Genomic DNA, 62,567 nt, shown 5'->3' on the forward strand with positions numbered 1-62,567 from the left:
TATATCTATGCCGTGGGTTTCACCTAAGTGGTGAACGTCATGATCAGAGACCAGCATCTCTTCGGGCTTTCCCCCACATTACGGGTGGCCCAGTCGTCTAAAGCGCCGCGATTCGCTGTGCAGAGTTGCGTCCCTTGGACACGCCAGAAACCTATGATGATGGGTTCGAATCCCGGTTCGCCCCGATTATGTTTCTAGGTTTGTTAGCACCATACCCGTATTCGTGTTCCCGTTAGTCGCCTTTTACGACAAGCATAGTCACCTTTTACGGCAAGCATGGGTTGCTGAAGACCTATTCTACCCCGGAATTTTCACGGGTCCTCCCTTACAGAGGGGCGTTCTAGTAGCCTGGTGGTTAAAGCGTTCGCTCGTCACGCCGAAGACCCGGGTTCTGTTCCCGACATGGGTACAATGTGTGAAGCCCATTTCTGGTGTTCCCCGTCGTGATATTGCTGGAATATTGCTAAAAGCGGCGTTAAACCATACTCACTCACTCAGTCTATAACATTCTTATAAAATGTCAATCAGCCTTATCATTCACCTACCTGGTTATAATGCAACATTTTCCGCTGGAAACAACGTGGCATTATAAACAGGTTGTATTGTACATATTCTGCCCCAGAAACCCGACAAGGTTATATTGATTTTGGGTGACAATTACGTGCATTAAACATTTGCAATAATAAAAAGCACTATCGCGAATCAATTGCATACTACTTATCTTAACCATCAATCAAAACGGTAAAGAGTATACAGATGACAAAGGCTTTACAATTCTTGAAGCACGATGGCAAATGGACAGACAGGCATGCGCGGCACCTGCCGGAGACAGGCTGCAGAATCATCCATGTATTGATATTTCTAACGATTGTCATGCAACAGCAAGCAAGGTTCAAGTCTGAAGGTGGAGAAAACAATGGGCTTTTTTGCTTTGGATAGTTTCGTTTTACTTAAGGGTGACCCGGTAGCCTGATGGTTATAACTTCGCTCGTCACACCAAAGACCCTGGTTTGAGTCCTGATATAGGTGGGGTGAGGTGAAATGGGGTTTAACGTCGCGTCCAAGATTATTGCACTTATATAGCGACGTGCATGCACGTGTATGTGTGAGTGTGGCTGCTTGTACTAGTCCGGACTGATGCCGATTTATAGTGCTAGCTCACTGAGATACCATGCCGCAGTTTAACATGAATACCCCACTCAGACACAGTATACTGACTCCGAGCCGACCAGTCCTTGTTTTAGCCCCTTAATGCCGAGCGCCAGACAGGGTAACAACAAGTACAATCTTTTAACGTCTTTTTGTATGACGCGGCCCGGGATCGAACCCTGGACCTTCCGCTCTCCGGGCGGACGCTCTACCACAAGACCACGGAGGCGGTCCGTTTTACTTAAGGGTGACCCGGTAGCCTGATGGTTATAACTTCGCTCGTCACACCAAAGACCCTGGTTTGAGTCCTGATATAGGTGGAGTGAGGTGAAATGGGGTTTAACGTCGCGTCCAAGATTATTACACTTATATAGCGACGTGCATGCACGTGTGTGTGTGGCTGCTTATACTAGTCCGGACTGATGCCGATTTATAGTGCTAAGCCCACCGAGATACCATGCCGCAGTTTAACATGAATACCCCACTCAGACACATTATACTGACTCCGAGACGACCAGTCCTTGTATTAGCCCCTTAATGCCGAGCGCCAGACATGGTAACAACAAGTACCATCTTTTAACGTCTTTTGGTATGACGCGGCCGGAGATCGAACCTTCCGCTCTCCCGGGCGGACGCTCTTCCACTAGACCACTAGACCTGATATAGATACTTTGTGATATGGATGGATATGTTCTGAAAGTGATAGTAAGCCATACTCACGCACTAATCTGAATTTCATTAATATTTTTAAAATTATTGTTTGGGTTCATTAACCTTTCAATTTAAAACAAAATCACACTCGACGAACATGTATATTTCAACTGTTTATTATTTTGGTGGGTGAAAGACACATCTTACATATTTTCATTGATAAGTCTGCTTACAACACATATTTAGTTAGATTTCATGTTGTTAAAAGATACGTAAAGATATAAAAATGTTAATATTGGAAAGAAGCCATTGTTGACAGAAAGCTGCGCTTAGTCAGTATAAATGTTAAAACTACACTGATCAGAAAAGACAAGTATTTAGTTACGCATAATATTTGTTAACAGGCAACTGTAGTCGAGCTTGAAGAGCATCAGCTCATGAATATAAAGTACATTCGAGGTTTCAAGTAGATGTCAAATAATTAACCGAATCGACTTTTTTATCACGGCGCGTCATATGGTAGGAGAGTCCGAAGTAATGGATGGCTTTGATGTTTTCTACTTTGATGAATCCCATGAGAACGGGTATGGTGCTGACAAAGTTAGAAACATAATGTGGGTTAACCGGTATTCGAACCCACGATCAGATCGGATAGATTATTGCAATAGTAATGTGTTCGTTGTCTTCAGCAACCCATGCTTGTCGTAAGACGCGATTAACGGGATCGGGTGATCAGGCTAGCTGACTTGGTTGATGCATGTCATCGTGTGCTGTAGATCGATGCGCCTGGTCCAAACTCGAGTTTTTACAGACCGCCCTCATTTAACTCGAATATTGCTGAATGTGGCGTAAAACATAAGTATAACTCACTCACTCACTTTATGCATATATGAAACTGAATGGTTATTGTTTTGTTTTAGTAGATTTAATTTAGTTTCACAAACTAATTTCTACATTTACTTCAGGGAAGTAACTCAAATTTAAAAAAATTTCCTTTAAGACACGACTTTGTGTTATTTTTTTCACTGTCAACTCCAATGGGTCAAATTCATTGTGCATAAAGTTCATTATTAAACAGGACATAAAATTTTATGTTTTCATCATAACTTCGTACCAGCGCTTTAATATAGGAAATATAAATTCATTTTTGTTAAACGTACATGAATGTTGAAATTCAATGTAGCTATTAATCTATAATCTCATTTCTTAAATGTATTTTGTTATAAATGCCTTGGCATTGAGATGTAACGGCTAGGACATTTAAGTTTGAATCACAATGTATATTCCACAATATAATAAAGTGATAACTATTTACTACATGCCGAAAGTCCTCGTTGGAGAGCGAATGTCTTGAGTCTGTGCGTTACAGTTAATGATCTGTGTGGAACAGTCCATATTGATAGGTAGAAGGCAAGGGATTAGTGGTCCAGTCATGTATATCCTATGTTGTTATAAGCCGTATGACAAATGGCCTGTATGACTCATTGTTAGAGTACATGTGCACAGCTGGTACATGGGGCAGGTTTGCAGGTTTATCAAGTTGTCACGGAGATTAGATTTTCAATATCGATTTATAAACAGAATAATTTACACTAAGAAAGAATTATTCAAGATGAAACTTGTCGATGATGATATTTGTACTTTCTGTAAAACTGCTTCTTAAGATATGTCTCATGTATATTTCGATTGCCAATCTGTTCATCAATTTTGGCTTAAAGTTGAAGACTTCCTAAATAACAACCTGCAAACAAATTTCATCCTTTCGAAACTTAATATCTTTTTTTGGTATTTCCACTCAAAACCATGCAGCAAATCATATTATTATATTAGCAAAAAGATTCATCTACATATCAAACATAAAACAAGATTTATCTTTCGAACAATTTCTTTCACTACTAAAAGACACAATTTGTTTGGAAAGATATATCGCTAAAAAAAATAATCAATTGAACCAATATGCTCAGAAATGGCAAAACTTACATCTCATAATCTAATGAAGCAGTTGAAACATATTACCTGTTAATTAGTAATCATCTATTTCGTGTAAACAAATATTTATAATCTCCCTCTCAGTTTGAGAAGACGACATATCCTACACAATCCGCCTGTACTAACCTATGAAAACTATAACTTGTGTTAATACTGTCATATATATATATATATATATATATATATATATATATATATATATATATATATATATATATATATATATATGTTAATACCTACACTTGTAACAATATACATGAAATGGAATAATAACAACAACAACAAAAGTAAAAAAAGTTGTCACGGCGCTGTGCCCCAATGATCCAGGGTATTAACATCGGGAAATAAACATAGAGGCCTATCCCTGTGCTCCGTGATAAATTGATAAACCTACATATTCTTGATCCATACATATTACGTTTCTAGATACTTTCAATTGAGTTTTTGTCAAAAATAATGATCCTGCTTAATACTTTGGTATTAACTTTGCCCCATGTGCCAGCTGTGCACATGTACTCTAACAGTGACGATTGCTAAACAGCAAACCACGTGAAGATCACCTCGATTTTATGTTGACTGCGTGTTACAGCTTTGGACAAGTTACACGTGCACGAACACAGCACATTCGTTCAAATGACTGTACTTATTACTTAAAATAGTACACCAAATAAGGACCTTCAGCAGAAATAGAGCCAAAATGTTCTTTAGCTCACCTGACTTTTGAAGTAACAGTTTTGGTGACACTTCAACCTTATTTCGGTACAAATATCTAGTGAATTGAAGAAAGATTGATGCAAATGATTCCGTGTAAAAGAAACAATAAGTAGTTTTGCAGCATCAATGATGTTGAGTGCAAATAGTGTAATTAACACCGTTATGGAAATGGATTGGATTGCCTAAAAGTCGGGCCGGGCCGGGCCAGCAGTTAATACTAAAATGGATTGCAGAATATTGAAACGAAACGTGCGTATCTGAGCAAATATATCTCAAGTGTCTACAAATGTATAGTTTTGCTCAAGGAATTGAGTTTGAATCACAATGTATATTCAACATTATAATAAAATGATAACTATTACAACTACATGCCGATAGTCCTCGTTGAAGAGCTAGTGTATTGTCTTGATTCTATGTGTTTTCTTTGATATGCGCTTGTGAGGAGGTTCCCCGCTGGCCTTAGCATATGAGGTGTGATGTCCTGGGCAGGACGTGACAGTGTTTTCACTACTTTTCTTTTATTAATTAACGTGTTGGGCCTCCCTAATTAACCTTTACTCATTCATGTTACACAAACGCAGAATAGTTTTTTCTGGAAGTGGATATTCGCGAATGTCAAAGGGGCCGACACGACACGCGTCAGTAACTGTTAAAACACTTCTAGCACTGTTAAAGTTACTAAAAATACAATTTAAAAAATGTGTATCCTTAGGAGTGTCTCCATAAAACATGTTTTCACCATAAAAATATAGTGTCTACATTCCTAACATAGTCTATCTTGGAAGTGTTTGTTCTGTGTTCTGTCAGACTTGGCTCGAGCTATCAAAATGAACTTCCCGGTCACAGATGTATCATAAAAACATGTTTACATCTTTAGACTAGTGTTATGTCTACCTAAATACCACTTTATAATGTCACCATTCGTCGTATTTAAAGCAAACACATTGCTTAAAGTGACGTCGTTTTCCTCTACATTCTCAACAAAGTCTCTATCAGAAGTGTTTGGTCTGTGTTCCGTCTTCCCATGTTCAGATAAAATATAGCCATAAACAAGTCCGAACCCAAAATTGATATTTTACCATAAGTGTGTTTTGTCTTTCTCTACTTGTCCTAAGAAAAATAAGGTTCGGTCAGTTTGTTCATGTTCAATATTAGGGATACTGTACCTGTAGAGTGTGAAGCCCATTTCTGGTGTCCCCCGCCGTGATATTGCTGGAATATTGCTTAAAGCGGCGTAAAACCATACTCACACACTCACTAGACCTCTAAAATCAGACCTTTTATCACACATGTTGCATTTAGTCCATAGTGGCGTTTTACTATACTTAAAATTACTCAGTAGTTTCACATGGGCACACGTAGGACATTGAACTGCCGTATATGTACATACCTAAATGTTCTGTAGCTCACCTGAGACCGCCTCCGTGGTCTTGTGGTAGAGCGTCCGCCCGGAGAGCGGAAGGTCCAGGGTTCGATCCCGGGCCGCGTCATACAAAAAGACGTTAAAAGATTGTACTTGTTGTTGCCCTGTCTGGCGCTCGGCATTAAGGGGCTAAAACAAGGACTGGTCGGCTCGGAGTCAGTATACTGTGTCTGAGTGGGGTATTCATGTTAAACTGCGGCATGGTATCTCAGTGAGCTAGCACTATAAATCGGCATCAGTCCGGACTAGTACAAGCAGCCCCACACACACATACACGTGCATGCACGTCGCTATATAAGTGCAATAATCTTGGACGCGACGTTAAACCCAATTTCACCTCACCTCACCTCACCTGACTTTTGAAGTAACAATTTGGTGACACTTCAGCCTTATTTCGGTACAAATATCTGTAGTGAGTTGAGGAAAGATTGATGCAAATGAGTCTTTGAAAAGAAACAATACCGCATTCGATGTAATAAGCGCCCAGGGCGCTCTCGAAATTAGAAATAGGTGGCTCTTATAAGAATAATATTGTGGTGAAAAAAACAGAGTTGAAAGATAAATTTCGTGGTTTATGCTGACAGCCCGAAGTGTTTATGTACGACAGATATATTTTTCCAGAATTTAACTGCCCCTTGATTAAGGGTACATATAACACACGAGTGCGTATTATACGCGAATAAATAAGTCTTGTGTTCATTGATCAATCGGAAGGGGTGCTAATTGGGATTGTTCACTAGCCAATATATTAGCAAATGTCGCCGTGGGCGCTTATTAGAGCGGGGCGCTTATTACGTCGAATACGGTAAGTAGTTTTGCAGCATCTACGATGTTGAGTGCAAATGGTGATGCCACTTACAAACTTTGATCTTCTTTTTATAGTTATTACGATTATACAAATTATTCTGTAATGTGGAGCGGCAGCGTGTACTTAGATCTGATTTTTATGAGACTGGGAATTTATTGATTAGTTGCATTCCATACTCCACCCTTTCACGAGTCAACAGCAACAGTCAACTGTCGTAACAATTGGTATATCAAATTTACAAAGGGTTCTACGGACATTTTTTAGCGCAATGAAATCAAGTATTTGTCTGAAATGACCAGTCATCTTATATTGATAACATATTCAAATCTAAACATATAAATATATTACATTGTGGATTTTCTGAATAATGTTGTTTTTCATTTTGCTTTGATAATTACAGCAGCATGCAAGAGTCGTGGATTGTAGAGAGGTACTTATTTGATCTGACACGTTTTAACTTGGACACCCTTGGTATTGATGCTGTCCTTCTGTAATCGTCGCAAAGCAAAATATTTCAGGCAAATGTCTCAGCAAAACTGACAAACATTTAAGTCATCCATATTAATATTCGTAACACAATTTGGTTCTAAGAATGATTATGAACATGTTTGGGCTTTAAACAATTCCAAACATGTTTAGGACACAGACATATTTAGTAATAACAACGCACCTTAATTATTGGACAAGGAATAAACACATTATACTGCACTAGCAGTGTGTCCTATTGAACGTCTTCTAAAGAAATGTATATAAAGTAAACATGTCTGATAGAGGAACAGGCTTCACTTTAGGCCATTTGTTTGTGTCAATACCACGATCTGTGGCACTACAAAGAAGGAGATATAATACTAGTGTGTAGATGTAAACAAATTTTATAATATACTAGCCACATAAAGAAACTGTGCACGGAGAAAATATAGATATAAGGGCACACCGTCCATATATGAAAGATAGGTTTGAACACAGCAATTATTGGAGACATTCAAACGCTCATGCACGTGCCATGCGATATGACGTCATTGATGGGGGCCTATGGACGTGCAATGTGTTACTGCACGTGCATCCTGTGCAGCTGTACACAGCATGTGCAACTCAAAATTCGCTGTCACTTTGGAAAGCATGATCTGTGGTCATTCAAAAATTCAAAACTTCTCAGGCGCAGACACAAGCATATCACAAGCAAATTATGCCAAGATTGACATGCACAGCGTGGAATGATCCGAGCGGGAATGAGGCAACAACAGGTGGCAACACATTTCCAATGCCATCGTAACACGATATCGGCATTGGTGAGGCGTTATCAGAACACAAATCACGTTGCCGACCACCCACGTTCAGGACGTCCCCGAGTAACGACGCCAAGACAGGACAGATGGATTCGAGTTACACATCTCCGACACAGGTTCCAAACGGCAGTAAAGACGTCCCAGAGAATTCCTGGACTGCGCCGTATCCATCCCAACACTGTCAGGAATCGTTTACGTCAGTACGGGATTCGACCACGACGCCCTGCCATACGTCCCATCCTGACACACCGTCATCGAGTCAACTGTCTAAGATGGTGTCGAAATCATGTTCGCCAACCTCGAATATGGTGGAGAAATGTTGTCTTTACAGATGAATCGAGGTTCAACATTTCCCACAGTGACGGGCGCCAACGTGTCTACCGGCGTTTGGGAGAACGTTATGCACGCAACTGTATTGTGGAGAGGAATCGTTTTGGAGGTGGCTCTGTTATGATTTGGGGTGGGATAACAGCACGGCACCGAACCCCTTTGGTGGTTGTTCAGGGCAATCTCACCGGTGTTGGCTACAGAGATCAGATTCTGAGGCCTGTGGTCATTCCTTTCCTGCAACGTCATGGCCCGGGATTGACATTTCAACAGGACAACGCTCGTCCTCACACGGCTAGGGTCGCAATGGATTTCCTTCACCATAACAATGTCATGTTACTGCCATGGCCTGCAGTTTCTCCAGATCTCTCCCCAATAGAGCATGTGCGGGATGAAATGGAGCGCCGTCTGCTTCGTCTTCCACATCGTCCAGATAACGTCCGTGACTTGGCACAGGATTTGAGGAGGATATGGCAGGCCATTCCCCAGGCCTTCCATGCCCATTTGGTGGACTCCATGCGTCGCCGATTCACTGCTGTGATTCACGCACAGGGTGGTCATACCCGTTATTGACTTTGTGACTTTGTCATTTGACCCCCTACTCCATTTTGATCTTCTGACGTCATCGTAACAGATGTTGTCCAGGTCCCGTTGACATTTTCTTATGGTCCGATCATTCAGCTGCTACAGCGTCTGCATCATTTTGTTCTTGCTGTGTTGTATTTCAATCCAGAATATATTTTCTCCGTGCACAGTTTCTTTATGTGGCTAGTATACATCTCTTTGACGTTTAAGTCGATTTTGACAATCTGGACCAAATGGGATATAGACTATATGTCGAGAGTATAAGAAAAATGGCTTCACTTAGAGCAACGTGTTTGCTTTAATACCACGATAAGGGACACTATTAAGTGGTATTCAGGTAGATATGATAATATTCTAAAAATGTAAACACATGTGATGATACATTTATGACGTTTACATTGATGTTGACAGTCAGGGCCAAGTCACACTGAACACAGACCAAACACTTCTGATAGAAACCATGTTGAGAAGGTAGAGGAAAACGGCTTCACTTTGAGCAACATGTTTGTTTTAGTGAGTGAGTGAGTGAGTGAATGTGGGATGAAAGCCCTAAGTGATGCAGGTCTCAGACGTTTACCACTTTGGTGAAACCCACGAGCACGGGTATGGTGCTGACAAACCTAGAAACATAATCGGGGCGAACCGGGATTCGAACCCACAATCATAGGTTTCTGTCGTGCCCAAGGGACGCAACTCTGCACAGCGAATCGCGGCGCCTCAGACGACTGGACCACCCGTGACCCCTGTTTGTTTTAAATACGATGAACACTGACATTATAAAGTGGTATTTAGGTGGATATATTACCTGTTTATAGCTGAAAATACATTTGGTGATAGATCTTTGAGGACTTCGATATTTTAACAGTACAAGGTAGGTTGGATCAAACACTAAGTCTTGTAAATGAGGTTATGTTGAGAATTAACACAACCAACGTATTTGATCTAAAGTGGCATTTAGTAGTTTTCATTAGATTAAAACACATTCCATGATACATCTGTGACGTGTAAGTTGATTTTGATGTGAAACACAGTGGGAGCTATCTTGAGAGTATAAAGGAAATAAGGTTTCACTTTGACGAACGATATGGCTGAAATATTGCCGATGTGACTATAAACCATAACTCACTCACTCTTATACATGATTCAAAGTAGTAATTGGGTAGATTAAAACTGGTTCTGTAGATCTTATTATATTTCATAATACATCTTTTGGGATTTTATTGATTTTGACAGCCTGGGCTAAGTCGGACCGAACACTTGAGATTCCCATCACCGACCGCTCGACTTCCTGATTTTCAAGCGATTTACCGCAATAACTAAATTATGTTGCACGTTTGTGGTTTGTGATTGTTCATAAATGTCAAGTTTGTATCCTTAATCAATAATATGTAGGTATGGTAGTCGATAATGGAGTAATTAGCCAATAAGAACGTTGGTCCCTCTAGGCCCGGCACGGCCCGAGACCCTGACAACTGTGTTAGAACCTACACCGAAACGTCGCTCCTAATTGTAATAAAGAAGTTGTTCGACAATGTAGTTCATCCTTACTTACTTAACTTTTATATAATCCAAGTTTCATTATTTTATGTAATTCGTATTTTTTCGAAACGTTACTGAAATGTATCTTTAACATAATTTCGCTTTTGAGGATAACAGTGAAACTTGTATTGGGATGAAATTTTCAAATTTAACGTTTTAAGAATTTCATAATGAACTGTCTCTTGTATTTATGCCAGACTACACAAACTGAAAAAGCATACATATATTAACACAGCTATCTTTTAATACATGGCACAAAGATTTACATATCAAATCATAAGGTTAATCATGTTTGTTAATTTGCACATTTCGTTGTTATCGTTATCCTGAGGATATCTACCATTTATCATCCAAAACTGGCTCCAACGGGAGATATCGCTTGGATGAGATCAAGCCATATCTACACTGTAGATATCGCTGCAATGAAATTACATCACAATGCTTTGCAGACCATTGTGACGTCGCTGGTTACCATGACGTCACAATCAAATGACATCACTAATGGCTCTGCTACTGAAGCTGTTAGCAGTACTTTTTACACTGAAGACACTGCTAATTATTGTCTACAAATTGAAAAAAATGGAAGAATGATGTTGGACGATAAATAAAATCTCACCCTCGTGTCTTTTGATATCAAATATATCAACACTCGTTGATAAAAGTGGCAAAAAGCCTCGTCAAGTCTCGGAATTTTTCCACTTTTATCAACTCGTGTTGAAATATTTGATATCAAAAGACACGAGGGTGAGATTCTCTATATCTACATGTATGTTGTTGATAATGTATTTGAGAGGGATTTATATTTGCATTTACGCTTGTTTACCCACTCAAATTCTTTCTCGGAATAAAAATGGGTTTGAGTCATTCACATGAACAGGATATGAGGATTGTATAATATCAAAACGATGATGTAACTACTGCAGAAATTATAAAAGCTGCAAAGAAACTTTAAAGAAATAAGGCTTCCGGGCTAGATTTTGTTGAGAATCATAGATAGCATGGAGTACTTGTCCCACCGTATTCAGAATCTTTTCATCATGTGCTGTCACGTGGTGTAATCTCTGAAACGTGGCTGATCACGACAGGCATTATAAATCTTATCTTTAAATATAATAGCTGGAAAGATACTATTTTACTTATTTTACTTATTTCCTACAGAGTATGTCAGTGAGTTCTTTAACTGCATCATCTACGCAAATGCTCTTAATTTACTCGTTATCACTGAGATCTGTTGATATCTCATCAACATCAATTTTTAAAATTTATTTTACAAAATTTGCAAAACATTTTGGCTTACCGATGCGACTCCAAACGACGCCTACGTTTCCATCCATGACAAATTTTGTTGGACAGGGTGCGGATATACCCTTAAACTATCAATAAAAACGACAAATATGCTTACGGTTGGAGCGGCATACATGTCGAACAAGTCGAGATTTCTGGGATATCTTCAGGGTATCCACGAGGGGATGGGGGTGTGGGGTGGGGTGGGGTGTGTGGGGTGGGGTGGGGGGGGTGTGTGTGTGTGGGGGGGGGGGGGGGGTGAATTGTCAGGGATCAGAGCCCCTAGAATTTCACATCTCAGACCTCCTGGTGTAGGATAAGTCCCCCACACTATGACACTACCGCCACCGCAATTGTCGAATTCACGTACACAATATGGGTCCAAACGCTCATTTCGACGACGATAAACGCGTTGTCTTCCATCTCGCCGGTGAAACAGAAATAATGATTCGTCGCTAAAGCACACTCGTCTCCAGTTTCTCAAACTCCATGGCTGTAAGGTATGGCACCAACGCAAGCGTCGCTGTCGACAGATCTCTTGCAAAACAGGGACGATAACTGGTCGGATTACAGCCTCGCGAAGATGGTTCCTGACTGTCTGGCCCCATATCCTCCTCAAACCAGGGATGCGTCCTGCAGTCTCCGTAGCTGTGGCATTGCGATGACGTTGATGGAACAGTCGAATATTGCAATCCTGTGCAGGGGTGGTAACTCTTGGTCTGCCTGTTCTCAGGCGGTCTGCAGTGGAATTGAACTGTGTGTATCGGTCACAAAGGCGATAAATGGTTTCTGTGGTGGACGTTGAAGTGGCGTGCAACAGAAAACTGCGGTTCCCCTCTTTGGATACGTCCTATGGCGATGTTCCGATCGGCATCGCTGAGTCTGCTTTGCAGACCATTGTGACGTCACTGGTTACCATGACGTCACAATCAAATGACATCACTAATGGCTCTGCTACTGAAGCTGTTAGCAGTACTTTTTACACTGAAGACACTGCTAATTACTGTCTACAAATTGAAAAAGTTGAAAGAATGATTTTGGATGATAAATAAAATCTCACCCTCGTGTCTTTTGATATCAAATATATCAACATTCGTTGATAAAAGTGGCAAAAATCCTCGGCAAGCCTCGGAATTTTTCCACTTTTATCAACTCGTGTTGATATATGTGATATCAAAAGACACGAGGGTGAGATTCTCTATATGTCACTCAACACACACCCAAACTTTTTTTTGTTGCAGTTTATATGGATTTGAAAGTTTAAAATAAACTGAACTTTTTTAACTGATGGATGATTTTACATCACGAATATGAAACGCTTCTAGAACACAACATCGCATTCTGTTAACCAAATTGTAGGATTCGGTGATTATTACACCTTTCTAATTAGTTCAATTGACCAATGAATAAAGAGAAGACATTTTGCGGCTAGGATGGAATAATTTATTATGGAATAACAACAATTGAACTTCGGTTACATACAGGGTGCCTTGTGCTTGCTAATTCAGTATATGGGCTTATGAGTGCGTAGATTAGGTTAGGTTAGGATATTTGTTGTTTAACGCCGCACTCACCAAATTCCAGCTTTATGACGGTGGTCTGCAAATAGAGACTGGACCAGACAATCCAGTGATTGATATCATGAACATCGATCCCCGCAATTAAGATACGATGACATGCATCAACAAAGTCAGCGAGCCTGACCACCCGATGCCGTTAGACGCCTCTTACGACAAGCAAAGTCGCCTTTTATGGCAAGCATGGGTAGTGATGGCGGCCAAACAGCTGACACATCATCACTGAAGAGGGGCGGTGTGGTAGCCTAGTGGTTTAAGCCTTCGCTCGTCACGCCGAAGACCCGGGTTCGATTCCCGACATGGGTACAATGTGTGAAGCCCATTTCTGGTGTCCCCCGCCGTGATATTGCTGGAATATTGCTAAAAGCGGCGTAAAACCATACTCACTCACTCACTCACTCATCACTGAAGAACAAAACATGTCGAATACTAGTGTCATGAAGATCTCTCCACCTCAGTATTTCAGACAGTGAGTGTCTTTCGAACATTTAACACAATCGTACAGAACGTTTATGACGAATAAAAGTAAGAAAAAGTGTGAAAATACTAAAACAACGAAAACAAAGTGCGCGAAATCTCCGACACCTGCCATTGAAAATGTAAACAAAGACACAGAATTGAGTGATGTGGGTAGAGTCATATCAGAGAGTCTGAATCTGTTATCGGGACAAAATATGGACCTACCGCAACCACAGCTAGTGCAATCGGTCCCCAGCCATGACGGGATGTGGACCCCACCCCAACACTACCTACCCTACATGTCGACACATAGACAAGGGGCCCCACAAGGGTTTGGTCATTTACCACCTCAGGCAAATCAACTGCTTGAGTTGACAAGTAAAATTAACTTGGTTCTCTCTAAACTTGACAAACTAGATCTGGTGGAAAGTGTAGTGCATGACCTTAACACTAAAATTTCACAAATGGGACAGAAAATAGAGAATACTGATAACAAGTTTCAACGTCTCCAAGAAAGTGTGGATTTTATGAGCGCACAGTATGATGAGGTGCTAAAAGAACAACAGCAGACAAAAGACCTGACAAAAGCAATAGAAAAGAAACAAGCATTAGAAACAGCGTATCTTAAAGAGGAAATAGGAAAAAATATACACTGTATTGATACACTATCCAATAACTTGCATGATACAAGGGAAGAAACGTTGGACCTACAAGGGAGGGGGATGAGAAACAATCTGCTCTTCAGTGGTATAGAGGAGGTGGATCAGGAGACCACAGAAGAGAAACTGAGAACCTTCATCAGAAACAAACTGAAGGTGGAAGAGGAGAAAGTGTTTGAAAGAGTGCATCGTCTCGGACCACATCGTCCTTCCCGGATTCGCCCCGTTATTGCGCGTTTTCTCCACTATCCACAACGAGAGACTATGAGAGCTGCTGCACCGTCAAACGTAAAAGGAACGGTGTGAACGAGCAACTACCGAAAGAGTGGAATGAACGTCGTAAGACACTCTTACCAATTTACAGACGAGCCAGGCCGAACCAGGAAAATGCTAAACTTGTCAGAGACAAACTATTTATTAATGGAGAAAGTGTATACCCTGAAGGAAACAGCCCGCGCTACTAGGACAGTCAAGGAGATCATGCACCCGGACCTCATCATACAGATGTAAACAGAGAATATGCTGCTACTCCTCGTTATAACAACGTAAACAAAGAGGGACACAAATGTGATTTGCAGATTAACAATGATGTTATCTTAACACAACAGGTAAACTGTCTCTTTATAAATGTATGTGGACTTAAGTCAAAATTGTTATCACCAGAGTTTTGTGAATTTATTGAACGTTTTGAAATTTTGTGTTTTGCTGAGAGTAAGCTTGATTGCTATGATACTGTATAATTACCTAATTACAAATCCTTTAGTTACCCAAGGACACAACGCCACTCAGTCCGCTCAGGGGGGATTATAGTGTGTATTAAAAATGACATTGTTGACAGGGTTACCGTTGAACCATAGGAGGATGAACATGTACTTTGGGTACAGATACATTTGCCTCAACACAAGAGTGTGAGTGAGTGAGTTGGGTTTAACGCCGCTTTGAACAGTATTCCAGTTATATCACGGCGTGTCAGCTTAATGTGGGAGGAAAGCCCGAAGTGATGCAGGTCTCGGACGTTTACCACTTCGGTGAAACCCACGAGCACGGGTATGGTGCTGACAAACCTAGAAACATAATCGGGGCGAACCGGGATTCGAACCCACAATCATAGGTTTCTGGCGTGCCCAAGGGACCTCAACACAAGAATATCATGCTTGGTACTATATATATTCCACCTGAAGGATCACCTTACTTTACACCAGAATGTTTCACAAACTTAGAAAATGATATAATTGATTATAGAAATAATGATAATATTATTGTAATGCCTGGTGATTTTAATGCAAGAACTAACAATAAGTCAGATATTATTAATGCTGATGATACAGACACACAATATATAAACATACCTGATGAGTTATTGGAAGAAATGCTAGATCAACATATATTGAGTGAACATGGAATGACAAAAGATAGGTTCTCTATGGATACTGGGCATGTGAACAATCATGGTAACACACTTTTGGGTTTGTGTAAAAATAATAATTTATTTATTCACAATGGAAGAATTGGAAGTGATAAGTCTATAGGAAAAGTAACATGCAAAGGTACTAGTGTGGTGGACTACTCAATTTCAACATATGATGCTATTCAGTACATATCAGATTTCACAGTACATGAATTTGATCCCTTATTTTCATATGTACGTAGTGCAATAACGAAATGGATAAACTTGAGTCCTATAGCAGACGTAATAATATCCTCATCCACGGAATACGGGAAGATGCAGGCGAAGAAAAATCAATGTCATGTAAAGATACTGTGTTTTCTGTCCTCAGTGGAACATGCTATATTCAAAACGTGGCAACCTTTGGACATAATATGTGCGCACAGTCTTGGCGTTAAGCGTGTAAATACAAATCGACCTCGCCCAATGGTTGCTAAACTACAGTCGTCTGACGACAAAGTTCTAACCTTGAAAGCGATACACACATCGAAGGAAGGTGGACTTGTCATTTCTAGTGAGCTAACGTCACAGCCGCTGCAGACACTTTTGGGTATTTCAAAGATGGTCGATTGGTGACAAAACCCCGCACCATGGAAACAACATCAGCAACGTTTAGCACTGCAGACACGACACGAGAAAGCCGATCTTTTCATAGACGACCGGATGCAAAAACAGTGTCACATGCTTCTATCAGCTAGCTAGGATATTGGCCGAAGCCCGGACAGTTCTTCACAAGATCCTTACACTACCAACACCGATGTTACGTTAAGCGTTGATTGTCCAAGCGAAACGTTCACCTTTCTAAGTTGGAATATTAATGGACTTGGAAACAAAACTGATGAAACTGATTTTATATCATACTTACAACAATTTAAAATTGCATGTCTTGTTGAAACTTTTGTCGACTGTAGCTTTGATAATAACTGGTTAGTTGGTCATGATTTGTATTATTGTCCAGCAATAACTTTAAGTTATCTGACTATGACAGGCTGTCAGGTGGTGTTTGTGTATTCGTAGGTTTGTTGTTCGGATCCAGTTGTCTTGTCGATTATTTGTTACGCGTGGCCTGCCACTTCGAGGATGGTCTCTGACTGTATTCGTCTGTTGCCAACGTTGCCATAAACACCAAATGGTGTTTCTGTGGACGTTAAATTGTCTTGCAACATCACGTTGACTCGATCCTGCTTCAAGAATACCAATGGCTCGCAGACGCTCATTTTTGGACAGGCGTGACATTTCGTAATGTTGAATAATTGCGTAATTTTGTTGATTTTCTGAGTGGTTGTTGTCAGCGCGATGCTAAACAATGCAATGGAATCCCGTTAACGCACGTGTTTTTCTGAAGCAGTTGCGTGTTTGTGACTTGATTCCATACATGTACTACAATATTGAAAACCAAACTTTACTTGTTTGAAGAATACACTAAAATATTGGTGTCACAGGAACTTATGTTGAGTATATATTGATTAGTACTCACTATGGAAAACTTAAGAAAACATTTCATTAAATATCAACTTGGTTTACTAGACCTATTTGTTAATGAAGGAAGAAAACTGTTCATTGGAAAACTGAAAAGACTTTGTCCATTATGTAAACTAGAGATAGAAAATGAAATTTATTTTGTGTTTGTCTGTCCATTTAACAATGATCTTCGAAAGAAATATATAAAAGATTATTTAATATCAATGTCACCTATAAACGCCTTTGTAGTTATTCTGAAGACAAAGATCGATTCTCATATTTTAAATATTTCTCCATATATTAAACACACATTAGCCAAAAGAAATGATTAATCAAACAACGTCTATGTCCCAATGTGTAACATTTATGATATCATTGTATCTACATGCGTAGCTCTCTCTTGTACATGGGCCGGAGGCCTTTTGTACAATAAACTTCTTTTGACTTTGACTTTGTGTCTGGAGTTCTAACGTCTTTATTGTCGTTATCAGCGATAAGTAGATGTGACGATTCGACACATTTTCATTTTGATATGATTTTATCAATGTTCTGTCCTCTTTCACATCTGGTTGGGCATCAAAAGCAATTATCTCGCCAATGGGGAAAAGATTTCGACAATATTCAAGTTGGTACCTAGGGCTGTTAAGTCGGCCAGGGTCTGTGAAACAAATACACGTGTTGAATAGGTAGTAAGAAAGTACATAACGTATCGAACAACACAGCATCCAGCTGGAGCAAGCACAGACAATGTACACACACTATCGTGAATACATTTACAATGCTGTATGAACCATATTTCGATCTATATGTAACGCAAATATACAGTCCTTAATGTATGTTGTATGTCGATCAAGGTTTATTTGATAAGCGTCTTTTGTTTCTGTTTTCACGGTTGTCTGGATTTCTCTTCTAATCCTTGAAATAATTTTTTCATGTTAAATAATCATTGATTTGTTTAAATGCTGTGATAACCCCCAACTAAATAAATGATGCACCGTGAGAATATGAAATGAACAATCAGCAGTATTACAGCTATATGACGGATATATATATACAAAAATGAGGTAAATGTTCACACGGTGTACATGTAATATATAATAAAATAATAAAGTCCACGTCAGTCCACCATCTTCTTTATATCAGTTTCAGACATAGTACTTTCGCTGTCTCATGACAGCTCTTCAGTGTAACTGACAATGACATATAATATGACGTGACGGTCATACTTATGACGACGTCATAAATTACAACTGTGACGTCATAAAGTATTTACACACTCCAGCGACGACACCAAGTAATTTAACAATTGTAGGGAGACATTTGAATTAAAATATACAGTATTTGTAAAGTAACAGTGTAACATTTACGATTGAAATGACAAATCTATTCATACATTCTCGAGTTCAATTTGGGTTTCATCAATTGGATAAACATTTGTTCTTTTTCCAGTCTCAGCTGCTTGTTACTTGTATACAATTATTAAAACGGAAAAATACTAAATTTCCCGTTTCCGCAATCATCAATGTGTTTGCTGACACCTAAGCATCGAACATCAGGGTCTCTAATCTGCTGTTTGTGTACAGTGACTCTATCTTTTAATTCCATGCCGGTTTCACCGATGTAGTTTTCGCCGCATCCCGAACATCTCATAACATACACCACATCTTTGCTGCGGCAGTTCATGTCGGCTTTCACATTGAAACCCTTGCCATTTGCAAAAAGGAAAGTAGTACCTTCACTTATGATGTTACACGTGCCGCATCTTGGTGTGCTACATCTACTTACACATGGTACACTCTCTGTACAAGAATATTTGGATGGACAAAGAATTTGGTTGAGATTTTTTAGTTGCCTGGTACTTTTTATCATGTTAATTTATATATATATACATCTGCATGGAATGGGATTGATTGATTTGTGTGGAAAACGCAAAAACACAACCACGCGAGAGCCTGGCGCCGAAACACACCATTACGACATGTACGTGCAACATCGTTGAGCTATAAAACTTTGGGTTCTCCTTTTGCATGCCATCATAATGTTACATCAAGTTAGCAGCGAAAATATGCCATGACTGACATAAGCCCAACGCAACAGCGTCATCGGGCGACTTCAAACAGGAGAATCATTTTCAGCTTCAGTTGATATTGGATGACAATGAAACAGGTCGAATATGTTTGAAAAGGACCTGTCATACCTAGATTCACAGTTGGAGCGAATCTTGGATTCGAACCCGTGATCAGCGTATCCTGGCGGTAGTATTCTTTCAGCTATTGGGTTACCTTATAACCTACATGTTTTAATCAAAACATGGTCAATATAAATTTTTACAGTTAGTGCATTTAAAAGTTCCGATTTGTATTTTATATGTGTTATATAATCTGCAAAAAAGAACTGCAAAAGTGATTTTAGATGTATATTGTATATAGCATATAAATAATCAACAGATAGTAATCGATTGGCAAACGTCAATGTCATTGACCCAGGGGATCCTTGTGGCACCTACGGAACAATAGATTGTAAAGATTAAGTTCATCTGTTTTAGATATCTTGTATTGCCACCATTTTTGAGTCCATAACTGACTGGCATCGTCATAAGCAATGAATAAATGTGGGTTCGAATCCCGAGAGAGTTCACACACACAAAAAAGTACTAGAATGTGTACTTTACTAAGAAAGTGTAATCCCAAATGTATGTATAACTGTTACATGTATACAATGTACACACTTCTTGAAGAAACAGAAGTGTTAGATAAAACTGCTGACGAATAACGATTAGGACAGTGAATTCAACATCTGTTAGCCACATGTCTTCGTGCTACAACCTCAGGCAGATAAATAGACACTGTTGCTCCACATCATGTCCAATTGGGCTACAGCAGCAACGCAATGTATTGATATTAGTAACGATTGTGATGCAAACAAAAAAGGCAAGGTTCAAGTTGGAAGGTAGGTTGGCCCTTCTGTGCGTTCTTGTTACTTTCCTTTTATGTGAGGGTGATGGCCTACATGTAATAACCTTTCCTCGTCAAGTTGAAGACCCGGGTTTCATTCCCCATGCCGGACACCTCAGTACAACAAGGAAACACGAGGGGGAACACTCAAGAGGGAACACTTGAGTGCTTACAGAGAACACAACTGTAGCACGGAGAGGGAACACTACAGTACAAGTGAACACGACTGTAGTGTAGAGAGAGAACACTTCAGTACAAGGGTACACGACTGTAGTGGAGCGAGGGAACACTTCAGTACAACCACAGAACACGACTGTAGTGTAGAGAAGGAACGCTTCAGTACAAGGGTACACGACTGTAGTGTGGAGAGAGAACACTTCAGTACGAGGGTACACGACTGTAGTGGAGCGAGGGAACACTTCAGTACAACCACAGAACACGACTGTAGTGTAGAGAGAGAACACTTCAGTACGAGGGTACACGACTGTAGTGGAGCGAGGGAACACTTCAGTACAACCACAGAACACGACTGTAGTGTAGAGAGAGAACACTTCAGTACGAGGGAACACGAGTGTTGTGTAGAGAGAGAACACTTCAGTACGAGGGAACACGAGTGTTGTGTAGAGAGGGAACAATTCAGTACGAGGGAACACGAGTGTTGTATAGAGAGGGAACAATTCAGTACAAGGGTACACGACTGTAGTGGAGCGAAGGAACACTTCAGTACAACCACAGAACACGACTGTAGTGTAGAGAAGAAACGCTTCAGTACAACCATAGAACACGACTGTAGTGTAGAGAAGAAACGCTTCAGTACACGGGTACATGACTGTAGTTTATAGAAGAAACACTTCAGTACAAGGGTACACGACTGTAGTGTAGAGAGGGAACACGACTGTAGTGTAGAGAGGGAACACTTCAGTACAACCACAGAACACGACTGTAGTGTAGAGAAGAAACACTTCAGTACAAGGGAACACGACTGTAGTGTAGAGAGGGTACACGACTGTAGTGTAGAGAGGCAACAAGACTGTAGTGCAGAGAGGGAACGCTTCAGTACAAGGGAACACGACTGTAGTGTAGAGAGGGTACACGACTGTAGTGTAGAGAGGGAACAAGACTGTAGTGCAGAGAGGGAACACTTCAGTACAAGGGAACACGACTGTAGTGTAGAGAAGGAACGCTTCAGTACACGGGTACACGACTGTAGGGTAGAGAGGGAACACGACTGTAGTGTAGAGAAGAAACGCTTCAGTACAAGGGTACATGACTGTAGTGTAGAGAAGAAACGCTTCAGTACAAGGGAACACGACTGTAGTGTAGAGAGGGTACACGACTGTAGTGTAGAGAAGGAACGCTTCAGTACACGGGTACACGACTGTAGTGTAGAGAGGGTACACGACTGTAGTGTAGAGAGGGAACAAGACTGTAGTGCAGAGAGGGAACACTTCAGTACAAGGGAACACGACTGTAGTGTAGAGAAGGAACGCTTCAGTACACGGGTACACGACTGTAGGGTAGAGAGGGAACACGACTGTAGTGTAGAGAGAGAACACTTCAGTACAAGGGTACACGACTGTAGTGGAGCGAGGGAACACTTCAGTACAACCACAGTACATGACTGTAGTGTAGAGAAGGAACGCTTCAGTACAAGGGAACACGACTGTAGTGTAGAGAGGGAACGCTTCAGTACAACCACACAACACGACTGTAGCACAGAGAGGGAACAAAGAGTGTGAAGACTCTTTCGATCGTGAGACTGAGTTTGTCAACGTTCGAAAGAAGGCATATTTGAGTATTCCAGAGTATCGCGGGTTGTTTAGGTGTTGTGAAAAGGGTTTAAACGTCGAGTTCAACATAAGTGCATTTCTATAGAGACGTGCATGCACACGTGTTTTATGTCTGTAATGCATGTACTGGTCCGAGCTTATGTCGGTTTTACAGTACACGCCCACTGAGATACCACGCCACAGTTTAACATGAATACCCAACTCACACAGTATACTGACTCCGAGCCGACCAGTCCTTCTTTTAGGCAGGGAAACAACACGTACCATTTAAAAAAGTCCTTTGGTAAGACAAAACCGGCGATCGGACCTCCGCCCTTTCTCTCTCCGTGCAGGCGCTATTCAGTAAACATTAGTTAATGACATTTTCATCACGACTTAACAAGTTAAGTTTGGTTTTCAATATTGTAGTACATGTATGAAATCAAGTCACAAAAACGCAACTGCTACAGAAAAGCATGCATTCCATGCAAAAGTTGACTTTTATGCAAGCCCCATGCATTTCACTACCCAAGAATGGATATAAAAACATGTGCGTTAACGGGATTCCATTACATTGTTTAGCATCGTGCTGACAACAACCACTCAGAAAAACAACAAAATTACGCAATTATTCAACATTATGTTGTTCTACCGTTTTTGTGTCGTCATGGCCCAGGCATTACCTTACAACGCCCGGTCTCATATTGCTCGACTTGTTCAGGGTTCTCTTCAACAAAACAACGTGAATGTTATCCCCTGGCCGGCTCGCTCCCCTGATCTCTCACCAATCGAGCACATGTGGGATGAGATACATACACTCCAGGAACTTCGAAATATGCTCCAGCAGATATGGACAGATATCCCACAGGACTTTGTGCGACGCCTGGTCCATTCCATGAGACGAGGATGTGTTGCTTGCATCGCAACCAGAGGTGGACACACACGCTATTGATTTGTAAATTGACACTTTGGCATGTTCATTTTTTTTATGAAATCACGCATTTTCTGAAGTCAGTATGGCTAATTAAACCATTTGAACACTTACAGGAGTCTTTTATCTGTTGCAAACCGAAATTGTTTCAGATTTGGTAAAAAACATAACTTTGCATCAAATCTTATTCAATGTCACAGGAACTTTTGTTGTTCAGTATACTTTCAGATCTAACAACAGATTTTCTACTGAAATGCAGATATCCATGAGGAGTATTTAAGAAATGTCTTCCCAACTCAACTATACTAAAATGCAAAAGAAACGTTACCATGGATAGATATATGAGAAACCTTTTATGTCAAAACACTGGAAACATACTTTGAGACACATTAAAAAGATGAAACTTGGCAAAACTGATCACAAAGGTTGAAATTAAAGTGTCAAATGTTCTTAAAGCGAAACACAACACAAGTCTGAGAAAATGGCATCAGGATTCAGTATCTCGTGTGTCCACCATGTGCATTGATGACTGACGTGCAACGTCGTTACATGGAATGGATGAGGCGGTTGATGAAGGCCATAGGCACTTGAGCCCACACTCTGTGGAACGCCTGATGGAGTTCAGCTGCAGTTGTCGGCCTTGGTCGGACGTCATTCAGCCGTCTTTGAATCTCGTCCCACAGTTGCTCAATGGGATTTAAATCGGGACTGTTGTTAAGACTCTTGTTGCTCTCGCAGTGTGGGCTCGGGCGTTATCATGCTGAAACTCGTGGTTGCGGCGACGTGCCGAATGAGGTATGGCGTGTGGCCTCAAGACTTGATCAATGTACTGAGGATGACGGATGACCACAGGGTCGACCTTCTGTGCAAGACCAATTCCATCCCACACCATGATGCACGGACCACCCCACGAGTCTCTCTCAACAACACAAGCATCCGAAAAACGTTATCCATGCCGTCACAAGACTCGTCGACGCACGGTGTACGCACTAATGTGTCGCTGGTGTGTCCCCGTGGTCTTTCGGGCGCTGTTTCCGCAGCAGTAACAAAGCGATCTTGAAGATGCTGTCGTACAATCTGACGATCCTGGCGTCGGGTGGTGACCCTTGGTCTTCCACTACGTGGCCAGTCATCTGTAGTGTTGGTGGTCTGGTACCGTTGCTGTAGCCTGTATATGGTCCTTACGTGGACTTGAAATGCATGGCTACTTGCCGGGCGGTTTTTCCAGCTTGCAATCGTCCAAGGGCTTGGTGTCGCTGATTTCTTGTCAATCTTGGCATGTGGTAGAAATTCAATAACGAATGAATGTTATCCGATCTGGATGGATTTTTATTGGCAAGAAATGGGGGAACGCATGTGAATTTCAATTTGCACGGAGCTCACGTGCATCGGGTTACCATGGCCGTTGCCGTGATGCGATCGGTTTTATTGTCATCTGCTTTGGGATTTTTATAACCAAATTTCATTTTTCCGGACAAGGTAATGTTAGAAACTTTGACAAAAATTACCCAGATATATATTTAATGACAGCTTTACATGCAATGTGACTTGGGGTGACGTTTCTTTTGCGGTTCAGTATATAAACGAACTAACAAAAGCAAGGACGAACCTCTCATACGTGACACGCAATCTGACGTTTGCTTAGGGGCCAAAGTCCATTAAACGTTTTGTCGGCGTATCATGTTGTTAATGGTAACTCACAACGTACATTTGTAGTGATGACGCGATACTCATGATACGAGTGAGGTAAAGCGATATAGACTTAACATGCCTGAATAATATACTATAAATGAAGACGGTATAAACTTAGCGATTCCAACTTCTTTCATTATTTCAAGTCGACCCTATCCTTACTGCAAACAGATGATGCCGTAATCTATCATTAACAAATGTATTTTTCGTTACTTTTAGATCGTGAGGTTAACCCTCCCAGCCACAGTATGCGGTGCTCTAAACGGAAAATGGCTGTATTCAGGTAGGATCAGAATTCTCTTTGGGATAGTGAGTGAGTGAGTTGGATTTAACGCCGCTTTTAACAGCATTCTAGTTATATCACAGCGTGTCAGCTTAATGTGGGATGAAAGCCCGACGTGATGCAGGTCTCAGACGTTTACCACTTCGGTGAAACCCACGAGCACGGGTATGGTGCTGACAAACCTAGAAACATAATCGGGGCGAACCGGGATTCGAACCCACAATCATAGGTTTCTGGCGTATACAAGGGACGCAACTCTGCACATAGAATCACGGCGCCTTAGACGACTGGGCCATCCGTGCCCCCTTTTGGGGATCTGTCATTAATGTAAGAGACGGTTGGTAAAAAGGAGACATTGCACCACAATAATAATTTAATTTTGCATTACATAATGTAATTTTTAACGAACAAGAAATAATGAGAATAATTGACGTGCTGAGTTGTGTTGATTTTTTTTTTAAATATCAGTATTCGTGACATTTCGGAATGTGTTTTCTTACCATGCAACCTCACAAAGGTGAACACTGGTATTCCGACCGAGGGTATTCCGTTATGAGTTCCGTCGAAATCACACTCGCTTCAATGGGGTAAACATTTGAACAGAAGTAACTTTCCATAGCCCATACTGTCATACAATCACGGTCATCCAGTTTTAAAATTTTGAACGGTGTGAAATATTTGCCAAAGCATAGTCTGTAACGGAAGTCGCCAGTTTGAATCTGGTGCCGTATAGCACGAGAAAGCTGCTTTCCGATTGTCCAAAAAAAATGTAGACTTCTTGTTAGTCATGTCATTGGTCGGTCAAGTTCGCGAAAGGGTGTTCTGACATGACCTGATATGTGATGTCTTTAGATCTATGCACAACGACCACCCTTCAACAGAATAAACAGTCGTGATCTCTGAACTATAGTCGAAATCTTTGTTTCTGCCCGGATTAAGTACGTCCCCAGCACTCCCTTCCATGAAAGTAAGGAGTAAATTGGGTCGGGATGTTGACGGTTATGCCATACCCTGATGGCACGTGAGGTTGCTCATATCCACCGCTGGCTTTTGTTAATCACAAAATTATAAAGCTATGTAAAGTCATAACATTGAAGTAAACAATTCTTAATGTCTTTGCATAATGAAAAATATATAAAATTTAGATTTTTCAATATAATTTTGACAACAGAGAAACATCTATTACACACACACACACAAACAAATTATATATCAAAATGTGTGGGATTTAGTGTGTGACACATTCCATTACACAAAAGTTGTCTAGGAATTGTAAATTCTGTTTTTCATGCTTATTTCTGAAATTTGGAAATTGGAAAAAAATGGCGGCCATCTTGAAAATGGCGACCAAAATGAGATTTAGCTGGACATGTTGGATGTCCACCATGTGATTTCATGTAGTGTGGACATCAGGCTATCTGAAAACCACAATTGAAATTCGTCCCTCCATTTGGTAGTCAAACATAAAAATCAGGGGTCTGGCTCATGGACTATGTGGCCCAGTATCGAAAACTAAGATTGTATCACTGGAACATTTGCTAACTGCAGCGTTAAACAACATTCACTCAACTCGCTATATCATACATTGTATTTGTCAAACTCGTTCTCTAAGTCTCAACTGATAATGACCTGTTGTCAGTGCGATGTTGACCCCATGTTTGTTTGACAATGACCTGGAACCTGTAAGACAGCGACCTGAAATGCATCAGAAAGTGACCTATTGTCTCATCAGACAATGGTCCGGTGTCAGTCAGACAATGACCTCAAGTTCACCAGAGACTTATCTGGTGTCAGTCAGACAATGACCTCATGTTCACCAGACTGACCTGGTGTCAGTCAGACAAGGACCTCATGTTCACCAGAGACTGACCTGGTGTCAGTCAGACAATGGCCTCATGTTCACCAGACTGACCTGGTGTCAGTCAGACAATGACCTCATGTTCACCAGAGACTGACCTGGTGTCAGTCAGACAATGGCCTCATGTTCACCAGACTGACCTGGTGTCAGTCAGACAATGACCTCATGTTCACCAGACTGACCTGGTGTCAGTCAGACAATGACCTCATGTTCACCAGAGACTGACCTGGTGTCAGTCAGACAATGGCCTCATGTTCACCAGACTGACCTGGTGTCAGTCAGACAATGACCTCATGTTCACCAGAGACTGACCTGGTGTCAGTCAGACAATGGCCTCATGTTCACCAGACTGACCTGGTGTCAGTCAGACAATGACCTCATGTTCACCAGAGACTGACCTGGTGTCAGTCAGACAATGGCCTCATGTTCACCAGACTGACCTGGTGTCAGTCAGACAATGGCCTCATGTTCACCAGAGACTGACCTGGTGTCAGTCAGACAATGGCCTCATGTTCACCAGAGACTGACCTGGTGTCAGTCAGACAATGGCCTCATGTTCACCAGACTGACCTGGTGTCAGTCAGACAATGGCCTCATGTTCACCAGAGACTGACCTGGTGTCAGTCAGACAATGACCTCATGTTCACCAGAGACTGACCTGGTGTCAGTCAGACAATGGCCTCATGTTCACCAGAGACTGACCTGGTGTCAGTCAGACAATGGCCTCATGTTCACCAGAGACTGACCTGGTGTCAGTCAGACAATGGCCTCATGTTCACCAGACTGACCTGGTGTCAGTCAGACAATGACCTCATGTTCACCAGAGACTGACCTGCTGTCAGTCAGACAATTACCTCATGTTCACCAGACTGACCTGGTGTCAGTCAGACAATGGCCTCATGTTCACCAGACTGACCTGGTGTCAGTCAGACAATGACCTCATGTTCACCAGAGACTGACCTGGTGTCAGTCAGACAATGGCCTCATGTTCACCAGAGACTGACCTGGTGTCAGTCAGACAATGGCCTCATGTTCACCAGAGACTGACCTGGTGTCGGTGAGTGTGATGTTGAGCCGATGTTCGTGAGACTATGACCCGGACCTGTAAGACACCTGAAATGCATCACACAGTGACCCATTGTCTCATTAGACAATGGTCTGACGTACGGGTGTCCATCTGACAAAGACTTGGCTTTCGCAAGACAATATATATCTTGACATAGTTTATTACACACAGAATACAGATACAGGTTACGCCAAATTGGATCTGCATAATTTGCCCTTAAATATCACACATGTATCCATAGCGTGTGCCAAGAACATGCGTCCCATTTTATGGGTACAGTCCAAAACATATGACCATAAATCTGTAAAATATTAATTCCTGATGCTTGATCTACGCAGCTTCCATAATGGTGTATGTAAAATGTCATCCTTGTTCCATAGTGGTTTCCGAGAAAGTTTTGCCCCTTTTGGGATCCTCTGGCCCAGGACCACAACAGAGTATAATATAAATGCTTGTGATGGTTTCCGAAATCAATCTTCTTATACTCTCCATAAAAAGTAGAGGATCATGATTATAAAGGTTATTATCTGTCGTTTAAAGAAAGATCAGCTTTGAGAAATGGCTGCCTCAACACACCCGAAACATTTCGTGTGAACCATGTAATTCCTCCGTGCACGTGGGTAGGGCCAATTTAAAACTTCAGTGAAAGGTTGTCAAACCGCTCTCATTCATTAGTATTGTTGATTTTCATTATCCATAGTAACACGTATACTCTTTCTACTGTTGCTTCAATGCAGTATCAGATTGAGAATGCGTCTTCTACAGCGTGGTGAACGCCTAAGGGCTACTGGCATGCTTCAAACTGAACTGGTGGCATTCAGCGAGAGGTTGCCAATATGTTCAATGTGTTTTAGTCAGTTATATGCAGACTTTGGAACAGGTTTCCGGAAACGCAAAATGTTACAGATCGGCTCCGTACAGGGCGCCCTTGGTAAAGAACAAAAACCCAGGATAGGTTAATCAGAAACCAGGCTTTGATAAACAGAGCCCCAAACAGCCAATCAAATCGCTGTAAACTTGCGTCAGGCCACCGTAGGGAAGGTTACTGAAAATACGAGTCTGCGTGCTCGGCGACCGCGTGGCGACGCCAATGTTGTAGAGCGTAGAATCTAAGGGAATCGCCGATGGTCGCGTGAAATGTTTCAGATCAGACTATATTCATCCTGGACCTTCTGGATAGGCGTCGATAGGTCAGCAGGCGTCCAGACGAATGTGATGCGAATGTCAACGTGAGGCGACATGACAGCTTTATGACATGGGCGGGATCACTACGAACAACAGAACACCACTGCATATTGTCTATGGATTTGGTTGGTTTGTTGTTTAACACCACACTCAGCAATATTCCAGCTATATGACGGCGGTCTGTAAATAATCGAGTCTAGACCAGACCATTCAGTGATTGATATCATGAGCATCGATCCACGCCATTGGGATCGATGACATGCATCAACCAAGTCAGCGAGCCTGACCACCTGATCCCGTCAGTCGCCTCTTACGGCAAGCATGAGTTGCTGAAAACCTATTCTGCCCCGGGTCCTCACGGGTCTATTGTCCATGGAAGGGTCACTGGACAGTACTCCCAAAACAACATCCTGACGTCAATAGCTGTGCCCTTTAGGCGCCATGCTAGTCCATGCTGACGCCTGAAACCGCTCGTATCTACCGTGCGCATATCGTAACTCCAGCAGCAAAACATCACCATAATGCAATGGCCAGCTATGAGTCCTGACCATTCCCGCATAGAGCACGTCTTGGACGTGATCGGGAGACGTGTATGCCAATGTCAAAGGCCACACGCTACTTAAGCCGAAGTTGGCCAGGCGTTGCAAGAGGAATGGGCAAAACTCCTAAAAAAACTGGAAAATTGATTCGGACCATGCCACGCCGTATAAACGAATGTTTGACTAATCGTGGGGTATGGCCTATTATTGAACAAGTCATCGCAAAGAAGACCCCCTTCTTTGCACCCAATACACCGTCAACATGTTCTGTCAATGGCCATGTTACACCAAGGCCTTCCATTTTCCTGTCCATCCATTACCAAAACCTCTTTGTATTTATGTAATCATCCGTTTTTTCTCCGTATAGTTATCACATACTAATATGTCATCCTTGTATTCCTTGCGGATTCTGAAAGCAATGTACCTCATCCCATTTGGATAACCAGTAAATGCACCATGTCCAAAAGCATCAGGCAAATTCTGAAAGCTAGCTTCCGAACTTCAGCTACATTGCTATACCTTAAGGATGTATGCAAAATATCATCCATGTATCGATCAAACTGTTTCCGAAAATATTGTGCCCACTAAGTGGGACGGGCGGAAGGACTTAGCCCAAACCTATATCCTATATCCCTAATCCCGAGACACGAGTATAATAAATTAAAATCTCTCTGTCTCGTCACCACTTTGTCCTCATAAAGACATGACATTACATGACTGCAAGATGATACGACGTTATCAATGTTTCAGGATGTTTCTCCAAGCTTCCATTGTTGCCGTCATCGTTGTCGTCAGTGTAACCTACAGTAATTTCGGAGAAGCATTTAAAAGGAACATCAACATTCCAACGTCTGACACCAACTATTATATCCGGAACCAAGGAACCAGTACTATCACACACGGTGCATCAGCTAGTGAAAGTGACGCCAAACCGAAGAAGATAACAGAAGATGACCACCAAGACCATCGTCGATATTCGTCAGAAGTTCGCCATATTGCTTTCTTGAAGGTCCACAAATGTGCCAGTTCCACCATGCTTAATATCTTTTATAGGTTCGGTTATAAAAGGGGACTTAACTTTGTTCTCCCCACTGAAAGTAACTACATTCATATGATTCAACGAAAAGGAGTTATATCACTTGTCCCTCCACCCGCCATGTCCGGGTATGATATTCTTTGCAACCATGTTCGTAGATTCAACAAAAAACAATTCTCTCGTTTCCTTCCACCAGACACCAAGTATATCGCCATAGTTCGAGAACCTTTTAAAAGAATGTACTCGGCGTTTAATTTTTACCGGAACTTATTACACTATCCGATCTTGAGGCGGGTTGGAGGTTTGGACCCTTTCCAAACCTACCTCGATGATATCGCAGCCTTTGAATCAAAGTGGGGACATAGATCCTTTACTAATAACGCGATGGCAAGGGATTTTGGCTTTCCTACCAAGGACTGTAGAAACATTTCAAAGTTCAAAACGTATCTAGAAACACTTGATCAGCAGTTCCACTTTGTTATGGTGTCGGAGATGTTTTACGAGTCACTGGTGCTCTTGCGTAGGTTACTTAAGTGGTCCATGGAAGATGTGATATTTCTGACAATAAATGCGCATGAACACAAAGCTGTCGCAATGAATGCTAGCTCCGAGGATATCAAACCTTTTCTCGCTCTTGATCGTATTCTGTATGATCATTATCTTACAAGACTTGAGGAACAGATTGTGTCAGAAGGGCCAGATTTTCACAACGAGCTTCAATACTTCAAAGGTATAAACTCCAAAGTCACGGAGCTTTGTAATGCAAGGAATACCACGACAAAACTGCTGTCATTCGGGGCAAATGACTGGCATGGTGACTTTAACATCACGCTGTATGATTGTGAATTGCTTGGTAAACAGGAGATCAAGTTTTTGAATTTAGTCCGGCGTGAACAAATTGAACGCGTAAACAAATATGGAGCTAATAAAAGTTACTTCCAATAACAGTTATCTTTTTTGTCTGGTAATCATTAATTTTTAGTATGTGTAAAAATGATTTATTTCTTGAACAGCAGTACCGTTCGTAATTTGCAAGTCGGGGAATAAATACTCCGAGCTTTTGTAGCTTTGTTGAGGCATCATTGCGTTTATTTAGTTATTTGGTTGGAGGGGTGTTGATATTGAAAGGAAACCTAAATTAATATCAAAATTTGATCTACCTACCCAAGTGGAGTGGTTGAATAGCGAAAAATAAAATTGAATACAAGTCTAAACTATCTAAACACCACAGGCTGGATGGCTGAAGTAGGGGTAAGCGGTTTGAGAGTGATTGGAAGTTACTGTGCCAGCGTTTCACAGAAACCTAATCACCGAAAACAATGTATGAACGATTGTGCATTGTTTCAAGTTATTGTTACCCGTGGATATCCTGGGATAGGATAGGCCCCAGAAACTTATGCTTGTCATACGAAGTGACATACAGGATCGGGTGGTCAAGCTTGGTTGGTTGCGTGTTTTCGCGCGCACAGGACGCGGAGCATTGCTCAATGGGAGTGAGTGAGTGAGTATAGTTTTACGCCGCTTTTAGCAATATTCCAGCAATATCACGGCGGGGGACACTAAAAATGGGCTTCACAATTTGTACCCATGTCGGGAATCGAACCCGGGTCCTCGGCGTGACGAGCGAACGCTTTAACCACTAGGCTTCCCGACCACCCCTCATTACTCAACGATTGGATTGTCTGATCCGGAGTCATTTATGGACAGGATGCCGTTATAGCTTGAATATTGCTGAAAGCGGTGTTAAACAAAACAAAACATTTTCATGTGTAAATTATATTTACTTTTTATATTTTCGCTTTCACGGAGTTTGGGAAAGTCTGTGATGAAACGTAAGGCAGTAGTTTTGAAAAAAATTGTTTCCTCTCGGTTAATATACTCCCCAGATATAGGTAAGTAAATATATATAACACGGACAGTTGGTATACAAATATTCCGTTTTTGAACAAAGAAACAAATGCATATTCATCCAGGCAGATATGAAAGGTCAAGGCCAGAGGATAACCAGTTTCGATTATCCCCCGAAAATATTCCATTGAGCGTCAAAGGCAAAAGAGCCGTGAAAACTACTGGCAGATAAGCCAGGTGTTCGCGAAGGTCATACATTTACGCCCCTAAAACGCACTTGTAGGATTAATAGCATTGACCTGGACAACGGCTTGTCTGTTGGCCTCACACTCTGACATATTGTTACCACCCTTTCTACAACACACACATATGCCCACCATGTGATCACAGCACAAATATAACGTTTATTCAAACATATTTAAGTTGGTAGCCAAATATTGACTACACGAACAGAAAATGTTTTTTCGCGACATAGCAAAATGTGCATGGATTATAACCAGCATAATCGACTCAGTGAAGAGCCCCTAAGTAAAAGAAGACTATAAATAGTTCTGATATCTAATATACTGTCAAGGGCCAAAATTATTATAAGATTATACACATTTAATTGCAACGTATCCGTCAAGTGTGGGGATTTCTGTATCAGGATGATATCTTGACAAATAAGTATCAAAAGATAAGTTTATGTCGACGTTTCTATGTCCACGGGGAGGGATGAAACACCCGATCCTTGCTCGCCAAACATCGAGCGTTATACCCATAGTGATCTAGATGCAGATTTGGATGCAGAGTTGTATTAGTGAGCCATCTTTTCGACAATATTCACAATTTTGTAGGACAGCTGAAACCTGCGACTTCTCACCTTCACGCATGCGCATTCTCATTCATTGACTTTGACTTTGACTTTGATAAGTTTATGGTTACATTAACATCATGGAGATTGTTAAACAAAACATAGTATGTTATACGTGTATATCTGTAGTTGCATTAAATTATGTGTTTATTGACTACATTCTTGACAAATATTTGTTTAAACTAAATTCAAATACATTGTTTATCATTAATGTTTTTGACGTCCTCAGAATAGGTGAGGTGAAATGGGATTTAAATTATTGCACTTAGATAAAGATGTGCATGCACGTGTGTGTGTGTGGCTGCTTGTACTAGTCCGGACTGATGCCGATTAATTGCGGTAGCACACTGAGATACCATGCCGCATTGTAACATGAATATCCCACTCAGACACAGTATACTGACTCCGAGCCGACCAGTCCTTGTTTTCAGCCCCTTTATGCCGAGCGCCAGACAGGGTAAAAAAAAGTACCATCTTTTATTGTCTTTTGGTATGACGCGGTCGGGGATCGAACCCCGGACCACCTGCTCTCCGATCGGACGCTCTACCAATAGACCATGGAGGCGGTCAGTCCTCAGAATAAATATTGTTAATGCCATGATATGATCAGACCTCATAGAACAAAACTGTTTAGCATGATGATTGTTGCAATGAAACTTTGTTGGTTGATGCATGCATGTCATCGTAACCCATTTGCGTAGATCGGTGTTCATGATGTCAATCACTGGATTGACTGGTCTATATTCATGTCTTACTTATTTGCATCCTGTATAGATATATTAGACATAATGTCATATCTAACTGTTTTATTCCTAGATTATGTAAACAATATTATTAAGGTAAGAAATACCTGAAATCAATTACAATACTGAATGTGAAAATTGTTTGTATTCTGGGCCAAATGATAAATATGTATTTTTTGTTGAACCTGCCATACTCTCTTCAATGGCTACAGTGTCAGCCTAGGTTGCCTGCAGCTTGGCCTAGAGTTTGCTATGTCTGACGCGACATAACGAACTTCAGCACATTTTGCGTTTGTTTGTTTGTTGTTTAACGCCTCACTCAGCAATGTTCCAGCTATATTGACAGCGGTCTGTAAATAATCGAGTCTGGACCAGACAATCCAGTGCTCATTTACGTCGATAGAATAGCTGGAGTACAGCTGGAGTCTTGCCTTAGTGAAAAGCTTAACGTCCTCTGTAACGTATCTGGTAATAACCGACGACGCGTTTCTTTATTCTTTTTTATTAACGCCACAGTCAGTAACGTCCCGCTACATGAAGACGCCCTGTAAATAATCGATTCTGGACATCCAAACCATTGATTGATATTATCAGCAACGTCCAAGGTCGTAGGGGTGTGATGACATGCATTCAACCGCGCAACCAAGTCTGACCACCTCCTCCTCCTCGTTCGACTTGCATAGGTTGCTGTGGCCTATTCACCAGCGGATTCGTCGGGAAAGCCTGTTAAGTTATGTTTGTTTGTTTGCTGAAATATTGCTGAAAGCTGCGTAAACCACACACACTCACTTACACTGATAACAACATAGACACCTTCACGTAACAGGTCCCAATTGCGTGGATCGATGCTCATGATATTAATCACTGGATTGGCTGGTCCAGACTCGATTATGTTACAGACCGCCGTCATATAGCTGGAATATTGCTGAGTGCGGAGTTAAACTACAAACCAACCAACTAACGTATTTCAGATATGAGATGAATGATCGTGAATTAATCAGTCACGCAGTGCCCATGTCAGGTGTTCCAGCCCCGTCTTGATATTGCTGGATATTAATCACTTGTATCTCATACTTCATTGAGGAGCGTGAACACACGTGAGCAGTCTTCCAAAAGGGGGCCTTACAAGCAGGCTTCAGAAGCATTCAACAACGTCATCTCCTTCTCCAACGTGGAATGTGTGGTCGAAGTAACAGATTTTACGTTCGCCCTAGGACCCGTGAAGATCCGGGGTAGAAAAGGTCTTCAGCAACCCACGCTTGCCGTAAAAAGCGACTATGCTTGTCGTAAGAGGCGACATACGGGATCGGGTGGTCAGGCTCGCTGACCTCGTTGGTGCATGTCATCGAATCCCAATTGCATGGATCAATGCTCATGATGTCAATCGATGGATTGTCTGGTCCAGACCCGATTATTTACAGACCGCCGTCAACCGATATTACTTCAGACAACCATGACTTCGTTGAGCTTGCCTTTTACAAATAAGTGAAATTCGTAATATGAGATTAATAATTAGTTCAGTTTAGATTAATAAGTAAATGATTAACTCAGAGACAACATGTCTTTCCTAACACCTGATGTCATGATTGTTTATATAATATAATCGGTTTCGTCGGATAATCGAGACTGGTTATTCTCTGGCGTTGACATTTTATATTGTGTTAGTAATAATAATAGTGTCTAGACATCCCAAAAAATCAAACTTCATCCACTCCGGCATGCCCATCCGTATTCTCATAGGCATCCCTTTTCCTGTCCCCACCAACATCACAGTATTTGTATCATGCATTTTAAGAGCGCTTCTATATCTCCAACATGCTGCACTTGTAGTGTTGTTGTAGATTGTTGTAACCATCTCGGCATACTTTCAACAGATCGCTTTGAGTATAACCGTGTGGCTAGGGCATTAACATGTTCATCCAGGACAGCCCTTAGACTACTCATTTCATTACTTGGAATTGTACCTTCACAACGTTTTGTGACAGTGGTTTGGTGAGTAATGGAAATCAGCGTCGTGAATAGAAACTGTTCAGAACAGAGCTGGGGGATTCTGAGGATGTCTCCGTCTGTTCGAAAAAGGGAAGATGTGTCACGCTTCCGTAATCACCAACACGGACGCATTGTCCACCGTGGTTTCTTATGGAGTTACAAATGTGTAGCAAGAAGAAAACAAGCTAATGAATACGTCTCATCGCAGATTGTTTCATTAGATAATCAAAATGACATCAAATTTGTGGCGTCAGAAATCCAAGAAAATTTGAACAGTTTAAGCCTGAATGGAGGGCAGCATGACACAACAGAATAAAAGAAGAGTAGGTTGAGTGAGTGAGTTGGGTTTAACGCCGCTATTAACAGTATTCCAATATAGATCTCTGATTTGCCTCACCAATTTGCCTCGCACCTGTTCCTCTATATCCGATAAAGTTCTGTCAAGACTCCTCTAGCTATTACACACGCACACATGCACACACATATGCACGCACGCATTCTCACACACTGTTTATGGACCAATGTCTCTTTAACGTTTTGTGAGATACAGTAGTAAGTAAAAGTGAGTTTGGTATGAGGCTTTTTTTCAGTATTTCAGTTATATCAGGGCATGTCAGCTTAATGTGGGAGGAAAGCCAGAAGTGATGCAGGTCTCAGACGTTTACCACTTCGACGAAACCCATGAGCCACGGTATGGTGCTGACAAACCTGGAAACATAATCGGGGCGAACCGGGATTCGAACCCATCATCATAGGTTTCTGGCGTGCCCAAGGGACGCAACTCTGCATAACAAATCGCGGCGCTTTAGACGACTGGGCCACGCGTACCACCAGAGTAGATTGAAATAGCATAAGAACGGAGTGCACATTAAAATATGTCCACTTGTTGAACCATACGTGACAGAAGTGCCTTTCAAGGTATGACCCTTCAGCGTTGAGACAGGATGCTACAACACTCTACAACACTCCGCTCAGAGACAGAACTGGTCCATTCTGCAGAGAAACCGAAGACGATGACTGCCACACGACACGTTCCATCACGTGTAGGTGTCGGTATAGCTATATTTGTTCTGATTTGAATGATTTTTTTTAAATTATACTATTTTTGACAGAACCAGTTTTAACAGTTACGAAGAATATTTCAAAATAACGATCTGATGTTTTATATCCTGTTTTATCTTCAGTGTTTGTTATTTTCTATTGCCATTGATTCTTCATATGCATGTTGATGTTAAAAAAGTACATACACTTTTGTCAATAGTCCACAACACTGTAGCTCACCTTGATGTGCAGTCAACAGTTTAAAATGTCAACAATGACACACATTTATAAAAAGTGCGATCATGGACATTAAAAAAAAGCTGAATCATTTGATTTTTGTTTGTTGTTTTAAGTCGTACTTAGCAATATGCCAGCTATATGGCGGGGGCTGTAAATAATCGAGTCTGGACCAGACAATCCAGTGATTGAAATCTTGAGCATCGATCCACGCAATTGGGATCGATGAAATGCATCAACCATGTCAGCGAGCCTGGCCACCCGATCCCGTTAGTCGCCTTTTACGACAAACATAGTCACCTTTTTACGGCAAGCATGGGTTGCTGAAGACCTATTCTACCCCGGAATCTTCACGGGTCCTCAATGATTTGACCAACATATGAAATCCCCTAAAGGAGAAACACAAATGCCAAAGCTAAGGTACCTCGGCCGAATATGCCTTTTGGGATAATTTAAGATCATGGTCAAAACAAGGTCAAACTTTATAATATTGAAAAGGAAGGAACATATGTGTTGAAACTAAGCAAATATCAAATTTGATTTCATTCTAAACAAAATTTCGGGGTAGAATTGGTATTTAGAAACCTATGCTGGTTGTTAGTGGCGACCAAATGGATCGGTTGGTCAGGCACGGTGACTTGGATCGTTGTTCACAATATCGATCACAGGATTGTCTGATCCAGACATTGCTTACCTGCCTTCGTTATATAGCTGGGATGTTGCTGAGTGGGGCGTTAAACAACTACCAAACAAACACATCTAATACACAAAAGCATGACAATATAAACGCAATATCAGGTAAAAACTAAAAATGCAGACAAATAAAATATTCGATCACTAAATGTTTATTTCACTCAATATGAAAGCCGTTGCTATTTAACTGAAAAAAAACACTTTAACATGAATTTGTATTCATATATACAACAGTGGCTTCAAATAAGTATAACACCGTAAATTAAACACAACACCTCGAGAGGATAAGGTAGTATCTAAAACAAAAATGCATCCCAACATCTCCATTATACACTCATGTGTCATCACACATAACAAAGGAAATATAAGTTTTTACAATGGAGCACGCTGGTAAAAAAGAAATCAATAATTATGTTGCTAAGTTATCACAAGATCAAACTTCTCGCAATCCATTATGAAGTACGCATGTACATTATCGCTTCCTCATAAAAAAGAAGTCGCGTAAAGAAAACTGTCTATTAAATTTTTCAATTAATTCATGACAGTAGTATGGAAGCAAACGACAAAATGTGTTCCTGGTGATACAAATGTATTGACCCACCACCACCTGTTGCCTCAACACATGGATGAAAGCTGAAAAAAACCTCCAGGCGTTAGATAATGCAGTGTCGACAAGAGTGTCGCTGCGTTGCTTTGACTGACATACTCTACATGATATTAAAAATACTAAGATGAGCATTTGCCAACACATCCACTGATGCAGTCTGGTTTAATACAGAGTATGTATTGCTAGCGTATGGCAGAGTAATAAATGTTTTCTGACAAACAGTGAGGATATTTGGTTGTCGTTCGATGGTCGCAAAGTCGGTTCGCGTGTGGATACCGGGTTAGAATTATAGGTCACAAGAAGCCTATGCGGGTCGTAAGAGGCGGCCAAATAGACCGGTGATGAGGTTGATGCCGCATCATCATACCCCAGAATTTACACCATAGTAATTCATTGCATTTTAGTTGGATAACCCCCCCCCCCCCCCCCCCCCCCCCCCGGATTGGTTGGTTGGTTGTTTAAAGCCGCACCCAGCAATATTACAGCTATATGACGGCGGTCTGTAAATAGTCGAGTCTGGACCAGACAATCTAGTGATTGAAATCTTGAGCATCGATCCACGCAATTGGGATCGATGACATGCATCAACCAAGTCAGCGAGCCTGACCACCCGATCCCGTTAGTCGCCTATTACGACAAGCACAGTCATCTTTTACGGCAAGCATGGGTTGCCAAAGACCTATTCTACCCCGGATCTTCACGGGTCCTTTTTAACGGGGAGACTTAACAAGGTGGTTTAAAAAAGGAAGGTTATATTCGCCCCTAACCTCCGCAGTCGTTCTTTGTGCTTTATCCGAATCAAATTCACAAACGGTACCTCATGTAAACTCAGCAAATCGCAATCGTCACGAGTAACATCAAATGTATCATGCCAGTCATTTGCACGAAATGTCAACTGTTTATCTGCAGTGTTTCTCTGACAAAACTCGGTGGTCTTTGTGTTGATACTTTGAAAGTAATCCACCTCATCCCCAAACGTTGGCCCTTCTAAAGCAATGCGTTCTTTGAATTTTGACAGAAAATGATTATACAGCATATAATCAAGAGCAAGGTAAGGTTTCAGTTGGTCAGGGATGTTTTTCATTGTAATTGTTTTATGTGAGTGTGCGTTTATTTTCAAAAACAGTATGTCTTCCATTGGCCACTTTAATATTCGTCGCATGAGCACTATTGATTCGTAGAACAGATCCGCTATAATGACAAGGTTGAACTCTTTGTCAAGTTGTGTAAGATGATCCTTAAATTTGGAAACGTTTTTATAGTCTCGTAGAGGAAAGCCAAAATCTCTGGCCATTTTATTATTTGTTTGAGAAAGACCACCTGCCTTAAGTTCATAAGCCCCGGGGTCGTTGATATAGGTTTCAAAGGGATCCGGTCCTTTGATTTCCATCAGTTCCTTAAAATGATGCACATTTCGATAAAAATGAAATGCTGAGTACATTCTTTGGAAAGGTTCTCGTACAATAGCAAAATACACTGTGTCAGATGGCAGAAATCGCGCTATGACTTGATGGTTATAATAATGCAGATGATTACAGAGAATATCATAGCCTGACTCCATGTCAGGAGGGATCAATGTTACACGGTCACGTTGATCTCTCATGTCCAAATAGGTACCTTTGAAGGGAAGGACAAAATTGAGGTTCCTTTTATTTCCAAATCTGTAAAATATGTTCATCATTGTGGAACTCGCACATTTGTGGGCTTTCAAAAACGCAATATGGCGTATCTCGGATGACTGATTAGGCGAAATTGTTGCGTTGTGTATATTAGGGTTGTATTCTTCAACAACTGGAGGATCTTCTGAAGCATCTCGTAACGCTTGCTGGCAGTGTGGGTCCAAGACCAGGGCCTTGATCTTATCTCTGTACACTTCATAACCAATGTGCGAGATTGACATGAGTGTGGCCACTGCAATGACTGTGCACACACCTCTGAAACATCAGAACAGTATCAATTGCAATTAACACGTCCCATTTTAATTCTGGAAACCCAATAATCCAGAAACTCTACATGCTGTTTTCGTGGAAACATACCAAGGAAGACAAAATGAAAAAAAAAATTGTTCAAAAACTCAATAATTACACTATGTCGCCCATGGGCGAGAATATGTTCCTTTACTTAAAACCGCAAATACATAAGTGTATTTCTTTCAAGTATCATGACACAAATTTTAACTCATTTTAATTTAATTCAACGATTGTATAGTGATATTGAAATATTTCGCCCATATGCGAGAAAAAGGTTTGGCCCATGGGCAGGCCCATTGGCGAGAATATGTTCCTTTACTTAAAACTCATGTTTTCGTTTCGCAAATACATAAATATATTTCTTTCAAGTATCATGACACAAAATGTAACTCATTATAACTTAATTCAACTATTTTATAGCGATGTTGAAATATTTCGCCCATGGGCGAGAATATTTTCCTTTGCTCAACAGTTTTAGTTTCGCAAATACATTAAGGGATTATAAGCATGACATATGATTCACCTCATTTTAACTTAGTTCAACTTATTTGTGGCGTTATTAAAATATTTCGCCCATGTTTTCGTCAGTCCCTTTAAAGCATCAACTAACTTGTGCAAAGTATATTGTATCATGTGAAATATACTTTATATCATATCATTACATTACTATTTAAAAAGGCCTTTGGTTGGATGTTTCCTTTTTAGAAGTTTTACAAATTTCACCTGTTTTACGTATTGTAGCGAGCTTTAATAAACCCGGTCTTACCTCTCAAAACGTTTTGACAGGTTATCATACGAATTCATGCGCGTGTACTCCAATTCATCTGAGTTATTTTCCACAACATTAGAGTTTAGTTAGTTTCTTTTTCATTTCCCATTTTATGTCCCGTTGATACATCACACTGGGCAATTACGTGACACTAGTTTTGCAGTATACAGGAACACGTGCGCGTATTTTAATGGAAAAAACTATTCGCCTTTTATTGCATAACAATAAATTCTGGCTGAATATCTCACATTCTAACGAAATCTCGAAATAGTTATTTAATTACATGCGGTGTCTAACTGACCAGTGGGAATTATGTTTCAATGCGATTGAGGAAAACTTAAGTAACTTTTAAATGCATTGTCACTTTTGGTATGAAAATGGTAACAGTTAAGAAAAACGCAACAGCCTTCTTGTGATAATTCTCATATTCTCATTAGTACGTTGTATCTAATTACAGTGTCGGCCTTATTTACAGGTGATTCTACAATACCTGCTATCGGTTAGTTACGATCTACCACACCACGCGTGAATAAACAGTTATGCAGGTGTTGCGGTGGGCAAATACCTAACCTGTATATGTATAATTTCTTGTGGATACATGTATTACATATTTTCGTTGATATGTGTATATATTAAGCACAAAGACAAAAAATGTTTATGAAAGATGAATTAGTGTCTTGATATATTCAAAGAAATGTGTATCATCGTTTAATGGGTCATTCAATAAAAGTATGTTTGGAGGAGATATCAAAGGAGCCGCCCAATATACACAGTGTCGTCCGGTGAACTACCACCCCACCCTGTCTGTAACAGTTATGTAATCGGCACACAAATATATTTGATGCGGTGTCAGTGTGGAAGGAGTTTGAATTACGTCCGCCACTGGCCACAGAAATCCTCAAATCATAGTATCAATCAACAAGGTCAATGCCGCAGTAATTACCTAGTGACGCACGTAACAACGACTGTCAATCTGTCTGCTACAGCTACTATATCATCATCCCTAGGCCTGTCACAACTGGCATATTAAGGGCTTATTCAAAATATTAATTGTAGAAACGTCGTTAAGAGACTAACGTATGTCGTATACAGTCCTCATAATTGATTAAAAAAAAAGAAGTAAATACGTCAACTGGGAATTCAACTGGATGTTACCTTCCTTATATCAGCTAACAGCCCTGTTTGTGAAAATATGTACTAGACATAAGATTTAAAGACTAATAAAATCAATTGTAAGACCGCATAGACCATAAAAACCGATTTAAATATGTCTTGGTATCATCTCTTGTGTGTTAGATGATGGCAATGACCTGAAATGTTATAACGTTAGATTAAGAAGGAGAAACATTAAAGTGTTTTATAATACTTGGGAACATGAGCAATAAAATGTAGCATAATAAACATGCATGGAATAGAGAAAATGGTGAAAACAAATTGAAAATACAAAATTATTGAACTAAATAACTTGCCTGAACACAAGGGGTACCCAAACTTGTTTGACAGTTATTCGTGTGTTGTAGACTGTCGAATGGGACTCGTGTGTGTGCGTAGGGTTCAAATATCTATTGCAAGTGTTAGTACTCATACACTTTCTCTTTTTGTGTTGATATGATTTCTATTTTCGTACATGATATGATTTTATTTTTATCTTTAGCTGCTCTGTTTATATATGTTGGAGTAGTTGTCTGTCCCTCATAAATTGACATGGTGCTTCCTCGCTATTGCATCTCTTGACTACGGGAGATCTACAACATATAGCGGATCTAACTGCAATTCTTGTTTTAACCAAGCCCGGGTTTGACATTCCAGTAACTGGATTCAGGTTGATTGCAAGATATGCATACCTCGTCATAGTGATTGTTGAGAATTCCTCAAAGTTTTGTTTGTTTGTTAGTTGCCCACTCAATGTCTACTCAAAGTAATATCGTAGGGTACTCATAGTACATGTGAGACTATACTCAGGTTAGGGAGATGTTTAATCTATATAACGTGTTATTGTTCTACCTAACAATGCATTTGATGAAATGAATACAAAACAAACTCAACGGTTAAAAGGTTTCATTGAAAAAACTACCCCTGGTCTTGCCTAATAAAACAACTGCAACCCGACACAGATCAAAAGCAACTTAAAAAAAACACAATCATAATCTGGTTGATCTGTATCACTCAACGAGTTGGAGTAGCTTACTCTGCCAACAGTATGACAGTATTGGGCAGCTCAGTAATTAGGAGGTAAGACCAGGCAGGTACACTGGTCACACTTGACTGGTCTGTCTGATGATAAGGTCCTCTGGCAATTGGGCGTGAACCATAGCGGTTATCTCCCAAAACCCCTACATCCTATTTCCCCTACAACCCATTTCTCCTACAATTAGTTAAAACAACACGCGGCATTTACCTGTCTGGCATTATGAACTCGACTAAAGGAGAGATTAAGGTCTGGAGTAGAGGTAGTAGAAATAAAAGGGGTAGAGCTTTAGGGGATAAGGGGACTTAAAGGAAAGTTTAAAAAAAAAAGAATTAATGTAAGTGTAATGAAAGATGCCTGTATGATGAGAAGACAATTTTTAGAAATTACAAAAATAACAATAGGAAGAAACAAGACGGTAATGATGACAAGATTCTGGCGTTTGGCAGTCTAGAGAGTCTAGAGGCCTTGCAGTCATCTGAGATTCTATACATGGATGGAACGTTCACTGCCTGCCCTGGACTGTGTCATGCATCCAGACAGACTTCAGCCAATGGCTGCTATTCGTGCTGTCAAAGTCGTGTTTCTTACTGCCGATGTGAATGGATGTTTCTTCCATTACTGCCAGGCGATATGGAGGAAGGTCCAGCATCTGGGACTAGCTGTCGCCTATTGAGAAGATCCTGAAGTCTGCAAGTGGATAAGAAGAGCAGCTGGCCTACCCCTACTCCCCCAGAACAAGATCCAGGACACGTGAGCACGATTCCCCCTTCCACTGTGGAACCATCACGGTACAACACGTCCCAGGACGAACAACAACCTGGTAGGCTTTCATAACCGACTCAACCGAGGTCACCCTCACCGACATCCCAACATCTACCGATTTGTGGAGGTAGTCAGGAAGGTGGAACAGGCAGAACGAGCTAAGATTTTACAGCTCGACTTTGGAGCAGCTCCAACAGGCAGGAAGAGAGTGTACAGAGAGGTGGAGAACCGTCTCTGCCGCCTGAAGGACGAGTTGAATAGAGAGGTGAAATCCCCAATGCAGTTTCTAGATGCGGTTGGCCATCTCCTCAGGCTGGGATAAAGAGTGAATTGAACATTTGAGATGAAATTTATTATAATGTATTATGAATTTTGAAAAATGAACATTTTGTTATAATGTATTATGAATTTTGAAAAATGAACATTTTATTATAATGTATTATGAATTTTGAAAAATGAACATTTTATTATAATGTATTATGAATTTTGAAAAATGAACATTTTGTTATAATGTATTATGAATTTTGAAAAATGAACATTTTTTTATAATGTATTATGAATTTTGAAAAATGAACATTTTATTATAAGGTATTATGAATTTTGAAAAATGAACATTTTATTATAATGTATTATGAATTTTGAATAATATCGTAATCGTAATTAAATATTTATCTCAATCTATTCGTGTTTCTTGGGTTGTTCCATTGTATGAAATAGGTAACAGACTAAGGATTAGCAGTGCAATGGACCTTGAACTTTGTTGTCTTAAGCTGTAGGGGAAATGGGATGTAGGGGTTTTGGGAGGTTACCACCATAGCAAGTACAGCGGGATATCTGCGAATCTTGTTGCTCCTTTTATGGGACCGATTAGTTTTATGACCATGGGCCTCGGCACAAGCGTGGTGCTGGAAGACAAGTTATACATGTACGTACATCCCATATGGTGACTGTTTTTCGCTATTCATATTCTAAATTCATTCATAATACGACAACATTTTAGTACTTCTTCAAACTTTACAATCACTTCAATATGTACAATAGATTGAACGAGAACAAATGATATATTGCAGATTATTAAATCATTGTCTCTATTATCAGCCGCTACGTTTGTATCGTTTGCATTGTACAAAGAAATATTGTGTCTGTCCTTTTGCAGATTTAGTCCCAGAATGTGCTCATTCGAATTAGGAACGAAAGTAATTGCTTATCATGAGTATGTATGATACAGTTAAAAGTTACTTGTACACTGTAGATGTATTCACTTTAAAGTCGTATACGACCTTCGCGAGCGAGTTGAATGATCCAGGTTAATTGGAACGAAGTCTAGAAAGGGTTATAAAGTTTTGTATTTGGTAATGTGTAGGTTTGTTAAGTGTGATTTTTTAAATTCCTTTTATTAAAAATGTAAAAAAATAATTAAGCGCTGAAAAATAGAGCTGACTTGATGGGAGATATGGCGTTAGCCACCTGAGGTTGTCTGGTGGACACGGTTTAACCTTACTGTGCCCTCACCCTGGTTGTTGTTGTCGTTGTTATAAGGGATTGAGAGCTACGGCTCATTGCATTTTGGGTTACAGTCTGTCTCACTAAAGTGGACATGTGCAGGTGAACTCTGTTCAATTAGTATATGAAATGCCCCCAAATGTGAACTCCAGACAATAATAACCTGAGAGTAAATCCACGTGCGTCTGCCTTTCCCCTCGTTCACCTTCGAAATCCTTGATCATGACAGAGTTCTGAAATTCAGTGACAATGTTGCTGAACAGTTGAATCTGACATATTGTGCAGAACCTGTTTGACACTATTGGTTCCAGGACCACTAACACTGGGGAGAATGGCACTCTGAGCTGAAAAAGTTTGGTCCTAACCGCCCCAATAACCTGAAAAAGGTTCCCATTTGGCATTTATTGTGTCTGGGGTAATTATTCAATCTGAATCCAGGTTTGAAGTGAGGTGAAATGTGTGTTATGTAATATATGCACGTGACAGCCCAGCAAGAGGTGAATGATCAGTTGATTTACTTTTTTTGTAAATCAACAGATCGTTCCTAGTCATCAAAGGATTAACAGAAAATACGTTGATTGATTAATCACTGTTATCTTGCACAGATATGTCAAAAGTGAGTGTTTACATATCTAGGTTTACTAAAACAAAGGCGTGAAGTGCCGATGTAAAAACTACATACTTTGTTCAAAGGGTTAACTGATAACACGTTAATTGATTGCTCATTGTTATCTATCACTCAATGGATTTTTTAGGAACCGTGGACGTTATGAAAATAGTTGTCACGTGGGCTTTCTCAGCCGACCCTTGAGACTTGACACCTATGTGAAACACCTGAAACAATCTAAGTGGTCAGCTGAGAAACGAACACGGGTTATAATATCCCGAAACGATATATATCTTTTAAAATATTTGATTGTTACAGAGACACGTGACATCGAATAGGTTTCTTTGTACAGGTACAGACAAGTGGGATATTGTTCCTTTGTGTGGATATTCACGGATACATTCCTCGCACAAGGAAGCTGCCTAAAATTTATACACATAAATTTGGTATGTTGTAATTATGATATTTGCATTTTGTTTTCCTTCATTGGCTGTAGCATTGAACCGATTCGTTCCTGTTCCTCTACGTCTTGGTTGGGACATTCTTCAATGCGCGATAGACGTTGTTTTCACAAGTCTTTTCCTTTGTAAGCGTGTATATATTACCGTCAATTTGTAAAATGTGATTCTCTCAGGCAATTTATAAAATGTGTAAATATTTCAGTCATTTTGACTGAAACATCTGTCCAGATTGACTAAAATTGATTAAGACGATCAAAAGGGCCTAAAAACATCACAACAGATTATTATGTAGGATTAGAAGCCAAACAACATAGAAATGTACATTTCAATGTTACATTTAGTCTCTTGGTGATGACATTAAACATCAAAATGTTTGGAATTCGTTATCATAATAATACAGATGGAAATGTTTTTCAGTCACTTTGTAAAATAACTGAATATTGAGGCGTTTAATAAATTTTAAAATGTTACACATTTTGACTGTAAAAAAATATACACACTATAATAAAGCAATGCTCAGTTGAAATATTTACTTTGTGTTGCAAGTAAAAATAGTGTAAACGAAAATCGCAAAATTACCAAGCAAGTGACTTATCAAAACTTCGTCACCATTACCGATGCTACCCACAAATATACTTACATTTCCTTATTATCTCGAAAACTGTATTTCATTTTGTTGACCAATGTGACCAAGGCAACAACCAGTCCCGGGGAATTGCTTTAGATCAGTGCCCCTTTAATTTGTTCTTGCACTGTATCATATCGTGTATTTCATCTGTATATGTGTAATGTGTATATGTATAAATGACTACACTTTTACCGCATATTCTGCAACAGCCTATAATTAATCACCTTATTATTGTCTCTCCATTTACCATGGCTGACTGCACTAATACCCTTTTAACAGTCGGGCCGGGCCGGGCCAGCGGGTAATACTCAAAATGAATTGCAGAAAAATAAAACGAAACGTGCATATCTAGGCAGATCTCAAATGTCCACAAACGTATAGTTTTTCTCATTTCATTGAGTTTGAATCAAAGTGCATCTTCAACCATGTAATAAACTGATAATTATGACTACATACCGTGAGTCCTCGTAGAAAAGTCAGTGTCTTGACTGTGTGTTTTCTTTGATAAGAATGTTTCTCACCGACCTTAGCGTGTAGGGGTGTCCTGGGCAGGAAACGATAGTGTTTTGACTACTCTTCTTTCATTACTAACGTGTTGGGCATCCCTAATTAACCTTTAATAATTCATGTTAACCCAACACAGGATGTTTTCTGGAAGTGGATATTCGCGAATGTCACAGGGCTGACACGACACGTGTTAATAACTGTCCTAGCACTTTAGTATTTTATCTTATTTTATACCACTTTATTGTCTCATATTGCGGTAGTTAAAGAAAACAAGGTGCTCAAAGTGGAGCCCTTTTCCCTCTGCATTCTTAACATAGTCTCTATCAAAAGTGTTTTGTCTGTGTTGGGTCCAACTTGGCCCGGGCTGTCAAAATAGACTTTAAACACACAAATGTATCTTCAAATGTGTTTACATCTATAGATTAGTATTATATCTACCAGGTATACCACTTTATTATGTCACAGTACATCGTATTAAAAGAAAACAAGGTGCTCAAAGTGAAGTCCCTTTCCCTCTACATTCTCAACATAGTCTCTATCAAAAGTAACAAATGTTATATTTGGGATAACACTTTCTTAGTAAAGTACAGATTCTAGTACTTTTGGGGGGTTGAGTCCCCTCCGGGATTCGAACCCACACCTGCCAGGGCGAGGCACCTAATCGCCAGCACACAAAGTCCGACAACTGGTAGTCTAGATCACGTACTTTGAGTAACCCCTGACAAATGTAAATTGGCACGGCTCCCGTGGCCGAAAGCTAAGAATACACAGTGTCATTTAGAAAGTGGTCAAATGTAACAAATGTTATATTTGGGATAACACTTTCTTAGTAAAGTACAGAAGTACAGATTCTAGTAAAAAGTTCTAGAATCTGTACTTTACTAAGAACGTGTTATCCCAGATATAACATTTGTTACATTTGTCCACTTTCTAAATGTCATTGTGTGTTCATATCTATCAAAAGTGTTTGGCTTGTGTTGGGTCCGACATGGCCCGGGATGTCACAATCAACTTTAAACAGACAGATGCATCATCAAATGTGTTTACATCCATAGACTAGTATTATATCTACATATATACCACTTTATAATGTCACAGTACATCGTATTTAAAGAAAACTGGTCTGTTAAAGTCAAACACTTTTACTGTATTTTCTTAAGAAAATCTCTGTTGGGTCCGACATGGCCCCAGGCTATCAAAATCAACTTTTTTTTGTTTTTTTGTGTAAACATATTTTTATTCCTTGAAATGAGTTGGGATTGGTGAACAAGCTTTACAGCTTATGTTAACACCGCTCCTATACAACATATATTACATATTGAAATGAAGGATGTGACGTCATCGATATAGACATTATTTAAATAATATGTTTGTACAAATTACATCAAATACAAATACAAAGTGAACATAAATGGAAAGTTACAGCTTGTGTGTGTCTAACAAGTCGTTTGTAACAAAGGTAATAGTCAATCATGAGGTTATTGTCCAGTTAATTTAATTATTAATTTGTGAAGAGCTGAAACGTTTTGTCTTGATGATGAAATCGTTTACGGATTCAACTAATTTCTGGTTTTCAGAATGAGCAAGTTCATTGTTTCCGTTCATAATAGTATCCAGCTTGTAACCGGCAGTGTAAAAGTGCATATTAAGTCTTATCTGAGTAAAGTTACAGCAAGAAAAAAAATAGTGTAGGGCGTTTTCACTCTGATATCCACAGGAGCAACACGGACTGTCAATTAAATGTCTGTTATAATACTTATCGGCGTTTAGGTAGCTACAACCGAGTCTGAGGCGGCAGTGAACGATTTGACAGAATCGAGTGCCATAACTAAGGTCAAAATAAGTCTTATTTTCGGTTTTCGTAATTAGGTTTTTAAATTCTGACAGACTACTTGACTCTTTGGAGTTTGGTAGAGCATTCCATAAGTGTATTGTGTCTGGTAAAAAGGATTTGGCGTAAGAAGAAGTACGGCTATAAATTCCTTGTATTTCAGAACTGTTTTTTTAATTATAGTTTGTAGTTTCGGAGACAAAGTTTGGGATCAAATCACAAAGATAGCTTGGGAATTGGTTAGTATACATTTTAAAGAAAAAAGTTAATTTTTGGCAGTATGTTCTATCTTGCAAGGATTGAGATTTAGTTTCATTATAAAGTTTCTTATGACTTGTGCCACGAACGGCACCACATATAGTTCTCAGGGCATCAAGATGTAAGCTTTCTAATATACGCGATTGCTCAGACGTACAGTTATCCCAAATGTACGAACAATAGTCAAATATTGGCAAGATATAGGACTTATACGTAGTATCCAAGGTTTTACGTGATAATCGGTATTTAAAACTCCTCAGACAACTGATCATAGGGCGAACTTTTTGAACAATATCATTAATGTGATCAGTCCATGTACAGTCGCTTTGGAGTGTCACTCCTAAATGTTTATGACTTTTGACTTCTTTTATGATTGTTCCGTCCATGAGTAGGTTCGGCTTTAGAGACGGGTTAGCTTTACGTGAGAATTGGATGGTTTCGGTCTTATTTGGGTTAAATGTAACCTGCCACTTACGGACCCATTGTGAAATTGTATCTAGATCATTGTTAAGACAGGTAGCAGCAACTGATGGATCTTCTATGATAACATATAATGAAGTGTCATCTGCAAAGAGACGAATGTTACTTTCAATAGCACATACAATATCGTTAATGTATATCAGAAAAAGAAGTGGTCCAAGGACTGAGCCCTGAGGTACTCCAGCAAGTACAGCTTTCTTGTCAGATTTGTAGCCGTTAATTGCTACCCTTTGTACTCTATTTTCTAAATAACTTTCAAACCATTTTAATAGTTCGCCTTGGGTACCATGAGTTTTCAGTTTTTTAATAATTCCTCTATGCTATACCTTATCAAAGGCTTTACTTATATCGCAGAAGACTGCTCTAACTTCTTTTCCTTCGTCAAGAGCTTTAGCTATGAAATTATACAAATAGGTTAATTGATTTGATGTGGAATCTCCTGGCATAAATCCTGATTGTAAATTTGTTAGTAGGTCGTTATCTCTTAGGAAGTTGAATACCTATTTGAATAAACATAATAAACTTAAACCTCACAGATGTATATTCAAATGTATTCACATCTATAAACGAGTATAATAGCTACCTATATACCACTTTATCGTGTATTTAAAGAAAACTGGTCCGTTAAAGTCAAACACTTTTACTGTATTTTCTTAAGAAAATCTCTGTCAGAAGTGTTGGGTGCGACTTGGCCCGGGCTGTCAAAATCAACTTTAAACACACAATTGTTTTATCAAATGTGTTTACATCTATAGACTAGCATTATACCTACCTATATACCACTTCATAGTGTCTCAAGTCGCTGTATTTAAAGAAAACAAGGTGCTCAAAGTGAAGCCCTTTTCCCTCTACATTCTCAACATAGTCTCCATCAAAAGTGTTTTTTGCTTGCGTTGGGTCCGACTTGGTCCCGTCTGTCAAAATCAACTTTAAACACACAGATGTATCATCAAATGTGTTTACATCTGTAGCTTAGTATTATATCTACCTACATACCACTATATAATGTCTCAGTACATCGTATTCAAAGAAAACAAGGTGTTCCAAGTGAAACCCTTTTCCCTCTACATTCTCAACATAGTCTCTATCAAAAGTGTTTGGCTTGTGTTGGGTCCGACTTGGCCCGGGCCGTCAAAATCAACTTTAAACACACAGATGTATCATCAAATGTGTTTACATCTGTAGCTTAGTATTTTATCTACCTATAAACCACTTTATAATGTCACAGTACATCGTATTTAAAGAAAACAAGGTGCTCAAAGTGAAGCCCTTGCCCCTCTACATTCTCAACATAGTCTCTATCAAAAGTGTTTGGCTTGTGTTGGGTCCGACTTGGCCCGGGCTGTCAAAATCAACTTTAAACTCACAGATGTATCATCAAATGTGTTTATATCTATACCTTGTTTTCTTTAAATACGATGTACTGTGACGGGAACATAAACATCATAATGATAATGATGATGATAGTTGTTTAAGATGAGGATGATCACCATATTTTAACGTCTATGGTGTGATTAACAAGGAGGCCTTTCATGATTGAATTTAATCGTGCACTATTGCACATATTTATTTATCTGAAGATCCTCTTTTGAAGCATGTCAAGACTGAAAACAAGTCATTCAATGGATTTTCCTAAACGACCCATTGATGCAGTACTGAATATCAATGTTAATGTTTATTTTGTTGATGGTGCTGGACGGTACAGAAATGAGTGCCAATTAAGCGAAGTGCCATATCAAATCGACCCAGAACCAGTCACCTGCGACTCGAAAACGTCAATGTAAGATTTTGTGTCAAAGTTGATGTCCAGCTTGACACAAACACAATATCTTTGGCATAGTTCGATCCTCTTTTTACCGTAATGTGTGGTTTTGACTCCGAGACCATCAATGGTACGATCCAGAATATGCAGATGGCGTCGTGGGAGATGATAATTACATATAAAATTCTTTGGAATACGCCCACATACAGAGTCAGACGTATCCAAGCGAACAAATCTGATATGGTCCTTTTTGATAAATAAAATGAAACCATTGTATGACCGATTAATCTGTTTCTTTTGAAACTAATGAAATTCAGGAGAAACAAGGCAAAGACAGTATGAGGACCGTACTAACGAAATGTCAAGTTAGCTTCCCAAGTTGTAATACTCGCCATTCATGACAAGAAAAATCCCGTTTCCTGACGCTTAAAATAGTGTTTATATTAATTAAAATGCACACATTTCCAAATATTCGAAATATTCCAGTGTCCATACCGTCCACTATCCTTGAAGGATAATGATGACGTAGACGACAAAAACGACAACGACATCAACGATGTGCTGCGTTGACTTTCAGAAAGCATATGGTTCTGTCTGTTTGGGAATGTTTGGACATGTTGTAGAAACTTACGTCAGTGTCCACATCGTCCACTATCCTGGAGGTTATATCTTGCCATATATGTTAGCGGGTAGAGACACAAAACCAAATAAAGACATGACACATGTGTATGCATACAATTTGGAATAATATGGACAGTTTACAATCCTAGACACATTCCACATTAAGCCATGTTAGATCATGTTTTCACTGCTGTTTTATGTATGAGAACACAAGAAAGTACGTATATGTCAGTCATTCAAAATTCGGGTTCAGCAAAGGCTACGTATCTAATTTTAGTAGAAATCGTTAGGAGTTTTGCGATCAGGGTGTTAGTTGTCAATTTTAGGTGCTTAAAATGCACTTTAATGAATCCTTTCAGTCTGTAACCTTGAGAAACGTTGTAATGTTATTAATACAAAAACAGTAAAAGGTAAAGCATATATTTTGTGACCGGAACTAGCATGTTCGAGGTAAAGCTTACGTTTTGTGTACCATCAAAAGCATGACAGTGATGACATTTCTTCAAAACATGACAAAATCCCTAGCATCCACAACATGAGAGATATTTACCACGAATGTGTGTACCGAACTCTCGAACCTATTCTCCGATCACGACCGCCTCACCATAAAAATACATATAGATTTGTACCTGTGAAGATCAGGGTTAGAACAGATCTTCAGCAACCAATGTTTGTATTAAAAGGTGACTATGGTTGTCGTTAGAGGCGACTAACGGGATCGGGTTGGTTGTCAGTCGCTGACTTGGTTGATTGGATGCATGTCATCTTATCCCAATTATGTGGATTGATGCTCGTGATGTCAATCACTGGATTGTCAGGTCCAGACTTGATTATTTGCATGACCTCCGTCATATAGCTGGCATATTGCTGAGTGTGGCGTTAAACAAAAACAACAACAAACAAAACATGTAAATTTAACCGCTTATTTCAAATTCGAGATAAAAATGCATAGCGCCATCTCGAACTCCCAATCTGACTTTACAATAGAACTGTGTACCCTGATATCGAAGTTTGAATTTGCCACCGTGACAGCTTTAAGAAATCTTAATTAGAATTTTACTTAACCGTAAACAATTCTCCTCGATACAGGTTGAGGAATCCGTAATGAAGTCAAAGAAAGTGATCATTTGCAACATTGTCAAACTTAGTTTCATCCACTGAAACCACGTACCTCTTTTGCAAAACTAAAATTCAACTCAATCCTTTACTTGTTTTTCTGTCACAATGTTTATTGATTATTACCTGCGAAATACATTTCAATTAGTCATCGAGATACATTTCAATTAGCCACACCTTACACCTGTTGTATTCTGAATTGATCGTTTATGCAATCGTATTTCTATGGATCTATAATACACAGTCTGTTACTCAGTTTTATTTCGCTTATTGACTTTCTAAATTGGTGAACAGGGACATTTATTTTACATGCAAACAACATGTTATATAAAACAGGAAAATATAATTACATGATAGGGGTTTGTGAACACACAAATAATTATTTATTCAAACACCTCTTCCTTTAAAAAAACATATATATTAACAGACACAAATGTTTTTTACAAACAATAGTTGATTTTATGCTTCCAAACAAACCACACGCAAGCTATTGTTGAATTTTAAAATATAGCCAAGGTAAATGTATCCACAATCATATTTAATCACAAATATCGTTCTGTTCAATATAAATGTAACAAGTGAACTAACCATTTCAGTGGATCTCAACATGGACAAAACTGCTGGAGATGTTCAATATGAGTGAATGTTTACTTAATGAAGTAAAAGCGTAGATTCTTTCTTTTGGTAAATACATGTAGCTGTACATCTTATAGATGTTCCATGAGAAAATAATATAATATCTACCTATATACCACTTTATAGTGTCTCAGATCGCGGTATGTTAAGAAAACTTGGTGCTCAAAGTGAAGCCCTTTTCTCTCTACATTGATGATACATCTGTGTGTTTAAAGTTGATTTTGACAGCCCGGGCCAAGTCGGACCGAGCACAAGCCAAACACTTTTGATAGAGACTATGTTGAGAATGTAGAGGGAAAAGGGCTTCACTTTGAGCACCTTGTTTTCTTTAAAAACCGCGATCTGAGACACTATAAAGAGATATTTAGGTAGATATAATACTAATCTATAGGTGTGAATCCATTTCATGTTACATCTGTGAGGTTTAAGTTGATTTTGACAGCCCGGGCCAAGTCGGATCGAACACTTGTGATACTGTTGAGAGTATAGGGAGAAGAGGTCTACTTTAACCAACGTGTCTGCTTTATACACGATGAAAAGTGATATTATTAAGTGGTATTTACATAGATATAGTACTATCCTAGAAGTATTTGATACGTTTCAAATCTTATTTCGTTTAAAGATTGCTCTTTTACATGTTACCTAGATCAGCGACGCTTACGCACAGCTCCACTTTCTGGTTTTCAAGCAATTTACTCCGAAATACCTAATTATGTTTCACGTTTTTGGTCAGTGATTGTTCAGTAATGTCATGCGTGTTTGTTGCATCAATAATATGTAGGTATGATCGCCGATAATGAAGTTATTAGCCAACAACACTTTGGCCCGGCCCGGCCCGACTTTTAGGCAATGCCTAGCATTTGTACTTATGAGGTATTTGGTGTCCCATAGGCCGTATCGGCCGGATGATATGCAATAATTGTTTTTAACTGTTTAACTGTCCTCATGTATGTATATCATGCGACACCTTGATAAAATATCTTCTTCTTCTGTAACAATTAACTGTGTACTAATAACATGTTTGAATGTTATCAGTTTTGCGTTCTGAGATACAGTGATGTAAGCATCTTCTACAATTAACAGTACATGTATATAATAAAATACAAAACTCTCTGCCGGAATTTTTCGTGGAAACCATTCGATAAAGTAAAAATGACTGCGTGACAAGACGAATCAACTATTTATACCCGATAAAAGAAACTGCCTTATTTTAGGAACAGTGCTATAACAGGACATTTGAAATTTTTAACAAGCAGATACATTAGAGACAGTGACTAGACTACATGTACGTAATCCGTATCAATCAAACGTGTAAAATAACTGAAAATCATATCTGTCGGAGACCTACCAAATTTACCAAGTTTTATTATTACTATTATATTTATTACAATGCAAATACTTTAGTGATACATTTTTCAGAGGCGAGGGCATACACACAAGTATGTTGCTTCCGTGTGTGAAGGCAGGTTATACTTGGCATATCAGTTCTCAGTTTTATACCGGTCGTATATCTGAATTTGCATATGGAACCATGCGTACAACATGACAATTACTTGCTAGTCGTCAATCTACAACACACATAACACGGTCAAACAATTTTGGGCACCGCTTTTGCAAGTTATTAAGTACAATAATGTTTTATTAAAATCTATTTCAATTTGTTTTCACCATTTTCCCTATTCCATTCCATGCATGTTTATGTTTATCTTATTGCTCTAGTTCCCAAGTATTATAAAACACTTTAATGTTTCTCCTTCCTAATCTAACGTTAAAACATTTCATGTCATTGCCATTATCTAATACACAAGAGATGATACCAAGACATATTTAATTCGGTTTTATGGTCTTTGCAGTCTTGCAATTGATTTTATTAGTCTTAAAATCTTATGTCTAGTACATATTTTCACAAACAGGGCTGTTAGCTGATATAAGGAAGGTAACATCCAGTTGAATTCCTAGTTGACGTATTTACTCTTTTTTAATCAAATATGAGGACTGTATACGACATACGTTAGTCTCTTAACGACGTTTCTACAATTATATTTTGAATAAGCCGTTGATATGCCAGTTGTGACAGGCCTAGGGATGATGGTATGGTAGCTGTAGCAGACACATTGACAGTCGTTGTTACGTGCGTCACTAGGTAATTAGTACGGCATTGTCCTTGTTGATTGTTACTATGGACAGTCCTTCCACACTGACACCGCATCAAATATTTTTGTGTACCGATTACATAACTGTTACGGACAGGGTAGGGTGGTAATTCACCGGACGACACTGTGTATATTGGGCGGTTCCTTTGATATCTCCTCCAAACATACTTTTCTTGAATGACCCATTCAACGATGATACACATTTCGTTGAATATATCAAGGCACTAATTGATCTTTCATAAACATTTTTTGTCTTTGTGCTTAATATATCCACATATCAATGAATATGCAATGAAAGACGAATCGGGTTTTTTCCCCATTAAAATACGCGCACGTGTACCTGTATATTGCATATCTAGTGTCACTTATTTTCCCAGTGTGATGTATCAACGAGACATAAAATGGGAAATGTAAAAGAAACAAACTAAACTTTAATTAGTTGGAAAATAACGCCAATGAATTGGTGTACACGCGCATGAATTCGTATGATAAACTGTCAAAACGTTTTGAGAGGTAAGGCCGGGTTCATTAAAGATCGTTGCAATATGTAGAAAAGGTGAAATTTCTGCAAAGGAAACATCCAACCAAAGGCCCTTTTTAAATGGTAATGTAATGATATAATATAAAGTATATTTCACATGATACAATATACTTTGTACACAATTAGATAATTCTTTAAATGGACTGACGAAAACATGGGCGAAATATTTTAATAACGCCAAAAATTAGTTGAATTAAGTTAAAATGAGTTGAATCATGTGTCATGCTTATAAAACCCTTAATGTATTTGCGAAACTAAAACTGTTGAGCAAGGGAAAATATTTTCGCCCATGGGCGAAATAGTTCAATATCGCTATTAAATCGTTGAATTAAGTTAAAATGAGTAAAGTGTTGTGTCGTGATTCCGGAAAGATATACATATATGTATTTGCGAAACAAACACATGAGTTTTGAGTAAAGGAACATATTCTCGCCCATGGGCCAAACCTTCTTCTCGCCCATGGGCGAAATATTTCTATATCGCTATAAAATCGTTGAATTAAGTTAAGCTGAGTTACGTTTTGTGTCATGATACTTGAAAGATATACATATATGTATTTGCGAAACAAAAACATGACTTTTGAGTAAAGCAAAATATTCGGCCAAACCTTTTTCTCGCCCATGGGCGACATAGTGTAAATATTGAGTTTTTGAACATTTTTTTTTTCATTTTTTTTTGCTTGGTATGTTCCCATGAAAACAGCATTTTTAATTTTGTAAATACCTTTGACCAAGACTGGGCAAAGACCGTAGAGTTTCTGGATTATTGGGTTTCCAGAATTAAAATAAGACGTGTTAATTGTTTTATATTCAAGATACCTCGGATGCTAAATACAGATTGTTGGTTGACATGATAGTTGTTTTCTTTAGAAACAAAAATACCGTTTATGCCTCATTTATTAGAAATATGTAAACATGTACAACTTTTACTCTTTATTGGTAGTGAGGGAAATGGTGTGGTTCTCTTTGAACGGTATTGGGATTACATCAGCTTCACGTAGACATGATGCAGATATTGGACCACTATCCCGAAACCCACGATCACGGGCATGGTGCTGACAATTTAGAATTACAATCAGGGCGAACCGGGATTCGAACCCATGATAATAGGTTTCTAGGACACCTGTAGGACGCAACTCTGCAGTACCCTAGACGATAGTGTCACCGTACACACACCCCATACCAAAACTATTTTTCATATCAAGGCATTTAATATAGTTTTAGTTCTACGAGTCATAAAGCATGTACATGTACCTATAAATGCATCAATTATTTCTTAAAGGCTTATGCCCTTGATGCGTTCATTGAATGATTTTTAGTGTGACTAGTGTTAGCCCATTTAGAGTGTCAGTTTGTTTAAAATAGAAAATAAAAAACATAATTTGCTTGGACATCGCAGAGGATATTCACTCTTACCTGCATAGCATGAACTGTACTCGCATGCTGTACATCTTCATGTATGAACTTAGTTGCTGAAACATGAAAGACGCTATATTTTATATACATTTTCGTATAAAACTCTTTTTTTTCAATATAGACGGAACCGTCAGCGTATAAACAATCCTCCAATCATTTAATGTTACAACACGAAGCAAAATCACAATAAACTGTACTGTCACAGTCAGTGGTACGTTGGGTAATGTGTCGGACCGGAACATCGACTTTCCTAAGACAGTAGTCCCGCGATATCGACCAACCGTCGACGGCATTCACTATCATTTCAACAATCATAATTATACTGTAAAGTATAATAGCCATTACTGATTATGTTGTATGTTTTTTTATAGCACACACCACACTGAGCAATATTCAAGGTATATGTCAACGGCCTGTAGACAATCGAATCTTGGTCAGACAATCCAGTGATTGATATTGTGAGCAACGGCCAACGACGTCGGGGTACGTTGACACGTCATCAACCAAGACAGAATCTGACCTCCCGATCCATTAAGTCGCCTCTGACGACAACACAGGTTGAGCAAGTTACCTATTCTAACCCAGAATCCCTTTGGGTTAGCCGCCTCCGTGGTCTTGTGGTAGAGCGTCCGCCCGGAGAGCGGAAGGTCCGGGGTTCAATCCCCGGCCGCGTCATACCAAAAGACGTTAAAAGATGGTACTTGTTGTTACCCTGTCTGGCGCTCGGCATTAAGGGGCTAAAACAAGGACTGGTCGGCTCGGAGTCAGTATACTGTGTCTGAGTGGGGTATTCATGGTAAACTGCGGCATGGTATCTCAGTGAGCTAGCACTATAAATCGGCATCAGTCCGGACTAGTACAAGCAGCCACACACACAAATACACGTGCATGCACGTCGCTATATAAGTGCAATAATCTTGGACGCGACGTTAAACCCAATTTCACCTCACCATCACCTTTGGGTTAATTAGCTGATCAGCTGATGTAGCTTCAGATTAAATTAGGCGAACCTATATTTTCAGATACATGATGCGGGGAAGATCTCTTTGAAGATCTCACGTACACTCGTAACATTATAGAAACATGGTGAAAGAAAAATTAAACCCTAAATATATACTCGGTAAAACATTAATATGATAAAGCTATGGGAATATGAAACTATAACAATATAAAAGTGATATCTTACCTTAAGAAAGTTATCCTTGCAACTGACAGACGGTGAAGTGTCCTTTATTCTATCCTCAATGATGATCGTGCACGTGTCACGTTTGAAGCCTGTGTGGTTCAAACAGGTTGGTTTGGCGTTATCTTTGAGATACATTCGATTAATCATTGTGTGGGACATAGGTGTCGTTACGTCATTCAATAACTGTGCTTGTAAGGTTCACTCTGATGCTAACGATTGGAGGTAGGAGCTTTGTTAACATTTAACAGCGGTATCTTTCTCTGTCTCGTTACTGCGAGGCATCTGTCACACAGACAATAGCTTGCCTAAAGAGAAGTCATAACTTTGGTATAACCGCCCTTCGCTCATTTAGTGTGTATCCAAGTAATTCACTCTTTAATATATTGAATATCATATTATGTCGTGTAGTGATTGGGCCCGGGACTTTAATTTCAATTTATATTGACGGATTTTAATATCCCGTAGTTTGAAATAATAACGGTGCCATTAAAGTAATTTTGAGGTTAAGGACTTTGACAGATGACAACATTGATTTTTCAAGTTCATGAAAAGAACTATGATAGGACAGACAATTAATTGTGATAATAGTTGGCATTCCGTGTCAAAACAGTGTCTGAAACACACCATGTTTGTCGTAAGAGCTGACAAAAATTGAGAACTCGTAGTTAGGCTCTATGGCCAGTGGTAATTTTGTGACATTGTACCTCGTCGTTAAACGTTATCGTTGCTCGGAATATCATCCACTGGGTTGACTGATTAGGATACGCTTATTCACATGTACAGACCGCCGTCATGAAGTCCGTACGAGTATATTGCTCAGCGTACTCAGTGTGTGAAATCTACATTAGCTCGTTCGCTGTGGTCCTAGCAGCTCAAGTATCGGTTTTCAAGACGTCAAAGATGACCAGACATAAACGGGAAATACCATTTAATAATTTTGGGTGGTTTCTGTTGAGTTGTTTCCGACAATCCTACAAAAAACCACGTGTTGTGTCGTTAGACATCCATTTTGTGTTGAAAATAACTTATTTCCAAACTGATTTATCACGTGAAGAGAAGAAAATGGGTCACCCGTGCCAATTGGGCGGTTCTCCTTACAGGCATACAATATCCAAGATGGCGGTATGTTCACTTCCGGGTCAGTGTTTTCGGGATCTTGCAGGGAACTTCCTCTATATTCACACTGAAGTAATGACAGCAGGTGTTCGCGAAAAGGAGCACGTGGCATCTGTCACAAACACATGCAAAGGCAAGTCAATTGTTCACCTGAAGAAACGCGGGAACATGGTACCAGTCAAAATGGGGATTGAATCGGACATCATTTTTGTCACTGATGCGTCAAATTTGTAAATGTCCTCCACATGTCTACCATCAAACTTTTTGAAAGCTTTACTGAGGCCTTGAATGATGTTACCTTGATCAAACAAATTCTGAGCAAGAGCTGTTTGACGCTCTTTGAAATATTGGTAGTAGGAACATGATCGTATTACAAACAACCACTAGAAATAATGAACTATTTTTTACATTCAAAACTCTGAGGCATATATTATTTTTATTTTTTTTATACTTTTTTTTATCATTAATAATGTGACAACAACGACTTCCTCCCCCTTCCTGGGGTTATGTAGAATTCGATCCCCAATTATAAACGTACCCAGGGCCAGTATTCAATAATCATATTAACCATGTTAAAAAAATGTAGGCAAGTATAGTCTTCGTGAAACACATGGTTGGTGTTCCCCGCCGTGATAACAGTGGAATATTGCTAAAAGCGGCGTAAAACCTATTTCACTAACTCACTCACTTTCACCATGTGTACGGAGAAACACGAAGCATAATTTATATTTATAAATATACCCCCGCACACGAAACAACATTTCTGAATTACTCGATCAGTGTCCAAATTTAGGCATCGATCCCCAACTCAAAGGCACAGATGTTTCATAGATATCAACCGGGTTATGATATAATACATTCTATGACTCCTCAAAAATGCGTCTGATTCGTATTCATAGGGATCACAACGCAGATCTCGTCATCTTGTGAATCATTCGTGACCAACTCGTGCTTTTCCGGAAAAAAGCCGAATACCGACTCGTGCCCCTCTCGTGGCCATTTTTGCAACTTGGTTCCGTCTGGACGCAAACGGGCAAAGATAAAAGAATTATCAACTCGTAGCGTAATAATTCGCGTATATTTGCTCCATTTAGTATATATATTCTGGATTATATTTAAAAGACATCGGGACTTACGGTATTATACAGTATGAATGAACACATTTTATTGTATCTTGGGTATATAATTGCAAGACATATGTAAAGTCAAAAATTATTACTGAGGTATTCTTCGACTGAAGTACTTGAAATCATACGCGCAATCTGATTGGTTTGTCGTAACAAAACATTCATTGATATTGGGGTGAGCCTTCGTGCAGGTTACGGAATGGGGCGAGTGGTGACGAATGCTCGTGCACGAGAAGATTAATTCA

At 39.7% G+C, this 62,567-nt stretch overlaps 2 protein-coding genes across 2 annotated transcripts; one reads left to right on the forward strand and one right to left on the reverse strand.

Moving 5' to 3' along the window:
- The first annotated feature begins 20,225 nt into the window (after positions 1 to 20,225).
- On the forward strand, positions 20,226 to 32,133 carry LOC124144290 (galactose-3-O-sulfotransferase 2-like). Its single transcript, XM_046513629.2, has 3 exons — positions 20,226 to 20,307; positions 24,924 to 24,987; positions 30,386 to 32,133. The coding sequence occupies exons 1-3, from the start codon at positions 20,274 to 20,276 to the stop codon at positions 31,614 to 31,616; spliced, it is 1,329 nt and encodes a 442-aa protein (XP_046369585.2). The 5' UTR covers positions 20,226 to 20,273; the 3' UTR covers positions 31,617 to 32,133.
- A 7,195-nt stretch (positions 32,134 to 39,328) lies between these two features.
- On the reverse strand, positions 39,329 to 60,214 carry LOC124144289 (galactose-3-O-sulfotransferase 2-like). The gene is made up of 3 exons (XM_046513628.2): positions 60,080 to 60,214; positions 58,894 to 58,949; positions 39,329 to 40,616 (listed from the first exon to the last, which is right to left on the reverse strand). The coding sequence occupies exons 1-3, from the start codon at positions 60,212 to 60,214 to the stop codon at positions 39,419 to 39,421; spliced, it is 1,389 nt and encodes a 462-aa protein (XP_046369584.2). The 3' UTR covers positions 39,329 to 39,418.
- Between the last annotated feature and the right edge of the window lie 2,353 nt (positions 60,215 to 62,567).

Source organism: Haliotis rufescens, unplaced genomic scaffold (assembly GCF_023055435.1).
Source record: "Haliotis rufescens isolate VD_foot unplaced genomic scaffold, xgHalRufe1.0.p SCAF_16, whole genome shotgun sequence".
NCBI classification, from domain to species: domain Eukaryota; kingdom Metazoa; phylum Mollusca; class Gastropoda; order Lepetellida; family Haliotidae; genus Haliotis; species Haliotis rufescens.

Bases quoted from the DNA above. Each gene is read 5' to 3' on its own strand.
- LOC124144290 (XM_046513629.2), top strand. From the start codon at position 20,274: ATGCAAACAAAAAAGGCAAGGTTCAAGTTGGAAG. The intron at 20,308-24,923 runs GTAGGTTGGCCC...CGTTACTTTTAG, and splicing joins GGCAAGGTTCAAGTTGGAAG to ATCGTGAGGTTAACCCTCCC. The intron at 24,988-30,385 runs GTAGGATCAGAA...TCAATGTTTCAG, and splicing joins CGGAAAATGGCTGTATTCAG to GATGTTTCTCCAAGCTTCCA.
- LOC124144289 (XM_046513628.2), bottom strand. From the start codon at position 60,214: ATGTATCTCAAAGATAACGCCAAACCAACCTGTTTGAACCACACAGGC. The intron at 58,950-60,079 runs GTAAGATATCAC...TTCATGTTTCAG, and splicing joins GCAAGGATAACTTTCTTAAG to CAACTAAGTTCATACATGAA. The intron at 40,617-58,893 runs GTAAGAGTGAAT...CTGATGTTTCAG, and splicing joins GTACAGTTCATGCTATGCAG to AGGTGTGTGCACAGTCATTG.